We start from the raw sequence: 70,087 nt of genomic DNA on the forward strand, positions 1-70,087 counted from the left end.
CCATGTCTCCTTCGACCAAGTCTCTAGACTTCACCTTTTTGTTGAATGCCCGGGCGATTCTCTGCTGATACCCTTGAACATGATACAGGGCCCGAAGCCTCCTTTCATCAAAAAGCATGAGTTCAACAAATCTTCCACTGAGCCATTCAGATTCCGAGAGTTCCGATTCTACCATGATCCTCAAAGATGGCACCTCAAGCTCTATAGGGAGAACTGCTTCCATCCCGTAGACCAAGGAATAGGGGGTTGCCCCCGTTGATGTTCGAATCGGCGTTCGATAACCCCAAAGAGCTAAAGGTAGTTGCTCGTGCCAGTCCCTGGCGGACTCTGCAGATTTCTTGATGATTGTCTCGACGTTCTTGTTGGCCGCTTCGACTGCTCCGTTCGTTTGGGGACGATAGACCGTTGAGTGATGGACCTGGATCTTGAATTCTTCGAAGAGCTCCAGGACCCTGCCTTTGAAATGACTCCCGTTGTCTGATACAAACGCTTGCGGAACCCCATATCGGTAGATGATGTTTTTCCTGATGAAGTGAGCGACTTGAACCGCGGTTAGGGTTTTATAAGATTCGGCCTCCACCCATTTGGTAAAATAATCTATGGCCACGAGGATGAACCTATGACCATTTGACGCGGATGGTCTGACCATGCCGATGACATCGATGCCCCATACAGAGAAAGGCCAAGGCGAACCCATGCCAAACAGGTTAGAGGGCGGAACATGCATTAGGTTAGCATGAATTTGGCATTTGTGACATCGCCGTACATAATCCACACACTGAGAGCGCAAGATTTTCCTAGCAAGCATGATGCCGCTCATATGAGGGCCACAGACCCCCTCGTGGATCTCCTCCATGATTTTGACAGCCTCGGTACCGTTGACGCAGAGTTTGTGCATCCCGCAATGAGATCTCCTGTATAACTTTCCCCCACAAATGATGTACTGGGCAGCTATCCTCCGCAATGCAGTCTGATCCTTTTTAGAGGCCTCGGCCGGATACGAACCACTCTCGACGAAGTTCCATATGTCATGGTACCAGGGTAGGCCATCATCAACATCATCGATGGCGTTGACGTATTGATAAGCAGGGCGGTCCTGCTGTTCGATTAAGACTGGGCGGAGTTTGACTCCCAAAGGTAATTCGACCATGGAAGCCAAGGTCGCGAGGGCATCGGCAAACCGGTTCTTCAAACGGGTGATGTGGGTGAAAGTCACTTTGTTAAAGCGAGGAATTAGCCCCTCCAAATCCTGATGATAAGGTTTCAACCCCTCTTCACGCACCTTCCAGTCCCCATTGGCTTGAGATACAACGAGATTGGAGTCCCCGATGACTTCGAGCCGTTCAACGCCAAGCGTGAGGGCAGCCTCCATACCCACGATACAGGCCTCATATTCAGCTTGGTTATTTGTAACGTCGAAGTTAAGCTTGAATGCAAGCGGAATGTGAGAACCATCAGGGGCAACTAGCAAGACCCCGATCCCAAATCCCTTCTGATTGGCCGCCCCATCGAAGTAAAGAGTCCAAACGTCTTCGACAACTGTTTGCACTTCTTCATCTGGGAATACAAAATCTGCATCTTCCGGTCCATCCACAGGGTGATCAGCCAAGAATTCAGCAATTCCTCGTCCCTTCACCGACTTTCTCGTGACATATTCGAGATCGAATTCTGCCAAGAGGAGCAACCAACGTGCTAACTTACCAGTGAGAGCCGGTTTCTCGAACAGATACTTGAGTGGATCCATTCGAGAAATCAATTTCACTGGGTAAGCCAGCATGTAGTGTCTCAACTTCTTAGAGGCCCAAACCAAAGCCCAACACGTTTTTTCCAAGGCGGTGTAGCGCTCTTCGGACCCAACCATTTTCTTACTTAAGTAGTAAACGGCCTTCTCCACTCCCTGGTCACCCTCTTGAGCTAACAAGCATCCCATGGATGTAGAACTCACAGATAAGTATAGAATCAAGGGCTTTCCGGGCACCGGTGGCATCAAGATAGGCGGATTTTGGAGATAACTCTGAATGGACATAAAGGCCGCCTGACATCTGTCCGACCATACGAACGGGGTGTCCTTCTTGAGTAGACGAAACATCGGCTCACAAGTTAGGGTTAACTTGGCGATGAATCTGCAGATGAACTGAATCTTCCCCAAAAAGCTTCGCACTCCCTTTTCAGTCTCCGGTGGCTTCATTTCAAGCACCGCTTTGATCTTTTGATGGATCGACCTCAATTCCACGCGAAGTGATCATGAAACCGAGCATCTTGCCTGCCGTGACCCCAAAGGTGCATTTCTATGGATTGAGACGCATGCGGAACTTTCGGAGCCTCTCGAAAAACTTCCTCAAAACAGGAACATGCCCTTCCCGAGTTTTTGACTTAGCAATCATGTCGCTACGTAGACCTCAACCTCTTTGTGCATCATGTCGTGCAGAATGGTCGTAGCGGCTCTCTGGTAGGTAGGACCAGCATTTTTCAAACCAAACTGCATGACCAAGTAATAATAAGTCCCCCATTCAGTGATGAAAGTCGTCTTCTCACGGTCTTCTGGCGCCATAAGAATCTGGTTATATCCGGAGAAATCATCCATGAATGAAAGCAGGGCATGGCCCGCTGTATTGTCGACCAATACATCGATATATGGCAGGGGAAAATCGTCCTCGGGGCTTGCCTTGTTCAAATCCCTGAAATCCACGCACACTCGAATTTGTCCATTCTTTTTAGGAACTGGAACAATGTTGGCAACCCATGTGGGTTATTGAGAGACCATAAGAAAACCGGCGTCGATCTGCTTAGTGACCTCTTCCTTGATCTTCTGCACCCAATCCGGCCTCATTCGCCTCAATTTCTGCTTCACAGGTTTGGCATTTGGAAGCAAGGGGATTCGATGCTCCACTATTTCTGGGTCGATACCGGGCATGTCTCGATGGGACCACGCAAAGACGTCACTGAACTATGAGAGTAGTTCTTTGAAATCGTGATGTTCCTCTGGGGATAAAGTGGAGCCACCTGAACCATTCGGGGATCATTCTCGTCTTTCAAGTTTATTAAGACTATTTCTTCTTTTAACGGCTGAGCATGCCTTTCATCTTCCCTTTCGATGAGGGCACGGATTTCCTTGGAAATGTCCCCATCGAAATCTATCCCTTCATCGTCGAGGTCGACACAGTTTATATAAAGATCATTCAAGTAGTCAGAAGAGGATTCCTTCATTTCATAAGACCCTGCGGGGTCGCCAAGTACAAGGGAATCAAACTCAAAGTAGAAACCATGACGTGGAGGGCCAAGAGGCACAAACTCCGACTCAGAGCTAGACTTAAACTCAGACGACTCAACAGACTCAGTGTCAGACTCTGATACATCATCAATGCAAGTTAGGCGTGGTTTGAAAATGCAATTTTTGAGGCTACCCTTGGCTTCTGTGATGAGGGAGATGGGATCCTTGAGGTCGTCGGAACCGAGCATGAACACCTCGACCTCTTCAGCTTCCTTGGCCAAACCCACTTGGGAGAACTCATAAAACAGCTGCTCCAAGCTTCCCTGATCAAAAGACATCAGCCAATCAGTCTTTAGCTTGGGCTGACTAAGCTTCCTTTTGAATCCTGCCCTTGCTGGCTCTTCATCACTAGAGGACCAAGCGTCATCAGCAAAAACTTCAAACCTAGGCAGCAACTCCCCAGTGACTGAATCGACAAAAGGCTCAGGCTGCCCGGTGTAGACATCATTCCCCATCTCGCGCACGAAGTAGCTGTCGGGTTCACCATAGAGAGATCGAGGTTTTCCCGTGCATTTCCTTCTTTTGGCATCCTTGGTAGAGGAAGAGTACCCCAAACCAAAGCGGCCCTCGTAGGAAGGAAAGGCAGGGAACTCCGGGATCCCTTGTTGGTGAATCCCAAGGCCAAGACCAGGTAGATAGGACATCCTCCTCATGATGTCTAAAGCAACAGAGCTTATGATGAAGTCCCCATCCACGTTGATAGCCAAAACTGAACCAGAAGTGTCGAAAGAGAAACCCCCGAGATCAACATCTTCATCGCCGTGTGCAATCCCTAAAACAGGTGTGCCATCTTCCTTAAGCGGGCGAATGCCCGAGTCCCCGCAGATAGTCAAAGTTCCGGTAGGGAGTCCCAGCATAACCTTTTGATGAAGAGTAGACGGTACAGCCATGATGTCAGACCGGTGAAGCCATGGCGTTCCTAGCAGGAGATTAAAGGTGGCAGGGATATCAACCACATGGAACTCGACGTCCATCTCAAAACCTTCAGCGTCAAGCTTAAGCACAAGCGTGCCCTCGACCACGCGACGAGTGCTGTCGTACGCCTTAACAGCCAGATTGGAAGGTGCAAAGTCCTTCTTGGCTAGTCCTAAGCGGTAAGCCACTCTCAATGGGCAAACATTGATTGCCGATCCGTTGTCGATCAGAACAGTTGGAATCCAGAGTCCCTTACACTTAACAGTGATGTGCAAGGGGCGATTGTGATCAACCCCTTCGATCGGTAGATCCTTGTCAGTGAAGACCACGGTGTGCTTAGAAGTAGGCGGGAGAATTATAGATATCATTGCTTCAGGCATGACATCCGGTTGAATCTCAAGGCGAGAGAGAGTGTGGCAGAACTTCCGACGATGCTCGCGGGAGGAACAGATTAGTCCCCAGAGTGATATAGCAGCAGGAATCCGCTCCAGCTGCCTCTGAATCATGTCATCATTCGGGGAGCTGGGAGGTGCCTCAAATGGTGCAGACCTTGAGAAAGCAGAAGGTTCGTTCCTTTGGTTAGAAGAATTGGACGAGCTCCCGGCCTGCAGATTGGTAGGCTGCAAAATTTGTCCACTCCTCGTAACGTTGAGAACATTCTCTAGAGAGGGTATCACTTGAAGGTCTTGATTGTCACCCCAAAGATCAACAGGGACTTCCCCTAATTTGCGTTTTCCTTTGTCAGAAGGCGGTGGGGCAATAGGTACTTCCATGCCTAGATCGAGGTCTTCAGCCAAATCGTTCAACAGCAGCGACTCCCAGAAATCTGGATCCTTAACGGCTACAGCCTCCCCAATGGGCTCCGTGTTAGCAATAAATGGGACATCCCAGAGTCCCCCATCGGTAAGAGAGTGGTTGACAATCCAAACCTCGGACCCAACTTGGATATTAACCACATCATCAACGTCCCAGAGGTCAGCCGGCGGAACAAGGTCTGTAACCATAATGCTGCGATCTTCCTCGGTCAGACAAGGCGGTGCAGGGCGCGAGAGTTCCTCGCTAACGATGTAAAATGTAGGGTCGTACTCAGTGTTAGTTACAGAGTCAACCAGCCTGTCAAGAGTAGAAGGGAGAAAGCATTCCCCCAAGACGCGAGTTTCCTCCTGAACGAGACCCTCTTCTATGAATTGAATCTCATGATTGGGCAGAGCGTATCCTTGAAGAGGATCGAGGTCAAACTCCAATGGAAACTGCCATGCGGGCTCGGGATCCCAATAGTACTCCTCCTCAGGCAGAACGAGTTCAGGCTGTTGAAATAGCATGCCCAAAGAGAATCAATCCAAAGGATCAAGCATGCCTGCCTCATAATTAGCCATCTAGGTGTCATACCAAGCATGGTTAAATGGGACATATTCGGGGTTCTGGGGGAAGCCGTCTAATTCTAGCTCCGTCCATTCATTGATTATGGGGGCTGCATAGTCATCATTATCGGCAATAGCCCACCCCACTGCTTGCATATCAACCTGCCGTTCCGGTAGAAGAGGGACAGCAGACCTAAAACGGCTTATCAAATTCGGAGAGGAGTTTGGATCCGTCACATCAAAATACGGGCTGTCCAAGGAAGAAGCAGAGTTGAGCTGCACGGAAGGGATGGACTGGTGAAACAAGTCGCTGATGGAGGCGTTGAACACAAACGTTCCATTCTGCAAGCGTGCGAGGGGCACATCGGGATTGGACGACTGTCCTTCTTCAAGATGGATGTAGAAAATCTCGACTTCGGGCTGAGAAAGCATGGGCACGACCGGCCTGGGTTGGTCTGTTGAGGTTATATGGTCGGTGGGGTTGAATATAGTGGAGCTAGGGTTGATATAAGTGGAGCTGATGGATATTTGGTTGATACGGGGAGCAGCATTGTGCTTTGGTAGGGAGTTGGAAAGGATGTTTGGTTTTTGGGTTGGTGGAGGTGGAGCGTGGAGAGTCCCTTCATCTATAAGATCCTCAATCGCATGTCGGAGACGGAAACAGGAGTCCGTAAGATGTCCAGCTCCTTGGTGGTAGGCACAATAAAGATTGGCTTTGAAGTTAGGTGAAGGGTTCTTAGGCAGAGGCGTTAGGTCAAGGGGTTTCAGATGCCCTGACTGGATTAACTTCTCCATAACAGATGACAATGGAGCTTCAAACGCAGAGAAACTACGGGGCTGACTGCGGGGCCAGTTATTTTGAGGGGTTTGCACCTGGTTAATCTCAGCAATGCGATTGGTTGCATTGGAAGAGGAGGTGTTAGTGCCGCTGGTTGCTACGTTGGTAGATGTCCCACTGCCAAACAACGCATTGGTGTTCCCTGAGTAGACCCGAGGCTTTGGTTTCGAAGGGTTAGAGGACTCCCCTCTGGACAGAATCCCACTTTGTAGCGCATCCTCGATGGCCATACCAGATTCGAAGAAAGGATCAAAGTTCGAGGAGGCTTGGACAAGAACCAAATGCCTAGTATAATCAGGCTGAAGATTGCGAGAGATGATTCGAAGCTGATCTCTCTCACTCGGGCTATCGGTCATCTGAGCAGCCTTCGTCCTCCATCTTTTGACAAAATCCGCAAAGGATTCCTTAGCCTCCATTTTTGTGGACTCAAGCTCTCGGGTTGTCATCTTGAGCTGGGAGTTGTAACTATACTGCGAAATAAACGCAGCACTGATGTCTTCCCACGTCCTCCTTTTAGCGATGTCAAGTGACAAAAACCAGTGAAAAGCGGGTCCCGAGAGAGTCTGCGGGAACAGCTGGGACATGGCCTCGGGTTCAACAGCCAAGAGTTTCATGGCGGCATGATAGCCATAGAGATGAGTCTTCGAGTCACCACTCCCATCAAACTTGGCGAGATCAGGCATTTTGAACTTGTCGGGGAGCTTAGCATTGGGATACAAGCAGAGGCGATCTAAATCAATTCCCCCAGCGCTGATCTTTTCGGACTTGGACACAGATTCCTCCAACTTGACGATCTTTGCCATGAGAGCAGTCATGTTAGGATCCAGAACGGGCCTTGCCACAGCGAGATTCAGATTTGCTGCCTCCGGGTGAGCCTCTCTCGGGTTGGGCTGAATTATGATCCGCCCTGCATGGTTGGGGTCTTCAACAAAGATTGGCTCCGCATGGTCGTCCTCATCGACCTCACCTCCCACTTCTGCAACTAGCGGAAGACGAGTGTTGATAAGGTCATTGAGCCTAGTGAGATTCGCATCAGTCTGAGCACCCCTTTGCTGCATGGTGGCGATGCTGTTCTGGATGTTCATGAGTATGGTTTCGAGACTCAGTGGTTGCGGATGATCTGCCATAATGGAGGTTTCGGATGAACTCGACGAGGATGGGGAGGTTGGTGACGCTGGAGATTCAATTTCCTGGATGACTGATGGTGATCCTGATCGTAAAGCGGCCAACAGGGAACACGGAGAGTCTTCCGTTATGACTGACTGAGCTTGCAACCTGACTAGCCTTTGAACGGAATTCTGATGCAGACATTCCCAAGTGGGTTTGGCTTTCTACCTCGATACTTTCCTTGGTGGCGCAATGGTTCAGAATCCTGCCTTGCTTTGCTGTAAGAAAAGGTTCGATAAGGACCCTGCAGCAACCTTACTCTAAACAAAAGACTTAAAGTGATAACACAGCCATCGTCGTCAGTGTCGCCCTTAGACTCTAAGACTACAGACGAGTCTGTCTCATGATGTTTGGACGCTGCCAAAATCCTCGAATTTCTTTTCGAGAGTGTATCCTTGTTTGAATCGAATAATACTAAGAGATGTCAAAAATAGTCTAAGCCTTTGACTTTTCCGTTATTGAAGTTTCAGCTTTGAACTCGGAATAACTCGAGGTGGATGACGTGATACCTTAACCGGGGCGGTGTAGGCAACACAGTGCCATAGCCTGAGCGGTGTACGTGCTGCGCACGATAACCGGGGTGGTATAAGCATCACGGCATTCTCTCCGTCGTTCCTTGTTTTCTGTTTGAAACTTCAATTGGGATATAGACAAGGACTTAGAAAGTTTTGATTTCCCAAAGTCTCGTTGATCCTAGGACTTTTGAAAATCTGATAATACGCACCGCAAAGATGCATGACTCTTCATCGGGCCTAGCAGTGTCCTAATAAACATAAGACAGACTCGAAAGAGAGGCAACCTAGAAGCCGCCCTAAACATGCCCCTACGCAAAGCGGTATGTATGTACAGTGCATGCGATAGGGAAAGCAGTAACACATAGACAGTATATGGGGGTTAGATGCAAGCAGATCTTACCCTGTAGGTACCTGTCCTATTTTGGAGAGTTCTAGTGCTTTGTACATGCAAAGGCTGGTTTTGGCTTGTAACGGGTTCCTCGGACTAAGGCCAAAGATATACCTCCCGTTGCCCGCGTAATCGCAGAGCAACAGTCGAACGGTAGAATGACCTATCATCGTCGGAGGTTGTTGGTCATTCGGGGTCCCCGGGCTCCGGTAAACCGTGCCGGATTGCCAAAACGATCCAACGAGGCTTATCCTACATCGATGCAAATGAGAATGCTAAAAGGTTTGATTATTGAAACAGAATTGCAAATTCGCAAATGCCCTTTTCAAATTCGGCTCACTTTATTTAGTCAATGCTTAGAAGAAACTACACGAGAGAACAATCGGAAAAGTCCCAGATTGGATTGGCCGGACACGAGGTCCCGTTAAATCACCACTCCAACCTTCGGTAGCGCGAAGCTCACCGTTTTGACAAACTTTTGTGGGATTGTTCTCAAGTGTATTAAAATCTAAGCACAGACCAATATTTGGTTTGATCCCCAGCAGAGTCGCCACTGTGGGCATGCGTGCCCTTCGGAATTTCCGGATTCCGAGACGCGAGGGGCCCGGGTCGAGGGAGCGCGAGCGGGGAAGCAAGCGCTCGCAAAATACAGAGTCGCCACTCGGGTTTTGAAGGTCCGACACCCGAGGAACCGTATTTCGAAGCACTTGCCGCGCTGTTTGATTTTGAAAAAGTTAAGGAACCAGTCCGTCATAACCATATCTGGGTTCGGGAGCCAGGTTACGAGAGGGGAAGGGTTTTATGGCACCTCTCTCCCAATCCGGAGATCAGTCTCTACTTAGGCATTTGCAAAAAAGTGTTTGTTTGCGATTCTGTTTGATTAATCAATTTTTAGCCAATTAGGGCGGGGGAACAGTTAATCGGGGATTAAAACTGTAACAGTTTGCAGGATGTGATAAGATATGGCATGGATTGGCGAGATGACAAGTAATAAATGGAATAAAGTTCAAAACATCGATCATACATCAAGACAGTGCTGTGTATGATTTTGGCACGAACAAACGGACAGCTTGCATGCGTGAATCCATCTACATGCAAGCCAACCATCGCGCGACACTCCCATACACTCGCGCGAGTATTGATGCTTCACCAATGGTTTGAATTTCACCCCCTTCTGGGCTCTGGAAGGTCCAGTGCTCACCCAGGTGCAAACCAAGCAGTTTATAAGTACTTGAAAGTAAACAATATTACAACAGACAGATGAAAATATTATGAAAACACGACCCCTAAACAGTGGGGGTATCCAAACAGAGGCCAAGGCCAAGCTGCTCATGCAAGGGCAGTCCTTGGAAAACACAGAACCATCGTGCGACAGAGTGATACAGGCGCGCGATTGTTCAGACTGGACTTCCAGGAATTGCTTTGCACACTTAGGGCTCTGGGACATGTTCAAGAGCATCCCAAGAGCATTCCAAACCAAGAGGAGTTATAAACTAAGCTGAACGATGATTTTTAACATGCAAAACAGTGAACTAATACTTTTTAAAAGACTTGAAAATGACTATGAACACAACAAGAAACTTAAAGGCCAGCATCCCTTCCCCACGTGGTCCAATTTCACGCAGACAGAACTGTCGCGCGAGTATGTCGGACCATCGCGCGAGGGTGTTCCTGGTAACGGCTCTTGAAACCTTGCTAGCTTTAGGGCCAGAACTGGTATCGATTACCAGCCTTGACCCTGCCAGCCCCCCTCAGGGGTTCGAACAGTGAGCAAAAAGGTATTATACCTTTGCTTGAGTGTCTTGGAGATGGCTTGAATGAGGTGGTGATGCTTAGAGGGTGATTATGTGGGAGTGAGTGTGGTATGGGATGTTTGTGCTTGAGCTTTTCTTCTTCTTTCTTGGAGAGAAAAATGGTAACCCTTTGAAATGAAGCATGGGGGGGGGGGGGGGGGGTTTATAGAAGAATGGGTTGGTTGGTGACTAGCCAAGGCCATGTAACCAGCCAACAAGGCTGGTCACAATTGCTTGGTGGAGAAGTGGGGTGGCAAAGGTGATGGGAGAATGGGGGGTGAGGTGGTGCAAGGGGAGCCCCCCAGAACGCTGTTCAGCCGACGAAAACGGGGTCACATAGGCCTGTAGCCCCCTGACCACCACGCAATCCGGGTGAAAATGACAGGTGTTGACCATCGCGCGAGACAGTGAGAGCATCGCGCGAGGGTCCAGCCAACCCCGCGAGGGTCAATAGTCAAAGCTTTGACTTTGACCACCACCTGGCAAATGGACCATCGCGCGAGGATCCCAGTATGTCGCGCGACTGTCAAACCCAAGGTCCATGTTTCGATTCAAGGGTTTTAGGGCTAAGGATGGGTTCCTCACACGCCAAACTCAAGCCATTCCAAGTTTTCGAGACTGTTTTCGACTTGATTCATCATCGGGGAATCAAGAAACCGAAGAACAAAGTAAAACGATCGGGAAGTCAGATCGGGGTGTCTACAAGGCTCTAGGGTGATTTTGGGTGAGAACAAGAGAGAGGGTGAGGGAGCCGAGAGAGGGAGGAGGGAACGGGGGAGTGAGAGAGAGGAGTATTGGGGAATTTTTATTCCCTACACACAACATATACTATTTATATACACTAAGCACATATCACACACTCACCCCTCAAATGCAACATTTTATCACATTAGCCCCAATTCTCAATAACTCAAATCAATTTGCTCCTTTTATTTCTTATAAAACATTTCAATAGATTTTATAAATTTACGGGTCTTTACAGCTACCGTTCCCGACGACGAAGGGATTCCGATCAGATCCCGACGCCCCGCCGGGCCCATTCTGGCCACCGAACGGCTGATCCGAGCAATATATATATACAAAACCATTGAGTGTTTGGATCGTGCACCTACACACATCGGATGCCGTTGATTCTTGTGTAGGCCCATTTATTTTTTTCATATAGAATTTTTGGACTGCTCGGATCGACCGTCCGGTGACCGGAGTGAGCCCGGCAGGGCGTCGGGATCCGATCGAGATCCCTTAGTCGGGAACCGTAGACTTTTCATTAATGTAATTGAATCTTTCATTTATTTTGCTAATGAATCTTTCCTTCTTCTTTTTTTTTTTTTAATTCGGTATCAAATTTAATGTAAGAATAGTGCTACAGTTCCCGACGACCAAGGGATCCCGATCGGATCCCGACGCCCTACCGGGTCCACTCCGGCCACTGGACGCCCGATCCGAGCAACATATATATATACACACAAAACCATTGAGTGTTTGGATCGTGCACCTACACACATCGGATGCCGTTGATTCTCGCATAGTCCCACTTTTTTTAAAAAAAATTTTGGACCGCTCGGATCGGCCGTCTGGTGGCCAGAGTGGGCCCAGCGGGGCGTCGAGATCAGATCGAGGTCCCTTGGTCGGGAACCGTAGACTTTTTGTTAATGTAATTGAATCTTTCCTTTATTTTGCTAGTGAATCTTTCCTCCTCCTTTTTTTTTAATTTGGATTGTATGTGATTGAATTGAATGTGTTGGCATTTCCTATTGAGTCTTTCCTTTTTTTTTCTGTAATTCGAAAGCTTAAAAGGGTTTTTTTGGTTAAAAGGATAACTTCAAAGGCATTTAAAAGGATTTCCAATCTAACGGTTGAAAATATGTACCATCCAACGGTGGAAAATATAAATCACCCTCCCATATTATATAAAGGAGAATGATACCCCCACCGCTACTCCTCCACCGAACAGCCCACCGCATGCCCGCCGGGCCCACTCCGGCCACCAGACGGCAGATCCAATCCGTCCAAAAATTCTAAAAAAAAAACCGAGTGGGTCTTAGCGGAAATCAACGGCATCCGACATGCGTAAGTGCTCGAACCAATCTTCCATCTTTTAACGGCTCGGATCTCTTATTTTTGGAATTTCGGATCGTGCACTTACACATGTCGGATGCCGTTAATTTTCGCGTTAACCCACTCGGTTTTTTTTTTTAGAATTTTTGGACGGATCGGATCGGCCGTCCGTTGACCGGAATGGGCCCGGCGGGCGTGCGGTGGGCTGTTCGGTGGAGGAGTAGCGGTGGGGGTATCATTCTCCTTATATAAATGTATAAAATGACTAATAATCATTAGTACTAGTACATGAGAAGATCTTGAAGAGCGACGTTTTTTTAGGTAAAAGGGTTGGCTATTATACCGGGAGGGAATTAATTACAAACACCTCATCATCTCCGTCACAAACACCACAAAACCGGCGGGAAATTTGAAGAGATAGCGAGTTGAGTGTTGTTTTGAGAATGGACGATTCAGGAGCGATTCTCTGCCAGATCTCTTCTCTCAAGGACATGCTCGATCAGGTAACAGGTTCCCCATCGCCTTACTTAAACTCACACCTGCTGCATTTATACTTTCGTATGCATTTTCATCACAATTTATACTACAGTAGTATAATTTTAGCATCGATAATTGGGTTTCTCGTCAGATCAAAACCAAGGGTTTCTAAATATTGCGTCAATTCCTTTTCTTTCTTTTCCAGGTGAATGAAGAAATCGAAGCGAGTATTCAAATCACCAGAGAGATAGAGTCGGAAATTGTGAGGTGTTCCGAAGTGGAGAGCGATTTGTCAGCCGGAGAATCGGAGCTGGCGAAGATGGTTTATGTGCTGGATTTTGATATCAGTGGATTGATTGCAGTAACTGGTAAAACAAGAGTTCAGTACTTCAGTTTGTTCCACATCTTTATTCTTGTGGATCCTTCAGATCAAGTATTTGAAGAATTTGCTAAGTTAGGTTTTTTTTTTTTAACATCTTAGGGAAAGCAGAGGAAATTATAGTTTAGTCTGTTAGAGAGGAGAGTAGTTAGATTTCCTTGTTTGGTTCGGCAAAGATAAGGAAAAGAGAGTTAGAAGAAATGTATTTTTTTCTTTTTGTGATTTTCAGGAGAAATATGAAAGAAAACAATAAACAAAACTAACAAATGATTTAAAGATTTGAAATAGGAGAGATCCGAGAGAACGAGGAAAGTAAAAAGGTGGAATGTAGGTGTTAATATAATTTTCATATGTTTCCCCCCTCTCCCACCCATATCAAAAACCTAGTATAGAAGGAAAATAATTATTTTCCCTTCCAGGTCTGCCATGAATTAGTAGATAGCCTCTCTGTTCGGTAACGTAAATCCTAATTTGTTAGACTGCATGGGAAATGAAGTACGTTTTAAAAATGCCATTTCTAGAGTTATTTCATGTTATGTTGCCCTTAGATTTAGTGTTCAAAGTTCTGTTTGCTCTTAGAGTCACGTCAATTCTGCTGATCCACGTACAGTTGTGCTGTTAGTCAAGTTCTTAAATCACATAATAGTATCAGTTCTCTAAGCTGGGAAAGCAAAAGCTATAGTGCAAGGGACAAAGTGAAAAAACCTCACAAGACCTACAAGTTGAACATTACCTGTGAAAGCTTGTTGCCTTATTTTATGCTTATGATGTTTGATGGTCTTGGTGAATCTCCTCATCCTACTTGGTTTTGTACAATGAGAGTTGTGATCTATTCATTTTCTTTCTTTTCTTGCTTGTTTATAGCTGATTCAAGAAACTCGGTAAAACTCTTGGAGGAGGATTTACGTTGTCTAAGAGTGAAGCGTGATGAGATCATTAAAAGAATGAGCAACTCGCGGTACTGGTCCAAATCTATGTGAATGTGCAAAAAATATGAAAATACAGGTTATCTGAATCTTGCGTCTGTACACTTCAACTAGACTCAATACTTTTTTGCACTGTTTGTGCATTTGGAATACACACACACACACATATTTTTATATACAGAGAGAGAGAGAGAGAGAGAGAGAGAGAGAGAGAGAGAGAGAGAGAGAGAGAATTATACATCTCTCCCCCTAGTCATAGAACCAAGTTTCTTTTTGGTGGCTAGCAGATACTTGTTTTGATTTTGTAAAGGCCTCTGTGATTGCATTTCCACGTGTTGTTGTAAATGAACTACTTTCATATAATACTATGTCTATAGAGCTCTAGTTAAGGCTTGAAAGTTCAAAAATTACATCGACATGACTCCGCTGTTGCAATAATTTTACAGTTCAGTACATTAGGCCAGAGATATTTCTGTAATGTGATCCTGTCCACACGCTGATCACATTAGCAATTCTTTCATGATAAGCTTTAAGGTAATTTATCAACAACATTTAGTCTCTTGTAATTATTTAGGACCTGCTGAAACATATGGTGCTATTCCATTCCAAAGAACTTTGCGACCCCCAAAAAAGGAGGCAGGATATGTGACAATTTTCTCATAGTTGTGACTGTCCAAACAAATAATACTGGCAGTTAAACATTGTACAATTTACTTTGGCTAACTTCTGCATATAGCTGACTCAATTGTTTTTGGACAGGGAAGGTTTTACTAAATCATGCCTTGATTTCCAGAGGAACATTGAAAAGGGAGAAAATGATGTACTGAGGGATTTACTGTCTGAAAAAGAGTTTCTTGAAACCGAATTACATCTTTTGGGAAAGAAAGACAATGCCTTGCAGAACTCAATGTTGGCATTTATGGAGGAGATTCTTGAAGATCTTCATGGTTCCAATTCTGGTAATGTTGGTTTTTCCTTCTTTGTACAAAAAGGCATAGGCAGACGTGAGGTAGTAGTAATATTGAGATGATCTCAAACATCTGGGACTCATGTAGACATGTCTGCGAGTTTCTTCCCTAAATTTTTCATGTGGTAATTCATAAATCCATTGTATGTTCCTACTATCTGTAATATACACGTCTTTATTTTGCATTATGCAACTACTTAATTTGCATGATTTTATAATGAGTGATCTTGCTTGATAGAGGCACTATACGTTTTGAGTGAGTTGTCAAAGTGAACTTCTGTGATATAAACAAGCAAAAGACTGGCCTTATTGGAAAAGAAGTTTCCAAGCAATTAGAGTTGAGACGTGGTTTTTTGAATTGTTGGTTTAGTTGCTAAGAACCCACCCACTCACACACACAGGAAAAAAAGCTATATCATGTTTGTCTTTCTTGATATGTTCCACAATTATGATTGTACTTTTGAGGGGTTGAACACGATGAAACCAAAGGCTATTTTTTCTTGTGGTTTACAATTGGACTCATAGATATGGTTGTATGTCATTGTGGGGTGCTGGTTTATCGACGAAGGTGGTGGTGGAACTCTTGTTCTGATTTGGACTAGGGCCTCTCCACAGGGTTGGACCTCCACAAGGAACACCCACCGTGCCTAACCGGTCAGAGTCAGCCGGGAAGGCACTCCGATGGTTAAGTAGCTGAAGGTGGAAGAAGTAAGGAAGCTCTTAGGTTAGCATGAGCAGGGTACCTCTTAGGGTTTTTTTTTTGCTTTATCCTTCTATAGAACCTCCAGACTTGCCCTCCAAGCATACACGTGTTCGGCAAGCAAGATAACAGCTTCGGCTGACATCACATATGACGTAGGCTTAGAAGACGGTTATGCTCACGTGTGTGAACCACATTCCGTAAATCATGCAGGTCGGACCTAGATCGGCTTTACCCAAGGAATACGGTTCGGGTAAGCAACCCTGGTTACTTTTGAATAAGGTTCAGGCCCTTCAACCCATAGATAAGGGACTCGGTACGATAACCTCGGCAAGGACCTACGGTTCGACTGGGCTCAGTTGCTCCATGTTCTATAGCCTGTCGTTCCCCGAGCCACTTGGGTGTGCATGGTTCGGACCTCCAATGGTCGGGAGTTCGGCCCACTACAGTCATCATGGTTTTAGCCTTTTAGGCATCACTGTCATTCTCGCTCATTCCTTTCTTTGAGTTCAGTACTTTTCACATTTTGCCACCTAATTACTAGTTTGGCTCCGTTTATTGGGCATATGGGATCTGCGGTGGTCCAATTCCCGTTAATTGTTTCCTGGTTGGCATGCTCTTCTGTACACTTAAAGCCTTAAAAGCTTTGCAGTTATAACTTGTATATTACTTTATGCTAACGGCAGAAGATAAACGGAAATTGTTTTATCTTTTTTGAAGAACTTGTTTTGATAAGGGATTCTGAAGCCCTTTCTCACCTGTACGTAGATGGTTAATCTTAATGCACTTAGTTTTTTTTGGAACCGGGTAATTTTATAATGCATGGTTCGGACCTCCAATGGTCGGGAGTTCGGCCCACTACAGTCATCATGGTTTTAGCCTTTTAGGCATCACTGTCATTCTCGCTCATTCCTTTCTTTGAGTTCAGTACTTTTCACATTTTGTCACCTAATTACTAGTTTGGCTCCGTTTATTGGGCATATGGGATCTGCGGTGGTCCAATTCCCGTTAATTGTTTCCTGGTTGGCATGCTCTTCTGTACACTTAAAGCCTTAAAAGCTTTGCAGTTGTAACTTGTATATTACTTTATGCTACGGCAGAAGATAAACGGAAATTGTTTTATCTTTTTTGAAGAACTTGTTTTGATAAGGGATTCTGAAGCCCTTTCTCACCTGTACGTAGATGGTTAATCTTCATGCACTTAGTTTTTTTTGGAACCGGGTAGTTTTATAAAAGGGACCATGCCCACAAAAAACTCAAGGAGATAGCCTTGAGAGGACACAACCAATACAGAACTAAACATTAAGGACTAAACTAAATACAAACATCAGAAACATCCAACAGACTAAAAAAGAGCTAAGCTGGGCCAAAAATCTTCTCAGAAATGCCCCACTCCAGACAGCACTTGACATTGGCAGAGGTCTTAGGAATCTGTCTCCATGACACTGTACAGGACTTCACTTCCTCTACAATCAACTTCTCAACAGTTGCACAGTCATGCCCAACTTGCTGAAATATTCTACCATTCCTCTCCTTCCAAATAGAATAGATGGAGGCAGATAAGCTAATTTTAAAGAGGAGATTGGACCGAACTTCCCTTACAGTTAGAGATACCACATTGCACTTCTGAATTCAAGTCCCATGCATGAGGAGAGAGCCCACAATGGTCTCTCATATTCAGCCAAAATCGAGAAGATAACTGACAGTCAAAAAATAGATGGGAAAGGCTTTCCATTCCTGTATTGCATAGAACACACCCTCTATTATTCAGAACACCCCAAGCAGCCAACCTATTCTTTGTAGATAGCCTATTCAAAATAGCAATCCACTGGATGAAAGGCCAAGGGGGCTACTGATTTCTTATACCAGACCAAATAAAACCATCCCACTTCTATAGCCCGAGATCGAAGAGCTGCCCATGCAGGTTTAGTAGTATAGCATCCATTTGCATTCAAAGACCAAGAAACTCTATCTTCTCTATTCACATGAGGCACCAGATCTGGTGGACCTTTGGACTTTGTCACTAATGGTGCTATATTTGTGAAATGCAGATTTGCAAGTTGAGCAAGAGAATCGGAAGATTGAGAATGAGAATTTGCTGAAGGATATCGATGAGTTGAAGGCCACTATACTGTCAATTATTTCGATCTCATAATGATCAGCGATAAAAACTTATCAGTTCTTGTGCAGTTCTTTTCAGCAAGACCAATTGTTAACTCTGCAGTCTATAGTCAGTTCCTTTGTTTCTGACCAAGACATGGAATTCGTTGTATTTCTTCTTTTCCTTGTAAGCAGGTTGGAATTGCATTTTCCAGTGTGCTAAGGAAGTTGTTCGGAAAATTTTGTTGTGTAGGCCAAACTTATGACGCGTGGAGTTATCCTTTTTATCATCTTTCTATTAATCCTGAACTTTAACTAATTTGTACTCCCCGGTCCATATTTTAGAGTCCAGTATTCTATTTTGAGTTCTCCTCCCTTAATAAGGAGTACTGCTATTGGTACCGATGGTACCGTAGAGAAAATGCACCGACGGCCACCGGACGCCCGATCTGAGCCGTCCAAAATTTTAAAAAACAAAACCGAGTGGGCCCTTACGCAAGAATCAATGGCATCCAAGGTGTGTAGGGTATTTGATCCGAGCACCCATTTTTCGTCTATATATGTATGTACGTGTATATACACGAAAAATGGGTGCTCGGATCAAGTACTCTACACACCTCGGATGCCATTGATTCTCGCGAAGGCCCACTCGGTTTTATTTTTTAAAATTTTTGGACGGCTCGGATCGGCCGTCCGGTGGCCGTCGGTGCATTTTCCCTACGGTACCATCGGTACCAATAGGATTTTCGCTTAATAAGTGTCCATTTTGTAATTCTTTTTTTATAAGTTCCATTTTGTAAAGTTAGTGGTTTAAAGTTGGTACATTTTCCATTTTGCCCTAAAAAATATATTCCATTTTGAAAAATTAGTGAGTAAAAGTATAATAATGATGTATTCATAAAAAAAAAAAGAAGGAAAGTTATAACTTTTACTATAAAGACCCGTCTATATTTTTTATTGTATTAGTTTATAGGTAATTTTATTTAAGAGTAAAATACATATATAATTATGTATAATTATTTAAACTACTCCCTCCGTTCCTAAATAAGTGTCCGGCGCGCAAACCTAGGTCTTTAAAAATATGCATTTGTTTCGTTAAAAAAATCAAATTTTTTTCGCAAATCTATAGATGGCAATGGGTTCTATTAGATTGTGGAAAAAAAATAGATTTTTTAACGAAAAACATGCATCTTTTGTAAGACCTAGGTTTGCGCGCTGGACACTTATTTATGAACGAAGGGAGTATGATTTTATCCTAGAGTAACTACCCACCTTATCTCTCTCCCTATCTCTATCCTTTCACACACTCCCCCTCAAACTCTCCCTTATCTCTCTACTTTCCCCATTTATCTCTCCCTCTATTTATAACAAAAGGGTTAATTACTTGGACACCCCTCTAAGTATACTTCTTTTTCTCGGTCACTCCCTCTACGAATTTTGCCTACGTCAAATCCCTTCATTAAAGTTTTTATTTGTACGACCTAACTCCATTGGATGAAAAGACTCTAAAGATCATTTCGCCCTTATGTATATATTCCACACCAGCTCATTTCACACTTCTCCTTCTACAAATTTTTGCCCCAAATCCCAAACTCCACCACCATCATGCCATTTCTGGCAACCACTATCGACACCGGCTACCACCATCGAAGCCACCTCTCTCTCTCTCTCTCTCTCTCTGTCTCTCTCATCAAAGACTTGCAGTGAGAGAAGGGTGGCTTCGACACCTCATAGAATAGAAATTATATGTTAATGTTAAAAAATCACAAAAACCGAAAGGATAATTTAAAGACATAAGGTTTGAGTTCGCTGCTCAAATAAATACAAAATTCACCAATTCAAATTCTGACATGGGATAGGTCGTTGCAATCTTCCTGCTTTGTACGCTTCCGTCCTTGACGTGGATTCGTCACCATTAGTGTCATCCACTCAAAAAGGTTATTCTCTGCTGTCAACTAGAGTCACTTGGACACAGAGAAAGTCTGGGCTTTGCACGTAAGGGCATTGCACATTGTTCTCCGAGCCCTCAATAGGCGATAAAATCCCGCGCGTTTTTATATGAGAACTCACCCAAAATGGCTTAATTATTTTTTGGGCCAACTATATAGCCTAGAGGTGGTGGTTATAAATGCAATAGCACAAAAATATTAAAAAAAACCTTTTATGAGGTTTAGTTATCCGAGTTTTAAAAATTTTGGTTTGTATATACCTGAATTTGAATATTATTGATAATTATTCATGTGTAACTACTTATAATTTGGGTTTGATTTGATATGAAACTGGTTATTTACATTCTCATTTCTAAATTTCTTTCATAAATAAAAATAAGCACGTAACCTAAGGAAAAAAATATGGTTGGTATACTTTAACTACGTTAGGTTGGAATCATTTCAATGTTTAAATGTAATGTATTGGAAAACAAAAACCTTATGATATAATAAGTATATGTTCTGATAAAAAATATATATCTATTAAGCCGGCTTCCCCGGGTTCAAAATCTTGGCTCTGCCACTGTTTATACATAAGGAAACCCTAAAACCTATTCCAATTAGGAAGGAACTAAAATATCTTATAAAAGAAATAAAATAACTGATAAATAGAAGAAAATTCGTAAGGGAAAATGATGGCCCATGACGTGTTTTGATAATTAATACCCACCAAGGACAAGTTAAGAACATTTGTTAATGCTGAAAATGTCTTTGATGAGTATTAATTATTAAAACACGTCATTGGCCGTCATTTTCCCAATTTGTAAGTAGGGGAAGGAGCCCAATTTGGGAATGTTGGAGGAGCCCAAATACCAATATAACATGATAAATTAAGTGTTGGGCCACCAACTATTGGGTCGAACTCTTTTTTCCACTCATGAACACATGATTTGGGCTTCTTTTTGGCATTTTTCTTATGCTTTAACCCATCTCTTTTAAGGTTGATCCAACGTCAACTCCAACCTTTTTAAATGTCACCAAAATCACTCGTTTCACGTACAAAGAAATAATTATTCCATTAATCAACAACTAAGCGTACATTGTAGGAATTTATATAATAAAATACAAGTGCAATACTACCCTAGAATAATAGGATAAATATGCACTTTTAACCATTCATCACACCCCAACCAGCTGCTAATCCCTAGCAATTAAGGCAACTAAAGAGATTACTCCAACACAGAGAGGTAAAAGTGAAAACTCAACAAATAAGTACAAAGAACCAAAATGAACATGGTGGTTCTGGCCGTTGAATTTATAATAATTAAAAAATTGACACAAATCAACAACCGAAACCCTTTAGCACAAAAGAACAAGGGGTTTCGGGACAATGAAAATCAGACCGTTGGAGAGGAGGTCCTTTCCCATGAGTATTTTTGTACTCCCTCCGTCCCTTTTTTTGTGTCTAGTATTTCATTTTGGGCTATCCCTTAATAAGTGTCCATTTTGTAAAGTTAGGGGGGTAAAAGTTGGTGTATTGTCTATTTTGTCCCTAAAAGTAGATTTTATTTTGAAAAGTTAGTGAATAAAAGTGTAACGATGATGGGTAAGTAGGGAAAGTGGAGGAAAAAGTTGATGTGAAAGGTGTAATAATGATGTCTTTTTAATAAGTTGGAGTTACGAAGCAGGACACTTAAAAAGGGACGAAGGGAGTATTTAAATTTGAATCACTTTTGTAGGAAGGGAGTAAAAAGAAAAAAAGATTGTACCATGTGTCTTGTTTCACGAATCTTTCCCAAGTGTCGGAGAGTGTTGAAAGTCTTTCCGTTTAGAAAGATTTGTAGGTTAGATTCGTGAAAGAATTGTACCAGAATTGTAGGTTTGATTCGTGAAAAGTGTAGTTGATTCAAAATTATTGTTACCATATACAACGTACAAGTATTTTGTGCAAAATAATTTTGACATTAACAAAATAGGTTTTGACATTTACACTTCATTAAAACCTCTTTTTCCTTTACTCTTTAAGAAAGTGATTCAAATTTAAATTAAGAAAAAATACTCATGAAAGAAGAGTTGTAAATCTTGGACCATTTTTTGAAAATCTTTCTGTTTACAAGTCGACCTTTTTTGGTCGTGCCAACGGTATTCAAAAACAGAAAACATTGAAAAATCTTTCACGAATCTTTCCCAAGCGTTGTCATGTTCTTGTAGGTTTAGAGAGAAGAGAAAAACCTTCTCTATCTCTCTCTCCCCACACAACCCCCCCTCCTGCCCCCTTCTCTCTCTCTCTCTCTCTCCCCACACAAAGACTGCAGTTGGGCGAGAATGGCGAGGGAGAGAGGGAAGCTGGTGTATATGGTGTACAGAGCTTTGAGCTACGGTCTGCGCAGGGTTCGAGGCCTGGAACACCCTCTCTGTTGGCCCGAGTGCCTCAGCCGTCCTTCTCTCCCTCGCCCCGCCGGCCCTTTCATCTAGTTCCATGCCGTCTCCCTAGGTTATACTTCTCTCTCATCCCATAGTGAATATCATCATATACGTAATTGTAGACAAATGTTATTACGTATAGCATTTTTTAAGTTGGTAAGAGTTAAGATTTTGGCCTTAACCAAAAAAAAGAGTTAAGATTTTGGATACTTAAACACCTCTCTCTTGCTAGGAGGCGAAGAGTTCTTGGTTGTTTCTAGGGTTTCAGCTGCCGGGGGCCTTTCCTCCTCTCTCTTTCTCTCCCCTTCCTCCCTATTTCCCTCTGTTTTCTACCATTTTTACCCTCGTCTGCCTGCTTTTTTTTTCGTTTCTTTTTCTTATTAAAAAATGATCCGCTTATGTACAGGCTATTGAAGATGGTGGTGATGGAGATTGGTGTTGGGCGTCCTGGTTCTCGACGGTCGTCTTCCCCTGGTTGTTTATGGGGGTGATTTGCTGGTTTATCAGCACCCTTTTGGGGGTTTCGGCCGGCGACGAGAGCGGCGAATGGTAAGGTTTCTGGATCTGTTATCTTTCTCCTCCTCTTCTTTTTTTTTTTCCGACCCCCTATCCTTGTGGTCTGCTTCTCTTCTCGCAAGACCGCTTCACTTCTGGTAAACCATCTCTCGTTGTAAGTTGCCAAATGAGCTCTTTGTGTTAGTTAGCGATGGATATTCTTGCTTCCTTTTTCTATTTGGAATACTATCACCTGTATGTTTTAAGTTTCATTCAAACCAAACGGGGTAGTGTTTGTCAATTGGAATTTTGTTCTATTTGTGTTATGACTGTTGTTTTTTTTTATCAGGTGAAGGAATCGTTGCAATTCCAGTGATAAAATGCTGCATTGAAAGGAGGCCAGATATAAATATCTTGATGACGACAATGACTCTGTCTGCATTGTCAGTTGAAATCTGGTTCGTTTTTGTTTTCATTTGTATTCAGTTGTTCACCTAGAGACATCATCATACTAATACCATCTAAAGTATTATCTGGCTTTTCCTATTGTATTCGTTATGACTTATGAACTTATATAAGCTAGAAGAATCTCACTATTGGTGATATGTAGTGAAACTTAACATAAAGAGGTCCATTTTGTGGATTGATGCGAGTTATAGTCAATATGTTTGACACATGCAATGCAAGGAGTACGATCCTTTTCTTAAACAATGCAAGCAGTGTTGTAAAAGTTGTAAAAAATTTGCCTAGCCAAACATCTAGGTGCTGAATTGGGTGGCGAGACAAATCGGATGATTAGTTGGCAGTTAGGCAGAATTAGTTGGCGACTAATCAGCTAGGTGGTTGGGCATGATTAATCGAATAATTAGGCGGCTAGGTGGGATTAATCGGGGGGGGGGGGGGGGGGGGGGGGGGGGTTAATAAATACGTAATTTTGCAAATCTAAGTGGTTTTTTTGTTGCGGTAGTATACTATTATGGTTTTAGTGTAGTTTGGATTCATATATACTTAATCTAAATCTCGTCTTCTCTGCTCATTTCTGCTGTGAACTGTTTTTGCATCTCTTTGTGTTGTCTCTTTTGTCTCTCGTCTTTTTCTTTGTTGTCTCTCGTTTCTGTTTGTATGTAGTCACTGTTTTTTGGGAAAGTGGGGGAAGAATGCATCGGAAGCGACGAAGAAGGCCGAGGATCCTGCTAGGGATATGTGGTAGCACTGTACTATGTACGGCGGACTCATCGATGCACGATTTAAGACTCAAGACCACGTTGTCAAGTCAGCGCTGCCTCACTCCACCATAGAGAAAACCTTCTGCTGCAACCATTTCTCCACCACCACTACTCAGTTCGGAATTTGATTGTGTAGGATGAGGTGAAAAGAATGTATCTTCCTTTTTAGGTCAAGGCTGATTTTGATTTCTATTTTTTATTTTTGATTATTCTTCCATTGTGGTGTCTTCTCCATTTTCAGATCTCATTTTGGGGGCTGATAAAACAGAAATACTCTTTGGTCTTCCTGATTTTGGCAAAAAAATGGAAAATGTAATGCTCCTTAACTTTTTTTCCGTATGATTTTGATACCATACCAGTTTTCTTTGCCTGAGTTGGGAAGGGATGTGGTTGGAATTCTTACATTTCAGTTATTTCTAATGACGTTAATGATAATGACCATTCGGTGAAGAACAAAAGGAAGCATACGAAAGTAAAGGGAAAAGAGAGAGAGAACTTTGTGATTGAGTTTTACAAGAACACAACTGAAAAAATTAGTGGGTTTTGAGAAGTAATGGGACCTCACTTTTGGCTATCATGTATATTGGTTTCTAATGGGATTTTAACTGAACAAGGTCATATGACCGATTATGGAACTTTATTGTGGTAACATTGCTTCTTCCTTACAAAAAAAATATCTTTATATATTGGTTTTCATTAATATGTTGTCTGTATTGCTTATTGTACTGGCAATTACTTGCAAGCCATTGCTGCTGCGTTTGCTTGTGATCAGGAGGAGTATAGTGTGGTTTTAATAACTCATTCTGCTCACAAGTTTTAGCCAAAAATCCTTTTGAATTTCATCTCTATTCTTTGCTGTTGTATTTAGTAGTGTAACATACTACAATTGGTTAGTTGATTGATTAAGAGAACCATTTATGAATCACTTTGGGCCTTTGGACTATTGGATGAAAAGGTAAGTGCGTAGATTTAGTTTTTTTGGTGCTGGGAATGGTAGAAGTGTCCATGAGGATGTAACCTCCATATTTAGGTTTCATGCATCTTTTGTCCTTTATTCTCAAAAGTTTTTTTTTTCTAACCTTTCGTCCTCATTTTTGGGCTTATTTCATTTTTTTTCATGGAGAGACTCCTTTTGTGGCTCAATTTTTCCAATGCGGCCCTTTGCTGTGGTTTCCACCTATGTTGTAAGTGGGGGTTATGGTTATTTCATAACTCATAGCATTTGCAAGGATTACCATTATGCTTTTTTAGACTTTTAACGTTTTCCTAATATGTCCTTTTTAATTACCTAATTTTTGTCGGCTTCTCCTGATTTTTACGAGGGTATCTATGGAAAATGGGGGTGGTGTTGGTTAGAGAATGGTGGTACAGTGGTTGCGGTATGCAGATGATGGCAGAGCTGTGGCAGTGATGGTTGCAGCTTTCGGCAGGTGAGGTAAAACAGGGAGTTCACTTCGTAGAACTTGGCACTTTCTTCTCCTATATATTTTGACTTGTCACCCTTTATTATTATGTAGAACATGGGTTGTAATTATTTAATGCTTTCGGCCGGTGATGTATGATTATAAGTGATGATTATTTATCTTTTTCTTGTTCTAATGTCTAGAGTTTCTATTAAGACTGCTAGAGAATGATTGGAGACCATTGCCTCACTGATTCTACTTTATTTGGGTTCAACATTTGGGTGAGTTTTCTATGAAATGATCTATGGAACAATGAAGGGTTGATATGTTGTGCTGAATAGTTTTTCTTTTTTGACCATGTGTTTGTTTGATCACCTATTTGAGAGACCTTATTCTTTATCTCCAATTTTTATTTTTGTAGACTCTCGGGCCTATGCTTCACTGTAGGCCACTACCCTTATGCATGAAATCATTTTGCAGCTGAAATTGGGTAACATCTAGAATCGAAAACCGAATCTGTTACCATGGCTCCCAACAAATTGATTTAATCGAATTTGCTTAAGAGTACGACCCACCAGAAACCATGCTTATTCAAGTATTGGTGCGTGACCTCTCTTCAGCTAAAATCCTGCTTATTCAAGAGAGGTCATGCTTATTGTGGTGAGCTAAAACCATGCTTATTAACATTGCTTCGGTGTGTGAACTCTCTTGAATAAGCAATGTTACTGCCGAAACCATGCTTATTATTCAAGTATCCATGCTTGACGTCTCTTGAATAAGCAATTGTGGAAGCGTGACCTCTCTGCAGCCTTTTGAGACGTGCTAAGAGCAAAGGTCTTCGATGCATCGACATTCTCACATGTTGCACTGAAGTGGTCCATGCTTTGGAAAATGTTTATTTTGCTGCAAAATGTCATTAGATTATAAGCTGTTAGCCTTAGCCTTTAAGTTTGTTTGTGTGATCAAGGCCACCAACAGGACTTGCAACTAGCCCACAATCTTGCTCAGACTAGCCTTTGCAATAGGTATTTTATGTAATGGATGACTTATGTTGTTTGGTTTTGAAAAAAATGAACAATTCGTATGTATATACGTGTATATTACCAGATATCGAAAAGCCTTAAAAGCAATGGGCATGACTTTATCATGCCAAGAAAAAAGTTAAGACTGCCCCTGAGCATTACCCTTCAATCTCCCCCATTAAGGGGCTCAATTGGAAAAATCCCGCCAAACTTTGACCGACCAGAAATTCAGATTCATGACCCAGAAATACAAGGAAGGGGCTATGTCTATTCTTCAGTTTTTCTTTGAATTTTTTAGGCATTAAAGATCTAATTAGTAATTTGTTAGAGTAATCTTGCATTTCCTTTGTCATCTAAAACTGAATAGTTTGCCACTGTTTTGTTTCAATCCGTTTGACTGGTGCGGGTCATCGATGGTGTTCATCCTTGAAGGCTAAATATTTCAAGGTAGATTTGTTATAGAGCACAGTCTTGATACACTTTTGTTGAGATTTTAATAGGGAGATTTAGTGATAGGTCCACTATAGACATTTCATAAGCCCACAAGTTCACCTAATAGTTTTGTAAAGCCACAAGTCCACACAACCTAAACCCTAGGGTACCCTATGAAAGTGCCTAAAACCCTAAACCCTATGAAAGTGCATAAACCACTAAAACCCTATAATAGGAAAGTGCACCCTAAAACCCTAAAAAAAAGTGCCTAAACTCTAGGGTACTCTACACTAGGGTAATCTACCCTACCCTAGGGTACCCTATCCTATAATAAAAAAGTGCACCTTAAAATCTTATGAAAGTGCCTAGATCCTAGGGTACCTTACCTTACTCTAGGGTACCCTAAAATGGACTTAAGACCTTACAAAATTAATAGGTGGACTTGTGGGCTTATGAAGTTCACGTAATGAACCTAAGACTGATTTTCTAATTTTTTTTATACTATGTTCTTGTTTATTATGAAATGCTACAAATGAGATATGCATATATGTGCTTTGTGTAACTGTATTCCATCCCGCAAAAAGGGTACCTTTACTCACTACATTTGCTGGAGTAATAACAAAAAAAGGAGAAGGAACAAATCAATTGTCTAAAGGGGAGGGCATGTCTTATAGAATGTATACAATGGAGAGGTTTTACCTTGTGGAACATAGCAAAAAAGGGATGGAAGTTGAAATGGGAATGGAGGCAGAAAAGCACATAAAGCACTAAATACGGGGATCGCATAGGAGGAAATGACACATTCTATGCGTTGGTATAATAATAATTGTTTTCATAACGATTATGTGTAAACGAATATACATAGACACATGAAAACGTTTTCTTTTCATTGCAAGCAATTGCCACATGATAACAAAGAGTTCACATCTTTCAAACTAGCATTTTCTCTCCTCAACTTGGTAGGTTTCTTTAGTCTGATGGCTGCCACAGATTTCTTTTTGGGTTAGCAACTGTTGTCTTTTGAATTTACGATCGAGATGTTGCTCATCGAAGTTTTAACTATGATACTATCTCGATGGGAGTACACGCATTGTATTACTTTGGTTCGACTTACATTGTGTAACATCCCGTCCCACATCGGAAGTCTACATGGATGATCTTGGGCATATAACAAACCTTGTGGGCTACTACTAGTACCTTGTGCTTAAGCTTTTGGGTCATGTAGTGTGGCCTGTGGATCAAAATCAGGGTACTGGGCCAGTGGTCTACTCGGGGCGTTACAAGTGGTATCAAAGCCATCCATGTGCACGACCATGTGGGCCTTGGAGTTTGGTTTGATTTGGTTGTTGGTTTGATTTGTATTGGTGATTATAGTGCTCAACCCCTCGCGAGGGCGCGAGGCTATAAAGTTGGGGAGATTGTAACACCCCGTCCCACATCGGAAGTCTACATGGATGATCTTGGGCATATAACAAACCTTGTGGGCTACTACTAGTACCTTGTGCTTAAGCTTTTGGGTCATGTGGTGTGGCCTGTGGATCAAAATCAGGGTACTAGGCCAGTGGTCTGCTCGGGGCGTTACACATTGCATGTATAGCCATTGTTCTTGTAAGCATATCTGTACATGGATGGTTCCCTCGAACTAACTTGTTCTTGATCAGCCATGATATTGGAAAGGACAAGGATAGTGAATTTGAACTTTTAAGATGCTGTATAATTTCTCAGCCACCACTAGGTTGCGCAACGTGTAGATCCATAAGGCACTTACTCACTTACATTTTGGTCCTCCCTTTTTGATATATAAAGGTGTGGGTCTTAAAGTTATATGTATCAATGTTATATTAGACTTCACTAGAGTTGAGCTATATAGCTAATTGACAACTCCATATGTGTTTACAAGGAGGCTCCTTAAAGTCACTCAATCTATTGGACATATTCATATCAAATATTTACCAGTTTCTTTCTTTTATAAAGGGTGATTCGATGGAAGATTTTTGGAATGGTCTTAAACCAGCTAGAGCTTCTGTCATGAAATGCTCAAGTTCCCACCATTTCTTCTAGCTGCTACAGTAGTCTATGTGGGCACAAGAAATGGAGTAAAACGAGTGACGGGGATGCTAACTACTACGAAGATCTACTCATGTAAGTACCCTATGTCTGCATTTCTTTTGTCAAAAACATTTTCAGCGTTCATTAGAGATTGGTTTGCCTCTAAAAGCATTGTGTTAATTGTGAATAGAGTAGTAAGACAAATAGGTACTTACCCGATTCTCTCTCTTCTCTATTGTGCTTTAAAGTCTATCTTTTGGATAGTTTGAGGTGTTTCATCCCTCTTTTCATGAACTTAATTTTTGGATAATTCTTTTCAAATTCTTTTTTGGTTTTTTACGATTTCATTTGTTTGGAATTTCAGATCCTTTGGCCTCCAATTTTGTTTTTACATGATTTGTTTAAGTTGTCAAGAAAACTAATAAGTTCAACTCATAATGAGGGAGAAAAATTCCATAAAACTAGATCATGAGAAAACAAATCCAAAGACAGCCTGGATTATTGATGGGTTTGTTAACAGAGCTCTATCATATGCATTAACTTTATTCCTTTCTTTAGCCTTCTGAATTAGCATTAGGTTCATGGATCTTTTGGAACCAGTTCAATCTTATAGTTTTGGGCAGCCTTGGTGTTTTTATACTTTTTGGCTGCTTTTTTTTTTTTTTATGTATTCGATTTGTTAGCACAATTCATCATACCCCTGCCACTTGTATTTGTTCTTCTTTCTTGATACAAATTTGTGATATGCAAACATTGGATTCCTTGAAAGAAGTGTTTGTGATACATTCTCTATGCCACTAAAAGTTGACACCAATCTATTTTGACGATAATTTGACATAGCTTTACCCCAATGTAGAGACTACGTTCCCATCACGCATCATACAAGCTCAACATGAAGAAAAACTAATTTATTAGATTTAGACTTGTTAAAGTTATGGTGTACCTGTCTATGGCTATTGTAGATGGTGGTTCAGTTGGTGGAGATTGCCACTTCTTTTTTTGGTTGTACGAATTTCAAAAATTTAGATGATTTAGCACTCCACATTTTGATTGCCAAGGAATTATCATATCTGATAGCAGTATACGGCGATGAATACCACATTTCAATGAAATTTGTTATCTGTTATTGGAAGAGGATTTAGTGGTTGTAGTTATCTAAAGCTATAAAACAAAGAGAGTTCAACCCAATTTCACAGCTTGGCAATTTTTCCCTATTTTTCCAATTGTGCCCTTGGATTGGGGAGCCATTGGTTTTGGCGTCGAGGGCAGTTTGGTCCATTCACCTCATGCGAAGAACGTGGCCCAGATGAAGCCACATCTCCCCCCTTTCCTTTTCCTTTCCTTCATCTAGTTTGGAGCAGATAGGAGAGACAGAGAGAAAAGAGATACTCTTCCACACCGAGAAAAGAACGGAAGAACAAGAAGCCTAGGCCAGCAACGGTGAGGCGATATTGGGGGATTCTTTGCCGTAGACTTCGTGATTTGCGACGGTGAGGTGATTTGCTTCGATTTGTCTTTTCTAAGTCGATCGAGGGTTTTGATGTTGTCTTTCGCTCCTGCAGCTTGTATATAATAATTGGTTTTTTTCTAAGATGTTTCTAGACAGGAGGAGAGGAAGGAGTTCGTGGGTTTCGGAAGGAGCAAGGCGATCAAGTTCTGCAGTAGTGGTGCCGACTCAAAGTAGTGCCGCGAGGTGAGATTCGTTTCTTTTTAGGCTCCTATTTGTGTACCTTTATTTTGGGCGGAGCTTCGTATGGTTCGAATTGTTCTTTACATGGTTTGATTCCAGTTCTTCCGGAATAGTGTGTGTGAGTTTCTCGAGGATTAATAGTATTTTGAAGTGTTATTTGTGTGGACCTGTTGTATGAAGCGTGTACATATGGTGCGGAAAAAAGCTTATTTGTTTTCTCTCTTTTGATGGTCCTATTTTTGTGGAGGTTTGCTCGTTCTAAAAGGGAGGAAAATGAAATTCTTAAACAATGATCACTATGAAGAAAACATACAGGGAAGAATTCATCTGGACAGTAGGTGGGAAGGAAAGTCTTAAACTTCTGTGCTGAGCTAACGACATATGCATGATGATTGCGACAACAGTAAAAAATAAAGAAATTTAAAAGCATTCATAAACATCTATGAAAAAATTCTTAGTTTTACTTTTTCCTTATGCATGAATTTTCCCCGTTACTGGTTTTACCTGCTCCTTTTGTATTCTCTGCCTCCAGCAGAATAAATTCTCCTGCTTAATAATAATAACTAGGTTTTATCATTTTATATTCCTTTTGTTTTTTCCTTTTGTGGTTAGACCTTGCTTGTATTCTTTTTCCTACTTTACCTATTTATTTCATTACATTCTAAATGACAGTGCCTCTATAATATGGGGGTATTCTTTGAAGATCACAAGAGCATGCCTCTCTTCTCCGGAATTGACTAAATGACAAAGAAATTACTGCAATAGCGTCCAAATCTATAAATCTCTTGCTGAATATGAGACAATACATAATCCAGTTTGAATTCCTTCAAGCGTTAGACTCCATAACACATTCCTGATACATAAAAGTCCAGCCATTATTTGAAATCAAGTTAATTTCCTGGGCTCCTAGCCTTGTAGGCTTTATTTTTGTTTAGCTAGACTGTAATCACCCGCAACTCTCTAAATTATACCTTTAAATCTTGCATGAACAATTGAACAAAATGATGGAAGTAGTAGGAAGGTAGAGAGAGAGAGGTAGCACATGAGTTCATTGGGATAGGAGAGGGAGACATTGATGGGCAATAGGATTCTAGCCACATGTACCCGAAGAAAAAGAGCAAAGCAAATCAAGCATGCCCAAAACTAAACCAACCCCTTGGACTACTACGCAAAACACCATTGGATTTCAAAGTAGCACGATCTAATTCAAAATTTTCACCCAATTGAGCGCATCTAGCATATTTTTTCACAGTGGCAGGGTCACTATAACTAGCCCATAGCTTCAATTTTTGCGATTGAAACATACATTGACTACGTCCTTCTCTTTTCTCTCTGCTTATTACAAACCCCCTAAACCACATATAAGTACATTGGAGGTAGTTGGGATAAGTATTTTACTGAGGGTAGATAGGAGGATAATCCTTCAGAGTTTTCATACTGCTCTCTCTTTACATTTGGCGAACTAAAATTGAAGTTTCAAGGTACATTACTATTTGAAAGCATAAAAGTATGAGGGGTGAATGTCCTTGTACAAGATGTGGTTAGCTGAGAAGAAGTTAACAAATAGCTGTTTGCTTCACATTGTTCCATAACTACTTCTTGCAAGTTGTACATCAGTTCATAATTTGGGTCTTTAAGAAAACCACTATGAATCCAGTCATTGTTGTTGAGAGGATTGGCCTAAAGAATATTACTTTCTTGTCTGCATGTTGTCACACCTGATGGTTATGGTCCCTAACATTGGTGGTTCAAGCTCTTAATGCCCTCAACCTTGACAAATTTCTAAAATCCATAGGAAAAGATCCGGCCTATGTTGACCTGGAGGTAATTTCCAATCCAGTTTCCTGAGTGGGTTTATCTACTAATGGATTTTGTATGAAACAAAAGTTTCTTTTATTTTTTAGGCCAACCCTTCAATTGGCAAGATCAACCTCCTGATCTAGCATATCTTGTTCCATCAAAGAAGGTCCTATAGAAAAAGCAGGTCCTTAAAAAGGTCCTGAAAGTAGCCATATTGCCGTGAATAATATGCCCACATCGGTTGCAGGTATGTGATTTTACAGAAAGTTACTACCTTCATACTATCACCGATTGTCTTTAATTAGTACTAATATTAGTTTCTTCTAGAATGGTATTCTCTAACTTGATCACTATTATGAGCTCCTTCCGATCATTTTTTTGTTCATTGGAGCTTGACCGACCCATACAGTTTTAGAGCTTGTATTACACTTATTTAAACTTCTTTAGGTTTGCACTTTCTTGATTTGTAGTATGCTAACTACTTGTATCTTTGTAAGAGCCTTTTTTTCCCTTGCCTTTATTGATCTTCGACTTCGATATCAGTTTTGATCTCCGAAAGGAGGATATCATGTTGTCATGATTTCTTGGTATTCGTGCTGAATTCATTGGTTAATCTTCTCAAAAGAGGATATACATACTGTTTTGTGATTAAAGGATTAGAGTATCGATGACCCCTCAATGTTGCATTCTCTGAGTGGGTTATGGTTTGATGCTTGACTGTAAAAGTTTATTGCTGTAGACGCATATATAAATACACTGCAGAAACCTTAGAACAATTCCAAATTCTTCTTCCACTACATTTAACTACTATTTTAGACAGGCATTGCATCATAAGTTTAGTCCTTCAATACTCTTTTTACATTTCCTGACGCATATGGGCAAATTTGAAGAGTATTTTGCTAGATCCCCTACTATCCTTTGGCATTGGAACAACACGAATAAAACTATAACAAAAATATCAGAAGAGATCCTGCTTTTAGGTCCACAACACCTGAATCTTAGACACTTCCTAGCAACTTTTATTGTCCTATTATTTTGCATGATGGTAGGCACAGCAAGGCTTGGGGAATCACTTGTAAAAACGGTGAGTTTCATTAACGATTTCTATGACCTTATACTTTTTGGCTTCTTACAGAGTAGATGACATTAAGGAAGCATGTACATTTACATATCTATTATTTACCATTAATGATCAAACTTCAGTGTTTCATTTGGAGTTGAACAATTTTTTCCAAATGTGTAAATAATGATATTGCTTGGGCTTGGGCTATTGAAGTCCAGCTATCCTTCTAGGTTGTTTACACATTTCATCTTTTTTAACTGTTTCCATTTGACGATTTATGATCAATCCTTTGATCATCTATTCATCTCACGATTTGTTGTTGTCTATCGCTGCATACTTGTTGTGTATCACGATTGGTATAAGCTTTCCTATTGGTGGAACTTTGAACCACCGCCACTTTCTTTGAGCATTTATAGCATCATGGATTGCATTGTAGTATCATATTTGAAGTAAATACCTAGCAACTGAGATAACTTTCAGTAAAAACCTTTGGAAATAAGGTTTGCCACTTCCATTCTTTGCACCTTTTTCTGGTGAGTCATTGAGATGCAGCTGTTCCTGCTAACCACAACCCCCCCCACACTTTGTCATACCCATGTGAATTATTATTAACAGTACCAGAACTTGAAGGACTCTTTATAACCTGTGCACTTTATTTTTGCTCTATTGTTGATACTTGAGCACATAAAGACTTATTTAGTATTCAATTCATGCTCATGTTCAAAGTTTTAGCCCAAACAACCTCTCATTAAATCTAAACTATTTGCATGCTCAAATTCAATGTGGAGATAGTAGATCAAACTGGATCCATCCCTGCCACTGCATTTGCAGAGAAGGCAGAACAACTTTACGACATCACTGTGGCAGAAATGCTCAACAATACAACCAATGTACGTTATATTAGACCTTATCCTCACTACATTAACCTGGCTACATTATGAAACTCCCTTTTGGTTCATGTTATTTGGCATGAAGATGTATCAAACTCCCTTTTGATTCATCCTTGTCGCAGTGCTCGGGAATTATGACATCAGAGTTGTTGTGATTGATGGAATAGAGAACTGGGAGAAAAATTATGAATGGGTATGAACATATACTTAAGTTCTTTCTACATTTTGGTGGAATTGATTATGCCAGAAGAATGCATGGGATGGGTAGTTTTTGCAGCATATGTGCTTATTTTGGGTCATGACATATCAATCAATATCTATAAGAAAATCATGTTGGTTTTGAGCAACTTGTCTAGCAATGTGTAGATTAAACTTTTGTGCACATGTAGTGTATGGTGCCCAAAACTATTCTTTTGGCTAGGTCCGTAGTAAAAACTAAGAAACTGGTTTGCCTTTTGCTTGTGTGTACTAAAAAGTAGTGGTTCGTTGTAATATCGAATCAAACATGCTTGGAAGCATTTTATTTGTATGGAGGCAATTATGTGATAATATAGCTATAGCCAGGGTCTTATCTGTTCCGTTCGTTCCAGTTATTATATTTGCTCTATTCATTGTTCTGTTCTTTTCTTACGGCTCCAAGTGGCTTGCAATCGGCTCATGGCTTGTCGCATTATTGGCTCGAATTGTCTTGTGAGCTGGGGTTCATTTACTTAAAGTTCAGAGATTTTTCATATTTTGCCCCAACACTTGGGGTTTTCTATTTCCACTTTCCAATCAAAAGGGATGTGATGCAAACTAGTACAACCTCGCCACAACCCCAAGGTCGACGATTGCAACACCCAAACCAACGAGCCCGTCACTGATCTTCCACCAACAATCGTCGACACCTCCTACCAATAACAGGCATGAGACACCTCATGCTAGCACGAGCCGCTCACCTAGTTAATATTACTATATTCTTACACATCCACATACTTTGGAAGGTGAACTTCATTATGATTAATTCTTCCTTGGATGGGATGACAAATATGTCGGTCGCTATTGATGGATGAAATGACAAGAGAAGTCAATTGCATTTGTTCTCTACGATTTGAAAGAGGCTAGAAAATCTATTGGTTGAGGGTGAGGCCTCTTGAGATTTTTTGGTGCCTTCCTCTATTTAAGGGAGGAGTGAGGATACAATGAGATCTAGCCTTTTTTGTACTAGAAAAGCGTGCAAGTTGCTCTCTTCAATTGAAAAGCAATGGGATGTTTATGTCCGTAATATTTGGATTTTATCCTATCCTACTTATTATAAAGAGCTGGTAGGTGGCATGGCAAAATTTCAAATTGGAACGAATTTGCCCTTCAATTGCTGGGCCTCTTTTCTTAACTGGGTGTTCTTAATTGTGATTTTACCAATTCTACGAAGTGGGATATGTGGTGCGCTGGAGAAGATATAATACTTGGGTTCTGCCTTATAGTGGTTGTAGACGCATTCTCCAGAACTCTCATTTGCTTTGAGTACACCATTCTGGTTTTCTCATCTCAGCCCTAACAATTGGATTGTGTTCCCTGACTAATATTAGGCCGCATCTCCCCTTATCATTTTCTTCCTCTGGTTGAGAGAGAGAGTTGTCCCGGTGCTCCAATTTGGGCATTTCCCGAGCTGCAGGGTTGGAAACGAAACTTAGTAGTCTCGCCATTGTCCTCGCCACCACCCTTTTTTCTACAGTGCCTTGCTGGACGTGACTAGCCATTGTAGCTCTTTGCCTTCAAAGCTAATGCATTTCCGTCGTCTTCGTTGTCTCCAGCGAAGGTAATCCCAATTAGCACTAATTAGATGGATTTGATGTGCACCGATTTATGGAAATTTGGCAAGAAGAAAGAAAATAAAAAGAGAGAAATATGGGTTTGGCTTGTAGCGTGGGACAGTAGTTCTCATGGCTGCCAATTAAATATTTTATCACGTGTGGTCGAGTCCACGAAGGTATGCTACAATTTAGTTGTGATTTGTTCAATTTGGTGACTTTTTGGTCATCTGATTGATCTTTTCTTATGTATTTTGATGTGCTAAATCTGATTTAGAGGTTATGACGTCAAAGGTGGATACCCGATTTTGATAATTGCAGAAGATATTGAACAAGAAGCTAAGAAGCTTTGGCAACTCTTGTTGTGAACAAGCTTAGAGGGGCATGAAAATTGCAGCACTAAAAGCTTTGCGATTTGGAAAAAGAAAGAGCCAGTACCTTGATGACATTGTAATTCTGATTGGAGGTCATATTTCATTTTTTGAGCTGTGTGTTCATTTGCTACCTTGCATTCCTTGAATCTTGCACAAGAAAGCTCCTGGCCTTTAAGTTATATGTCGTAGTAAATATAAAGAGTAACGATATTGGCTTCCTATCTGTTTTCCGCCACTTAATTGGAAATTTTGTCTTCTTGAAAACAGCAACTATAATTAGAGATGAGTTAGAGCTTACCTTGGACAAGGGAGATAAAAAAGTCATGGGTCATGGTGCTAAGGTTGTGTTTACCAAGGATTCAATGACAATTGTTGGTGATGGGAGCACCCAGGATGCCAATAAATCAACATGTTGCACAGATTAAAAACCTTATAGAGATTTAAATCTCGTTCTATGTGTATATATAGTGGGGCGTGCGCTTGTTAGAATACTTATTCTGCATGTTTTGTAAGCAGGTTGCAGAGCAAGAATACAAAAAGGGAAAATGTAATGATTGAATCACAAAATTGTCTGGAGGTGTTGTCGTCATTCAGGTCACCTTGCATCATATGACTGTACACTATAGCTTGGTGGTCTATGAATTTACTTTCTTTTTTTTATGGTATGCATACTAAATCTAATGAAATTTTGAAAGTTAAAGAACAAACTGAGATAGAGTGAAAAGAAAAGAAGTTGAGAGTAGAGGATGCTCTCAATGCAACAAAGGCAAGTTTTTCATTAGACTCAGGTTTCTGGTTTATAGAGTTAGTAGTTCCTTGTTAGATTTGTTAGTAGTGAGGACAATGTTCAATTGACTGTGAAATTGATATTCAGGCAGCTGTTGAGGAAGGTATTGTTGTTGGTGGTGGATGCACCCTACTTAGGCTTGCATCAAAAGTTGATGCCATCAAGGATAGCCTTGAGAATGATGAAGAAAAGGTAATTTCATGCTGTAACTTTTACTAGCAGTTATGGTTGTGCAATTTTAGTGATTTTGAATCGTGATATTTAGATACAATTTGGATAGAATCTTTGCGTAACATTAATGTGTCATCAACTGAGTTACATCCAATAGATTGGAATCAAAATAGAGGTAATTGAATGAAATAGTGGAGGAACGAATTGTCAATCATAGAATATAGTTTGAAAGTCACATATTTGAGTGCAATATTTATGGTTACTTTATGATTCTTGCTAATTAATGTCAACGGGGCTGCAAGTTGGAGCGAGCTTTGAGTTACCCCCTGAAGTTGATTGCCAAGAATGCCGGTGCTAATGGAAGTGTTTTTAGTGAGAAGGTACTTAACTATATCAGTACTTCATTACCCTATGTATATGCTGTCGTGTTGTATTTGTGGGATGATATTTTGTGTATTTTTTTTGCAGGTTCTTTCCAATGATAACCCAAAATTTGGATACGATTTTGCAATAAGAGAATATGACGATTTGATGGCTGCCGGAATAATTAATCCGACCAAGGTGAGTTCCAGAGGTAAGTAACTTTTGCAGATGAGATTGTGCATGTAGTGAGAATGCCAAGACTGGATTATTTGAATTTGTGGTATCCAAGGGTAATCAATGTTGGAGCATATCAATGTTTTGAGTCTTGCAAAATGGAATTGAGTTTGATGAATGTAGTGGTCTGGAGGGTCATGTGTTTACTTATTGGTTGGGTCGTAAATAACGAATTTTGTTTTCTTTGAAAATTGTTACTCCTTATTTGTGGCAATCTGATTTTGCCTTTAGTCATCATGAAATTATTCATATAGGGGATTCTTTGCATTTCTCTGTGCCATACTTGATTACAACAGAATACTTCCAATCTTAAATAGTTCAAAGGTTTTGGGTGTAGTTCTTGTAGATCATAGATGGTGAGACACGTGTTCACACAGATACGATTATATTTGTTTTAAGTGTATCAATAATTAATGAATTTTTCCTCATCCTGAAATAATAAGAAGCAGCATCTCCTCAATGTAACTTGACAATTTAATTGGTTGAATTGGTAAAAGATTATAAGAAATAGCATCTATGAATCTGTATTCCGACTTCATTAGGCTTATTGTCTTTAGACTACTCTTTCGATGTTCTAGACTTTACTCTATTTGATGATGATATTGTGACTACTCAGCTCTTGCTTTGTGTCGAGACTTATTCCGGCTGAACGTGATTTTTTCCAGGCTGACTGAAAAACTTAATGATATGCTGATTTCTGGAGTCATGTTGCTTGAAACACGCAATTTTGGTGGCGAAAACATTCTTGATGTCAAACTGTGTGGTGGTAGAGTTCATAGAGCATGAACCTGTTCCTGCCGACAACCCCATGGACAATTTAGGAAACCAAATTTCTCCCTTTTACTACTTTCAGTTTTTGTGTATGCGTCTTCCAATTGCATTTGAATAAATACCTTCTTGTCTTGTCTGGAAACGATTACTAAACGCTGTCAAAGATTGTGAGAAGTTATTAGAGCAAAAGATGATCTGACTTCTGCTATTAGTTCTAAAACATACCGGAGGGGTCATTATTTGTGCAAATTTATTGTTTCTTCTTCTTCTTTTTTGCCTCTGTGTCATCATCAAAAAGGGAAAGATTGTTAGAAATATTTGATTTTGATTATATTTTGACAAAATTGATTTCTTAAAAGCTTTATTAAAATGTTTTATTAAAAACTCATTTCCTCCCCTTAATAAAAAGAAAGGGTTTTTCGCCTACCACATTTGGCCAATTTGGACCAATTTACCCCTCAATTGCTGCCCATAATTGTAATTTCGCCGTGAGGGCCACAGGTGGACCACATGCTGCCACGTAGCCAGATTTGGTTCCCCTCCCTCTTTCTCTCACGCAACCCACACGCACATACATACGGTGGATTTGATGAAGAGAGAGAGATAGCCGACCACCACCGAGCCACCCATCGGTAGCGACGACCACCACCACTACCAGTAGCGCCCACCACCACCTTCGGCGACCACCGGCGCACCCCTTTGAGAAAACCGCCTCCCCTAGCCGCAACCACCGGCGCCAAACCCACCTACAGTCAAGGTCCCTCTCTCTTTGTATGCTCCTCCCCAACTTCAGTTTACCACACTAAAAATTGGTCGAACCACAAGAAATTAGGGTCTCATGTTGATGTGAAATTGGGGATTTACCGATGTGAAATTAATTTCATGTTATTATACTTCAAAGTAGATCTGCTCTGAATATACAAATGTTTGTATGAGTTCTTCCATTTCTGGGTAGATTTAAGTCCATGCATATCTAGGTAAATTAGGTGAGTATGAGACCTACTTCTCTGCAGATGCTTCTCTACAGATGGTGGCTTTCCTTTTGGGGTAAGAAATTACTACGTGCTTATGAGTCATTTTTATGGGTTTAATTGACCAATTCTAGGAAGTTTCTAATTAGGCTAAAGTTTTGAGGTATGGTAGTCTTGTTATGGATTAAACTTAGCTAGTAGTTGATACCTCTGTGATTACCCTACGACTGAAGATAAACTTAACAGATTTTTGACCATACTAAGCTGCCTTAACAATATCAAGTTTGATGATTTTAACTCCGCTACTTACTAGAGCTGAATTTCGGATATTGAGTTCAGTTCATTTATGCTGGTGTAAGCCAAGCTATTATAACAAATTTTTGAACTGTGAATTATTGGAAGAGAAATATTGAAAGAGAAATTGTCATAGAGTTTGTTGTTTTACTTCCCTGCTTTTCTTTTAGGTTGGTCCCTTTCCTTTTATGACCCAATTTTTTGATTAACTGACTTAGATTAAAATGGTGGTGGTTGTGCTCGGGGAACTTGGTGGCCGTGAGGAGTATTCCCTTGTGGAAGCCTTGAAACAGGGTAAAATTAGCAAACATGTGGTTGCTTGGGTTAGTGGAACCTACTATTGGATTTGAACCAATGACTCCCACCGTAAGTTTTTGCATCTCTTGCACCATTTCTGCCTTCATGTGGGTAATCTTCCCCACCACCATTTAGTAATCGTTTGCTTACATTCTGCTAGGTTGGGGAGGGAAAGATTTATCCTGTAAAGGAAGTTAAGCCTCCACAAATCCCTAAGGATCTTAAATTAAGAGTGGAAAAGTCCGAGCGCCAACTCATATTATTTCTACAATTTTCGATGTCAAATGTATGATCTGGACCTTTATATTTGTTTCGTCTAGGCTTCTTGAAGGAACCAGTCCTGAATTTCACTTTTAACTGGAAATAAGTCTATTAGATTTGTCTTTTTCTCTCTGTTTGCAGGTGAAGAGCCATGATACGTTGGTATCCCTATGTCTTCCATCGTTGAACAGTGGTATGGGGTGGGTGATGTTATTTGGTATCCCTATGTCTTCCATCGTTGAACAGTGGTATGGGGTGGGTGATGTTATTTTCCTGTTGTGGTTCAAACGTAGCCTCCCCTATTACTACACAAAATTTATTGAGGTCTGATTTTCCTCTTAATAACATGTGTGGTAAAAAAATCCTTCTAATTGCTTTTTTAATTTTTGAATTAGTTTGTGGGCTTGTAAAAGAGATTTTGTAGACTGCTATTTCTCATTCTCCTTGCCAGATCTGCATAATGTTATGTGCCAACCATGGTCCCTGTGTGTCTGGTGCTTATAACACCAAGGTAACTGCAAGGTCGGGAAAAGATCTTGTGTCTAGCCTTGTTGTAGGTAAGCAATGAAGATATGTTAGCCAAAATATGTTTTTCCCGGGGGCTGTTTTCAAAATGGGCACAGCTGAATTGTCTTTTCGAAACAGGTTTGCTAACAATTGGTGCCCGATTTGGTGGGTTGTTGATGATGCTACCCGACACTTTAACGAAGCTTATGACAAGGTTAGTTCTGATGAGTGTTTTACCGTGCACAAGAGAATATACACACCGTTTGATTAGCTAATGGTTTCTGAATCTAATATGTTATCACTTATCACATTGTTGTGCTTTGGCAGGGCCTTTCTCCATATGAGTTCTGGAGAATATGAAAAAGAAGGGCATTTGTATGCTCAAAATTGGCCACAAGTATATAGCTTCTTCACTTAGCTATTGTTATTCGTCAATTGCGCCACTGTAAAATTTCTAATCTCTCTGTCCCACTGTGTTGGCCAATTTTTTACTTTTTCGGGCATCTCAAAAAAATATGTACTCTATTTTATTGGTTTCCAGATGATTTTGAAAATCTATCTTGCAACTTATTGACATCTTTTGATGAGTGAAAAAAAAAAAAGAAACAAAATCCTAGGAAGTATGTTTCTTGATTGGATTCAATGGGGCTTTGCTTCAATTAGATGGCTCTATTGTTGGGGTTTAGATTCGTTCCTTACTAAAAGTCAAAAATAGGTCAATATTGTAAGAAAACCCATATGTTATGCCCGTGTATCTTGGATTGGTATTTCAATTATTGGAGTCACATTGTCGACGGATTTTCCTTTGGGTAAAAAAAGATATAAAGATTGAACTGCATGATTCAACATGCCAGTATTCCAATGTACGCAATACAGCAACGCAACAGGCATGATAGTTGTGCTTAGCACGATGCCCTTCAAAATCAACTCAACTCTTTGATACATTACTTAGTCAAAATAATATACCTACATAACTATTCTCATATCATTTCCAAAAAAAAAAAACAAAAATCAGACGCCCTAAATCAAAACTTGTTCTTTTTAACGGGCATGACATTCGTGTTGTGTACGAAGGTGCGGTCTAGTTGAAAAACAAGAAAATGCTTTGTTGTAATCCTCATTATACTAATGTCTTGATATGAGTTTTGGCTAATTGCCTTTGTGCAAAAAGGCTCTTTAATAGGCATTAATATAAACAGTTTTTTATATATTCTAAACTTTCGGCCCATAATTTAGTTAATTTACTAAAGTTCTTTTCCAGCCCATGATTTCCATTTTATAATTCTAGCTTTCAGTAAATGAATAGGACCGATTGATTTTTAACCTTTGGACCAAATCTCAATTTTGTTCAACCCACAAATAACTTTTCAAAGCTCCTGGCCCTATCCATTTTGATCCACTTTGATTGGTCCACACACATCAAAGCATCTGGCCCATTTCTTTATTAATCATAAAGGACGACAAGTTTACGAACACATCGTTCGCCTGAAATTTTTCTGCCATTGTTGACCTTTCAAGCTTCGCATTTAGGGCATCAAATCATTACAGGTTTTCTGTTGCAGATTTACGGCTCAACATTTGTATGCTTTTAATGAAGATCAAAGTTTTGCTTTGGAGTATTTTCTTCTCAACGGAACCTTGAAGCCTATAAGTGGAGAGCTTTGGAGAAGAAGCATGGTATCCCTAGGTACTGCAATACTACAAGAGCAATACACACAGAGCAATCTTTGATCTTTCTCAGTCTCTCATAATCTACACTTGTATTCATCTTTGAGAGCAAAAATATTGTGAGCTTAAATTGTATCATCTTATTCTTCTAAGAGAATTCTTGCAGAGAATTTTAGTGTTTGAAATTCGTTTGTAAATCTCATCTTTTCTATAGTTTGTGAGAAAAATTCACTGTTCAGAAATTGGGGTAAATTTCTATGGTACACTTGTAATCTAAGTGTGGGGAAAAACTTAGGGCAGTTCGGCTAACTCCTCGGGAAAGTTAGCAAAGTGGTTTGGTAGGCTCCTCGGGAAAGCTACCATTTAAAGGGTTGGATCGGTACCAGAAGCTGACCATTTTGAGTTAGTGGAAATGACTCTAGGGCAGTGGATAGTTCAGGCCGAACCACTATACATCGTTTTCACTCTCTCCCTTATCTTGTTACTTACTTGCCCTTTACATTGTCGATTTAATTTGTGCATTTACTATTCATAATTTAATTATACTAATTAAATCAAATTTTTTCTGCAATTATTTTTAATTACCCAACTCGCCCCTTTCTTGGGTTGCCACTTGGGTAACAATTGGTATCAGAGCAGGGGTCTTTTTTTGTCGTCATAATCCTAGAGTAAAGCTATGACAACCATTATTAGCACATCCTTGGCCGAAGGTCAATCGACCACCGGGCCTCCTTTATTTTATGGGAATAATTATTAATATTGGAAAATAAGAATGATGTTTTTTATGCAATCTATGGAATATGATCTTTGGTATATTATTTGTAACTGTCCCTTATCAAAAACCTGAGATAAGGAGCATGAAACTCAATTTTCTATCGGCTATACTTTGGTTCGATTTTTCCAATTGTGCCCCCTGAATCGGAGAGGCTGTGCTTTGTGCTTGAGGGTAATCTGATCCTTGTACCGGTACTGGTGTGGGCCAGCCCACTGTTCATGCCTATTTATAGATTACTTAAATGTGTTTTTGAACTTTTGGGTTTTTCCTATGTCCTGTGTTTTTTTTCTTCTATTTTGTCTTTTGTGGGCATATCTATGGGGGCATTTTCGTCAAATCGATTCTGACTCCTTCAAAAGCAGCCTTTTCTCTGTGTCTTCCATCTCTATCTCCACTGGACCACTTTTTGTGCGACTTCTTTCTCTCTCTCTCTCTCTATCCCTCTCCCCTTTCCGGCCGCCGACTCAACCGAGAAGAAAGAGAAGTTTTGGCCGATAAGGGAGAGGACCAGCGATTGGAATAGATCTCGGAACGATGTACTTGTGTGCTAGAGTTTGGGAGCACGGCCGCATCGAGATCATCACTAATAACCACGGGAACTGTATGATGCCGTCCATTCATATCTGCTGTTCTTCTGCGCTCAGCTCATGAGTTGGGTGAGTTGATTTCTTCCTAGGGTTTTGATTTTCTGTTTGTGCTTTGGTGAATTGATCTTGGATTGTAGTTTATTTTCTCACATTTTTTTGCTTGACGAGATTCATTTGGAAATACAGGTTGACGACGTGAACGAATGAGTTCTGTTGAGTCGAGTTTTCCATAAATTCACAGTCGCTTCGAGCGTATCAAAACCATACCCGAAAAGGACGAGGAATTGGAAGAATTGAGGACTCCGATGGTGTCAATGGGAATATTGACCACGAAACTTTTGCATTCGATGTGGAAAAACTGTCGAAGAAAATGCAAAAGAATAGGAATGTGTGAATAATGAAATAAAACCCTCGGATTGACAATCCTTTTTTAAAAAAAAAGTTCTATTTTTTATAGAGTTTTTTCCATCCATGGTCGATTGTACTGGCTTCATTGTGATCGTAGATCATTACTATTTTTTTTTTCTGCTGTTTGCAAGGATTAAAGGGCTTTGAGGTTCGAAAAGTTTTGCGATGTCAGTTAGCATCTACGATCAGGGATTTATTTTTAAAATTTTTCTAACTGTCATTGCATTTTTGATAAGCCAAGAGAAGATTACTTCTCAAGAACTTCTTCGCCGAAGTTAGTGGAGCTGAGCGTCAAAACAAAGCCCATAGGTCTCTCTCTAAATCCTATTCCTTTTCCTTTTTGGGTTTCTCTTATGAATTGCTTGTTTTGTTATCTTTTCCTGCTAATTTCTGTCACTATATGCTTCTGATGTGGGAAAATAGGGCCTGCTTTGAATTCGTTTGTGGTTCAAATCATGTTCCCTTTTTTTCCCTTGACTTTTCGCTTCCAAATAGCTGCCTTGGTGTAGCAATAGAACACTTATGGGTTACTCCATCCCAACTTGCACATCAAATTTTCTCTAATATTTTATTTTTTTTCTTGAGTAGTGGTTAGTGTTGGGATGTGGTTGTTGGGACTTGGAATCCGAGTACGTTTAGTGTTGCTACTTAGGATGTGAGGCATTTGATGATTTAAATAGACTTTTTAATAGCATAACCAACAAACTCAACATCAGCTCCCGCAACCAACGAATTTTGCCGCTTGGTGTGGGCTGATTAGTAAGTAGTATAAGGTTCTCTTTTGTTAATGCGAGTACAGCCAGTTCTTTACTGTATGTGTTTTTACTACATTTCCAAATGATCAAACTAGTTTACCAAACCCTATGTTATTCTCAACTCATCCGTGTGAATCTTTGGAACAAAGATTTAACGCCCTCCCCAAAAGATGGTTCATGAAAGTCCAATTAGAGAGAAGATTGTAAAAGGTTGTCGATTGTATGTGTAGCATCTTCATCATAATATGTATATTGTGATACAGTAAGATAAACATATGGCGTGGATGGAAGATTTGTATTATTTGTAGTTAGAGGGATGGTACTTTTACTCTTATTTCAGAAATGAATTTGTCTGAGTGTGCTTTGATCTGGTCAATTTGTCGGACGATGCTATAAAAACCGGATTCCGCTTGTAGAGATTTTAGTATGGTACAAAACTATTTTGTACCCTCTTGATGTAATTTATTTAAATTGAGTTCGCATGGCAATTAGTAATCTAACTTTCGAACGGAAATTGGGCATGCTTGTGGTAAACTAACACAAGTAGTGAAGATATATGATCTAGGATATTTGATACATTGTCCAGTGGCATAGTTGTGATGTCAACAATATGTTCATAGAGTTGCAAAACCCCCTAATTGACTTCTTGAGAAAATGTTCCAAGTCCTACTCAATTGAACTCTATGTACAATTGCATGCCCATTTTTGGCATTGACTGCCTCTCATTTTGACTCTTGACAAACACAACATCTTTGTGTATCCCTGCACCTATTTGTATTGAAGGTTAGGCTAATGAGTTAGCGAACTTGGTTAGTCACTTTGAGGTATCTGCCATTAGTTCTCTAAATGCAAAAAGGAGTGGTTGAAACTAGGTGGTTCAAAGAATCAAAGTATTTTAAATTGGAAGTTGAGCTATATGGTTTTATGGGCCAATATTGTCTCCTGGTATCTTCCATACCAATGGGTCAAGTTTTTCACCCAATATATGTGGAAATTGATATTACGAAGAACACAACTGAAAAATTAGTGGGTTTTGAGAGGTAATGGGACCTCACTTTTGGCCATCAAGTATATTGGTTTGGTTTCTGATGGGATTTTAACTGAACATGGTCATATGACCGATTATGGAACTAACTGAACATGGAATTTTAACTGAACATGGTCATTTTAACTCCATAGTTAAACGTTTATCCCATGCTTCTCGGATCTCCGATAACTGATCCCCTTATTCCCTTTGCCCTCCTCTCTTACCGTTAAAACCCAAGCTTGAAGGGTTCGATTCGAAGGAAGGTACAGGTCTTCGATTCAGAGGAAGCTCTAGCGAAATACACGGCCGATCTATCGGATAAGTTTGGGAAAGAGACATACGCTTTCAGCTTTTTCAGCATTGTTTGTTTGGAGGCTCTCTTCTGATAGTGTCAACCATGGCAGCTGTAAGTTTATCTGACTTTTATAGCCGCGAAAGCATTTAATACAGATTTGGGACATGTAATACTAGAGATTTTAATATGTGGATATAGATTTGAATAAGTTTTGTTTTCCAATTTGATGATTTATGGGACAGGATGAAGAAGTTGTTGGGACTGTTAAGGATCAATTAGCAAAACTCTTTGAAGAATCCCTTAGGGTAACGGTCCCTGATTAGATGGACACATATCCTCTGATTGCTGCATGCAACCCGAGATTTGGTGATTATCAATGGTATTACCCATTACCATATATTTGCACCAAAACCTTTCTTTCCTTTTCGAACGGTACAATCTCGTTTTGAAAGTTGAAGTTGAAAAGAAAAAGAGACAACTACGTTATTCTCCAGCACTGGCTTTTCGTCAGTGCAGAATTGGTTCAATTTCTTAGGCTTTTGTGGTTATGGAAACTCCTACGTGCTTTCTTATGAATTGCTGAATTGTGTGATCATTTTTGGTGCAACAATAACGCCATGAGCTGGTGGACGAAAATCAAAAACACGGGTTCTGCATTCACAGGTCCCCGATCTTTTAGTCAGGTATTGACATTAATGTTCACCACGTTCAATATTGTTGTACTTCTTGTCATATAAGAGTGTATGCTATCTGTATTGAATATTGAATTGATTCTCAGAAATGATAATTTCCGCTATTTTCTTTTCTAAGGCCATTATGACAAATCTACCACCCTCAGAAATGATAGATTCATTTTCTATAGCTGGTCCTGGTTTTGTGAATGTCAAACTATCAAGGCATTGGATAGCAAAGGTATTCCTTAGTTTTATAGCGATGAGTTGGAAGTAGATGAGCTAAGTCAATTGATTCAATTGTTGTGAATATGTCTTGCTTACTGAAATATTATCTTGCTAATGCAGAGCATCCAAAAGATGTTGATAAAGGGTACTGAAACATGGTTGCCAAAGCTTCAAGTTAGAAGGGCAGTAGTTCATTTTTCCTCACCCAACATTGCCAAAGAGATGCATGTCGGGCACTTAAGATCTACAATTATTGGTGACACGCTAGCCCGTATGCTAGAGTTTTCAAATGTTAAGGTTCTAAGGCGAAATCATGTTGGTGACTGGGGTACACAGGTGAGTATGTCTGTTTGTTTGAGAGTGTGCATGCACATCTATGTTTTTGTTTTTTCTGCTCGTATTTAGCTTGTATCAATATAATTGTGACGGTTTTATTCATGGGTCGCCCCATTAATGAGTATGAATATTGATTCATGGTCTATCCAAGATGCTTTCAACATGACTAATTTGGGATTTCTTGGGGTGGTAATCGAAATTTTATAGCTACTAAAACACAACCCTTACATCATGTCCTCAAGGGATTAAGTTCTGCTTAAGAAGATGAAGCGGTTGTTTTGGTATTTACATATATTTTTAAGGTTGCTTCCATTAAAGCGATGCTCTTTGCTTTGGGTCTCTCTACCTACACTGATTGTTAGTAGAATTTCTTTTAGTTTTTATTCATTTCACTTCTTTTGAATATCTGCATTTTGGTAATTTTTCAATATTTGGAAGTATAGATAGTTCATGGGGTATCGAAACGGTGCTTGTGTTGGAACTTTGGGTATTGCTAATATTGTGATTTTTTTTTTTTGGATATTTAGGTACGGCAATCTTTTCAAAATGCATATATATGCTGATTGATTCTGATGAAGCTGCTGAATCTGAGATGAGCTTGAATTTGGGGACCTATTTTCGAGAAATTTCTTTGTTCTAATTTTTCATGTGTTTATGGTGGAAGTTCGTCACTAAGAGAATTGAATATGAACACATGGTTGTATTTTAGTAATGTAAGAGCAGAAAAGGGGGCAACTAGAGATTGTTATATTGGAATATCACATTAGTAGATTAGCCATGGTTAAAGTTGTGCATTAAGCCATTAAATGATACTGATTGATGATACTTGCATTGGTTTGTTTCTAAGGCCCATATTCATTCACATATTATTTTTGAGAGCTGAAACATGAGGTGAATTAGGTTTTGTTGTAGTAGAATGTAGAACACCTACAACAGGGCTAAAACCCTGGTTTCACACAAGGAAAACCCATGAGTAACCAATTGGGCTACAAGCCCATTGGTTTAGACAACAATTGGCAAATATATAAACCATTGGTAAATACAAACCAATACACAAAATAGATATTATTATCACTATTGCCCTATTCTTCCATCGGCCAAGGGCTTAATAGATTGGGTATGACTGTGTCATTTGTGTTCTGTGCATCCAAAAAAAATAAAGAATATCAGTTAACATTCCTACTATGTTATAATAGCTTTTATCGATTCACTGCATACAAATATAGTTGCTTTCAACTGTTCATCTATTCATTGTTGGGTTATGCTTTTGTTACAAAATGAATCGCATAATTTATTCCATTAGTGGCTCTATGCCTTTGCGTCCCTCTTATCTCCCTACCAAACCAAAATAATGTGACTGGACTTCGTGTTGTCGCTTTTATAAAATAAGAAACATGCACTTCAAATTCATTAAATGCCCTTTGTACACATTTTAATTTGAATAATGTGTGTTGTTACTAATGGTAAATGAGCAAGAACTATGCTCTATCAAGGTTCTTTGTGTCCTGTGACTTGTTCGGGTACTTGTTCTGTTGTTCACAATACATGTCTATTTTTGTAGTCATGCTCATCCAGTCATCAACTATTACTCTAAGGCACTAATTTGAGATTCCCTATTGTTTCCAATGGGCACTGATTACGACTAATTTGTGGATTTAGCTATGGAGCTTGCACTGTCTCTGGAGAAGCTGACAAATGAAAAACTTCTGAACTTGCACGTAGTAAGACATATTTCTTGTCTGTCTTGTTTACTTAGTAGCTTTAGTCATTGTTATAGCCATATATAGTTTTCGGTATTCCTAAGGAGTTCCATATGAATTATGGAGAAATTGTCCTCAGAAGTTTGATTTTGTGAACTCAGGATTGAAAAGTTCATCTGGTAATCCAGTGTGTAAAGAAGCTGCTTACTATCTTTACTTTAGTTTCAAGGTGAGGCAATTGGTCATTTTACAAGCTTATCTGTGTAAAAACAGGTTGCGAGCAGAAACAATGATGTGCAATTGGCTGATTTTGTTGAAAGTGAATTCTTGGAGGAACAGGTGAACTGCAATTCCATATTTCCCTTTTACCTGAAATTTCATTATTTGCAGCCATAAAATACACTTATGGACCTATTAGCATAAATTTTGACTTTTATCTTTTTCCTCTCTATCAGGTGGAAGGCATTAAAAAGAGTACATATGGTGCTCGTAGCCCAAAAAACCTAACCCAGCTAGGAAATTGCAGGACGTTTTCCAGCAATCAAGTGCTCGATTGGAATCAGAGGAATGTCTATCAAGTATAGTTAGTTCTCTTGAAGCTGAAATGAAAAGTGTGTAGACTGCTCAGAACTCAAATCCCAGTTGAATCGACTCGAAGAATATCATGAATCCTCAAGAGGAGCGCAACCCATGTTCAGATAAAGGTGTCAAGCAACAAGCCCTAAAGGTTGATTTCAAACCCTCTTTTGGTCCAAGAGCAGGTCGAATACCAATCTTTACAAGCCCAAGGTTCAGGAGCATCAGGTAGAAGGAAACCCTGAAGAGATCTGACCTCTTCCTCATAATCCTACACAGAATTGCATTCTGGGTAAATCTAAAAACTGGGCATCTCTATTCGCTGCTCAAGGTCCCTCCAGAACAATGAAACTAGAGTATTATCCAGAACTCCAAAAAGGAAAACGTGCGGCTGTGGAGATTGAGGAAACAGATCTAGATGATCGTAGCTGGAACCACTGTCTTATTGGGTATTTTCTAGATGGCAAGATGGACTTTACTTTATTGAATTCTACAGCCCGCAAGGTCTGGAAGGATAAAATAAACTCAGTTAAGCAAATTGATTTGCGATTTCTGCTTGAATTCAAAGACGAAGAAGATGGCCCTTATTTCTTTTCACAAAGATATTTAGTCCTACAAAATTGGCATCTTATGATGCTCCCGACCAAAGATCAACCTTCAAAAATTCCTGCGTGGGTCAAGATGCTTGAGCTTTCTCTTGAGTTCTGGACAGCAGAGAGTTTGTGCAAGATAGCAAGCATCATTGGTAAGCCTCTCCATGTAGATAAAGGTACAGAAAAAAGGCTCCGCCTTGATTTTGCTCGTGTGTGCATGCAGGGAGTGAGTTAGCCGATGATATTCAAGTCACGGTCAATGGGCAATCTGTAGTAGTTGTTCTACATTACCAGTGGCTCCCTCCCATATGTTCAGAATGCAAAGTGTTTGGACATCCTCAAGGGTCATGCAACAAACAAACTAACCTCCAACCCTCTAATGAGGAATATTGGCAAGTGGTTAGCAAAGGTAAAGGCAAGACTTCTGCTGATTCTGTTAGGCAAGTGGTAGATGAGGGTCCTTCCTCCTCTTCCTCTCTGTCAGTGCTAGATCCCACAGTTGAGCCTGTTGGTATCCCAATTTCCCCAGTAAACACTCTACAAATGAGAAATGCATAGGGAACCATTGTAGAGACATTAGATACTGATATTCTTCCTTTAACTTAGGAAGTACCAATATTAACAATTGAAATAATAAGCCTCCCTTCAGGGTCATTGGCTTCAGAGGAGGTCATCGTTGGAAGTGAGGTCTAGGATGATTTGCTCCCAAAACCACCTGACTCCAAAGGCATAGAGGACACAACTCCAAATGCCAAATTGACCAATGGTGGATCAAAAAAAGCAGGAAACGGTGGAAGTAATAGGAGCAAATCAAAAGGCTCCTCTAATCGCAAAGGGAAGTAACTCCTTTCCCTTTTTTTGTTGTCCTATATTAAATAACACTCAGCTTTTATCAGTGCGTATTGTTTATCCTCATAAGCTTAGAGTCTTTTGATACTTCATATTTTCAATTGCTTCTTAAAATACTTTGATATCTAGCACACCACTGCATTTTGGGCTCTGGAACATCAGGGGTCTTAATGATCCAATCTAACAAAAAGAGGTTAAGTCTTTTGTCAAGAATAACAAGCTATCTTTAATGGGTTTGATTGAGCACAAAATCAAGGAGCCTAAATCCATTTTGAGTGTTTGGATCCTTGTTCCCACAATGGTCCTCTATCTTTAATTTTGATTATGCCCAATTGGCAGGATTTGTGTGAGTTGGGATCTTCTTGTTCCTGCCCTTAAGGTACCAAGTCAATTGGACCAGCTCATTCATTGTGATATTCAGGCCCTGGATGGAAGTTTTCAATTATTGGCAACCTTAGTATATGGATCAAATAGCTATTTAGAGAGGACTGATTTGTGGTCCTCCCTCTCACAACTTAAGAGCAACAGTCCTTGGATAGTGCTTGGTGACTTTAATGCTCTTTTAGGTACCCTTCTGACAAAATTGGTGGTGATGGTAGTTGGGCCTCACATATGGATGATTTTAACACGTGTCTCCTCACCACTGGACTTGATGACCTTCGCTACTCTGGTTGTCACTTCACTTGGTCCAACAAACAAGAACCTAGTAGGTTTATATCCACTAAAATTGACAGAGTGTTGGCTAATGAAAATTTGGTTAAAACTTTTACGTGTGCAGTGCACATTTTCCCACGCCTGGGATCTCTGATCACTCTCCGGCAGTGGTGTTCCTCACCCCTTCCCTTAAATCATCTATTAAACCATTCAATTTTTTTTTTGCCTTTTTTTGTTTCTCATGCAGTTTTTCAATTAATACATGAATTCAACTTATTATATTCTTCTCCAACTTTTATCTTTTTATTGTTTTGAAACTAGATCAAGACTCTACGCACTTCTAAGTTGATAGTCTTTTGGTAATTCAAACCCAATCTTAGCATATTTTAGGCATTTACCCAAAATAGTTGTTCTGCTATGCATGATTGAATTCTCTTTTAAGATATTTGTATTTGCTTATTGTTTTTACTTGGCATGGCATGGAGTTTAGTCTAAGGTCCATGAAATTCATAATTTCGCATTGTTCGGTGTAGATAATTTGATGACTAAATGATAAGTGAATATGATTTTGATTTCGTTCATAAAAGGAACTGTTCTCAAAACTTGATCATTTCCAATCATTCCTTTGGTGTCTCGATCAATTTGTTGCTAAAGAACTTAGAATTTACATTTGAGCGGGTTAAGAAACATATGTTCTCACCCTGCATAATTTAATAATTTAATCCCTTTTTCTTCTCTGTAGATTGTGTTTTTGGATCCGACTTGGGAGTCGATCTATGGGCATCAATCGAAGGAATAAACTCCAAGGGGGTTGATTTGGGGACCGATTTAGGTGGGGAGGGAGTGTTTTGGCGGTCCGATTTAGGGATTTTTTTGAAGGCAGATTTGGGATGTGAGTTAGGGGCCATATGAGTCGAGCTTTTTTTTTGGGTGTAGTTAGCTCTTTTTTTAATTTTATTTTTATCAGCATTGGGTAGTTAGCTCTTTGCTAGCTGTATTTTTTTTTAATCTTTTCTACTTAAAAAATTTCAAGGGACTCAGAGATAGGTTGACAATTTGTGAGTAGCAGCAGTAAGAGTATTGTGCTATTGATTTCAATTTTTTGTCCTTGTGATGAATGAAAGTTTTCTTTGCCGATAAAAAAAGACATGCAAAAAAATGCATTATCTTATTTCTATAAATCATGAACTTTGGTTTGATATTGTTTGGTCGTCCCTTATTTATTTGGACGAAAAAAGACACTCACATAATGATAATGTAGTTATCAAAAATTAAACATAGTGGTGAGTTCTTATTTTCATCACTTCAATTAGCGCTAAAAGAGTGATCTCATACACCTATTTTAGTTACAGACGTATGTCTTGATCTTAAACTGTCTTTGCTTTTTTTTTTTTTTTAACTCATGCACTGGCTTTATGCCAGTATTATTTTAAGTATAGAGACGTTATTGCCTTTTTCTTGTTCTCTCACCCCCTTTCCCCTTCTCTCTCTGTCTGTATACCTACACAACCACTGAAACCCTAACCACTATCAGTACCTAGTCTCCATCAATTTTCACGACGTCTCACCTACCGGAGGAAGTCATTGCCGACATACTCTGCTGATTACCCGTAAAACACCTCGTCCAATTCAAGCTAGTATCCATACCTTGGCAATCCATGATCGAAAGCCCTAATTTCGTCAAACTCCACCTCAACTGCTCGATCGAGACCAAATCCAACCAAACCCTAATCTTACGAGAGGAGCAGCTCTACTCGGTCGACTTAGATTCGCTCAACTGAACCTTCGCTGATGCCGTGAAGCTCGACCGCCACCTGCTGAGGTGCCAGGACTACGGGACCGAGGTATGGGGCTCTTGCAATGGCATAGCGTGCTTGTCTAATTCGTTAGATGCCAACTTTTTATGGAACCCTTCGATTCAAAAATCACGTAGGTTGCCTTACGCAGCAACATGAGGGGGGGGGGGGGGGGGGGGGGGGGGGGGGGGGGGGGGAGAGAGAAATTGGACGTGCAATAGGTGATTCAAACTATTTTATTGAGGATCCCTCTAGTTTTCCAAATTTGCTTGACCATTTTTCGGATTAGGGTAAGTGGGGGAGAAGAGGGATTAGGGTTAGTGAGGGAGGAGCATTTATAGGAGGGCTGGTGAGACCTCCAATTTGGTGGGAAAATTGGATCTGGATAGGGGATTTAGGGCAGGGCATTTCATTCGGATCTAGGTAGGGATTTTGGGTTTCGGTACTTAAACGGGTTTCAGGCGTTGGGCAAACCATTTATAAATTTTTCTACGATCATTTTGTGGCATTGTTGGGTTTCTTGACTCTCGAGTCTCGAAGGAATCCTAAAACTTCGACTAAGTGAGCAGAATACCCAATACTCGAATGTGATAACTGAATTTGCTTCTCATGCTGCATATTGTTTCCATCAGGGCTGCATTTGGGCAGTAAAAAGGGTTCCCTATATGTATTTTCCATTACTGATGTTATTGCTATTGTTGGAGTTTGTCCCACATCGGTAAATTATCTTCTCCAAAACTAGTATATGAGCCTGGGCGGCCTCTCCACTCTTTGCCAATAGGTTTGGAGTTGGATGCTTTAACAACTACTTTTATATGTAAATTCCGGTACTAATTTGTCTGAACATCTTCATTTGCTTTTGGTTAGTTATTCATGTTGCTCGAAAGTGAAAGTTGGTTTCAGATAAGCTTAAGGCCACCGTCAATCTTGATAGAAAGTTTCATCATCATGGAAGGGCTGGCTCCATTGATAGTGTTGCTATTTCTGCTGCTACTCGCAATTCATCAGTTGGGCCATTAGATTTAGGGTTTCAGGTCTTGTAGAGGTTTGAGAACGATGGTGTCAATGAGAAGATTGGTGTTGAGACTTTTACAATCGATGCGGAAAAGCTCGAAGAAGAAGCAAAGCTTGTCGTTCGAGAGTATTCGGTTTCCCTGTATTTCGCGAATTCAGTATAGATACGTCTGAATGATGCAATAAAAGTTATAAAACCCTCTGATTGACAATCTATCAAAAAAAGTGATATTATTGACGTAGTTTGATGCGTCAAAGGTCGATTGTACTGGATTCGTACTGATTGTCGATTATTATTTACACTTTTTGTGTGTGTGTGTGTGTTTTGCAGAAATTGGAGGACTTTGAGGTTTGGGACGTTTTGCGAGAGGTTAAACTTTTTCTTCATAATTCATGTCCTTCCTATGTTCTCCATTCTGTTTACCCTGTTGTTTGACTTTCTATTTCTTTCCATGAGCATTTGGCGTAGATGTATACCATGCTGAGCCTGTTTGGATTTTTAAATGTATTTCGTATGTGGTTTGTAGGTTGCTAATGCGTTTGTTCAGCAATACTACCACACCCAACAGCAGTCGTCAAGCCTCGTTCATCGATTTTATCAGGAAGAGTGTAAACTGTCTCGTTCTGAGGATGATAGGACAATGAGCACGACCACAACGCTGCAGGTGTTGCCCTCTTTCTATTTGCATGTCTGTAGAAAATGTTGATTTCATTGAAATTGGTATGGTCTTGTTTAAGCATTTTATGGGTTGTAGGGGTGACCTGACTTTACACAACAGGTAGGTGTTTTCATGTTTTTCTGCTGCTGTTGTTCTTTTGGGCAATATTTCATCTTTCACCTCTTAGAGAAGCATTGATGTACAACCCCGGGTCCTGGGATGGAAAATAATAAGAGTTTGTGATTCTTCATTTTGTTTTTGCTCCTACTTTGAGGTCTACTTGGTTATTTGAGAAATAAAGAATAAAGGAAAGGAAATAAATAGAAAGCCAAACAGCAGGGTAAACAGAATGGAGAACAAAGGAAGTACATGAATTATGAAGATGAAGTTTAACCTCCCTGTCCATAACTTTTCAAGTGTTCCCTTGTTGCCTTACGCACAGTTTTTTTTCCTTCTACAATTTGAATTTCTATCTATTTGTTCTAATGTATTGTTATCCTCTCTATTTCTCAACACAGCCAAATGACCAAATGGAAACTCTCTGCGTAAGTTTTCTTTCTTTCCTCCATACTCCATCTGTAAAGAAAGCGTAAATCAACAAAACGGTGTATGGGTAATTTTAAGGGGAAGAAATTGGGAATTTTGCAGTTCTAGGTCTCTTTTCATGTTTGATTGGATCTGATTTTCACAGGCTATCAATGAGAATATACTGTCCCTTATAGTCAATACAGAGCAGCGATTATATGTGGATGCACAGGAATCTTACAATGGGGGAGTGCATGTCCTTGTAATTGGGTATTTGGAGGGGAAAGATAAAATGATCATTAGGAATTTCACACTTTCTTCCTTGTGCCAGAAGAAAAAGGCTCAATGACAAAGAGTTACTTCACTTTCCTCTATTACGGGGTCCTGTGGTTCTTAGTGTTTTTCAATCAAGATTGGCCTCAATGAATCAATTGAAGTCTCAATAGGTATAAGAGAAAACATGCCAAGGGCATGCGTGAGCAATGGCTGGAAATAGAGTATGGAGTTAGGGGCTTACTTAAGGGGTTAATGGGTTTCCAGATCAACCTCTGCAGCCGTCCAATAACTTTTTTATTCAAGGTTATAGTCGTGTGATTGAAAAAGATTCGAGAAACATAATCACCGTTTTCTCTATCTAATCTACCTCTTTACGACTCTCACAATAAAATGTAGACAAGTTTTTGTTTTCTAACAATGTCTTTTTATGAATTTGGGAAAAGCTGGTTGTGTAGCTTTACATTTATAGGGATTATAGCATGCAACATGATTTATAGCAATTTGTAAAAATCATTTTCATAAAGTGCCTTTAGGCACGGGCATTCGCTTGGAAGCCCCACCCCAAGTCATCAAACTTCTCTAAAACTGCAAAATTGCTTCATTCCTTTTCAAGATTGGCTGTGCAATGATGAAACAATACATTCTATAGCATGATGGAGTAACAGTGTGTATTGTTAAGTCTATGCCAAATATATGGCCTTCTCCTTATAGTGAAATAATTACTCGCCACTTGGTTATTGGTCCAATAATAACTCCATGGATAATCTTAGTTATGTCGTCACCAAAGAATTTGTTTTGGGATTCAATTTTTCGAGTGAGAAGGTGTTAGCACCCCTAAGTTCATTCAGCCTTGAATGCACATGGCAGTTATATAAGTAATAGCACAACAAAAAAACATCCATGCAGTTTAAGAATTCCGGGGTTAAGGGGCTTAACTCACTAATGATAATGATGGAATTGTAATTTTTGGTTCCGAAAAGGGTCACTCTTTTGTTTGTGAGCTATAATATTGTCCAAACTCCAAGCATTTGTTCATCTCAGTCCTTAAGGGCAACATGAGGAAGACTCGTCGACCGCACTCATTCATTGAATTTGCCATCATCTATCCTAAAGGTTTATATATATAACAGACTATAGATGATAGAAGAATGTACTAGGTTGAGAGAATATGATGAAGAAATGTATAAAGAGAGGGGACGACTAGGGTTTCAATGTGGTGTCCTTTCCAATGGTAAGGTTTAGGAGAGTAATGGACTGAGAGCCAAGCTAGGATTTCGATTTCCAATGCTTAATCCTAAGATATTTGCTGACTTTCCTAGCTCCCAATTGTGTCCTTCCTGGTCACAACCCGAATCCATTGGTCAGACCCACATCTAGAAAATTCTGCTTTAGTGAACGCCCGGGTGAGACCCTCACTTGAGCTTGTGATCATAATGAAATACTTGGGTTGGCTATTGATCATGGGTTTATCAGTTTTGCACCTATTTCCTTTCATTCTCATTTATTGCAATTTCTTCCTGATTCTTATAGAAGGGGGAAAATTAAATGAGGATTTATTACAAACATCTCCTATTACTGCTCTTCTATCTTTTTTGTTTGAAAGGAGATATTCATTCATCAAAAATAGTGGGCCATAGAACGACTGAAGATCTTCTCCTGCATAGTTTTGCATTTCTGCTAATATTTTAAGGTTGCTGAACATTCTATCGTATTTGTCACAGATAGTCCACCGATACTGGGAAAGGCATGATGTTAGAGAGGCCATTGGGCCATGGAGAAGATGGCTGATCATGCTGTAAGCTCAACTTCATTTCAGAACACTTTAAACTGTTTTTTTTTTTTTGTTCCTTAAAATGCACTTATTTGCGTTCTATGACACGCTTTGTTTGAATTGAGATATCTATTCCGTCTGTTCATTATGTATCTTCCACTGCAACTTTTGTTTAAGTTCTTGATCATTGTGTATTTAAATGATATCCAAAGGTGTTGGGCGCCGTTGTTACCTAAAACATATCTCCCATTAATTCAACCTCACCACATCAATGGTTTCCTCTTCTACTCTTCTGGTATTTTTGCTAGCCAAAGTACAGATTATGCTCTGTTGCTTATTCCCGTTGCTCATTATATCCTTACTTTTCTGTAGACATTGCCTTGGCCTTGGACATTCATGCGAAGCCAATGGCATGAGCACCTGGATTTTGCTAAAGCAAGGATTTAAGGCGGCCGCCTGAGGTTGTTGATCATGAGTTCAGTGAGGGCTGCCATCCTTTCCCCAGGGCCCATGGGCTGGGGCATGACTACATATACCATGCTATTGGTCTTGTTTAATTCATTTTAAAAGCAATTCACCATGCACGAAAATCGCGTGTTGGCACGCGCGCTTTCACCTCGTCTGTTGCTAAATTTTTTTTGTCCGATTTGTGGGTTGAAGTAAAAGTGATCACAAAAGTCTGCAATAACCGTCAAAAAGCATAAGTCCATCCAACAACCAGAATGCTGTTACCTGTTCAGTTCTAGATTATGCGAAGGAAGTCCAATCAAATTTCTACTTGATTGTCCATAATTGCACGATCAGTCTATATATCTTTTAAGGATCTCAAGAAAAGAAAGGTACGAATAACAAAAAGGACTACATTAGAAGAGGAAAAAGAAGACGAGAAGAATGGAACCGAACTCCAATCTTTAGCTAGCTTTAACGTAATCTTGACTCTTCATTCAAGAATACAGTTGTTACTTTGATTTTGTACCAAAATATATGAGGTGAAGTCCTGATGTAATAAAGGCTTGCATAGACTAGCAACAGTAGGGTGGCCGGACTTATTTATGTATAGGTCTGTAACGAATATAATTGGTGGTAACCAATTATATGTATATACTGTTTGTATGAGGTCGGTCCTCTCTCCTTACGTCTATAAAAGGAGGGCTCTACTTCTGTAATCACCAAGCGAGTAAGCAAAGTTAATAAAAGTCAGTGTTTGCAATAATATTCCAGTCTCTTGTGTTCTTATAATTTCTTGTTGTGTTCTTTCTACGAACCTAACCTATTTAGTGTTTGTACCCATTTTGTGTTTGTAAATTTGGTATCAGAGCTATGTCTTCCATTCTAGCTTAAACCCTCTTCTGTGAACTTTTTTTTCAAAACTACTTCAAATCTTTTCTAAAAGAAAATCTTGAAGTGTATGCTCTGTGGTTGCCTTCTAAGGATCCTCCATATCAGAAACTTCATTAACTATTTTAGTTAAAAGAATTTTATATCAGTGGGTTAAAGTACCTTGAGACTTTTGGCTATTGAGCAGTGTGTCTCGATTTATCTACCCTAGTATACAGAATTTTATTAATCAAAATTGGTTGAAGGTCTTTACGTTGAAAAAGAAAAGAATTGTTGTACTAAGGAAAAGAGGAACCCAGAATTTTTCCTAAGAAATGAATCATTTTTTTTCCACCCACTCCTCTGCTACGTCATATCCTTAGTCCCTTCATGTTCTTCTGCCAGTAGAAATTTCTCATCTTCTTCTTCTAATCTTGAATATTTGTATGAGTTTGAATACCTTCCTGATGATAGTAAGGTTCCTCTTACTGATTTCCCTTTCCTAAATCCCTATAATGTTTTTGTCAGACTACAAACTTTTGTAAAAAAGACCGTCACCCAACTTTTCTCCACAAAACATCCAACATCCGTAAAAGAGTATGTTCAAGCCTCTAAATTTGACCAATGCTTCATAGCAGCTACAGAAGCTGAACAACTTTTACCTTTGGAAATCCCGGTTGATTTGCCTCGCCTTTGGCAATAACAAGGATTTACCCATCTTCACTTTGGAGCAATCCGCTTGGCTGTCACTTTCCATGGGCGAAAAGGTTTGCCTGTTACTTCCAGACTTGCTCTAGTCGATACCAGGTTTCTACAGTATCAGCACGCATGTATCGCTACAGTCCAAACCACCCTAAATGCTGGAACTGTGATTTTTACCTTCTACCCCAATTTCAATATGCCATTAGCAGATCCTCATCTGCTATCCGCCTTGAAGGTCCAAGTTCAAATTGGTAGTGCCTCCTAAATCTCCTTCACATATGCAGCAACCCTTTACTATCAAATGGTCTATCGTTTTCAAAACCATGCATTTGACATGTCATTACCATCCTCCACAGATGAAGCCCTTTTCCTAACTGTTAACGCACCTCACCAAGCTTCTTGTGTCCATGTTCCCCGACAGATTTTCCGTCCTGAGCTTCTCAAGCTTCTCCCAGAATCCTGGGTTACAGCTTATGAGAAAAATCAAAATAAGCCCATACCTGTCCAATCCTCAAATCCAACTTTCATTTCAAAACCTGATGGTACAGTGGAGATTTCTTTTCCAAAAGAAACCTCAGCCTCAGCCTCCACCCATCCTGTCATTTTTCCCTCAAGAATTAACATGTTTGTGGATGGTTCTAGGCCTGGCTCTCTAATTAAATATTTTGATCCCAGTGGCCTTCCAGTCTTCTATTTCAAAAATTCAGAAACAGGTCATTGTTATTTTGATACCTGTGACTGTGATGAGTGTCTAGAAGACAGTCTCCTAGAAGATGACGAGAACTTTGAAGATCCATGTCCATATTCCATATGTCCTTCATCACCTCCCACTCCGTGTAAATCTCCACCTCCTCCTCAACCTCCCTCTGATGATGGTTCTTCTGCTCAACCGAGTGGATGTTTTATGTTCACCTCATCTTCTTCCTGGACTGAAGCAGATTTTCCTTCTTTGGAATTTCATAATTCCCAAGAAAGGACGACCCATCGGCATAAAATTTCAGACTCTACTACCATTCTCCCTGATGGTAGTACCAAAGCGATGTTAGCAGTAGAAGTAGCAATAAATTGACAGTCAGCAAATTCTCCGGCTCAGAACAAAATTCTTCAGAGAATTGCTAACTCCCAACAAAATTTGGAGAATGTTGTCCATAAGAAGTTATCAACTTTGAAACTTCTTATCAAAGATTTACAGCAGAAAATTCAAAATGTTCACCAGGAACTTATCCAGATGGCATATGTCAACCAAGCATTTTCAGCAGCTTTTTCTCAAAAGGATGCTGAAATGAAGCATCTAAAAAACCAGCTTCACTCACTTCAAGCTTAGCAGTATTCTCAACAAAAAAGCCCATTTGACATGTTTCCTTCTTCCTCTCAAGAATGGTTTTCTGGGTATATCCTCAAATGTCTCAACCCTTACCTATAAATCCTATTTCAGGATTTGGTGAGTCCAATATCTTTGGGAGCTCATCAGCTTTTTTTCCTCCACCAAAAAGACCATCTCTACCAAAACTTCCTTTCCCAAAGCCCCAGATAAAACCTATCCAGCCTCCAACAATTTCGTCTCCACCATCTACATCTACATCTACATCTACATCTACTCCAACTACCTCTACTTCTTCCAAACCATCTGACCCAAATTCAAAGTCACCACAGTTAAGGGTCCAGCCAACATCTAGCCCTGCTAAAAATCCAATCTCCACCCTCTTACATACCTTAGCCACTATACCTGAAACCCCATCTCCTGAACCAACCATTGAGTTTGATTCAGATACTGAATCCACAAACTCTATGCCAATTCCTCATGTTTTCATGATGAACCCTGAAAACCCAGAGGAAATGTTGAAGATCCCATCATTGAAGAATGTCCTGAGTTTGATACACCTCCACCTCCAGAAATCCCAACCTTTGATTCCTTCTCACATTCCAATAGCCATACCCAAGGTTTCTCCTTTGATAACATTCCCCCATCAAAATGGTTGGATAAACTTTATGAGATTCATGCTTGGTGTACTGCTGCTATGCTCTCTCCCAACGCTACACTAAGTATCGTCATTACTAAGTATACCGCGAAATTCCTTGGCCGTCTCCATCAATGGTACTTAGCTCTTGGTGAATACCGACAACTGCAGCTTAAGCAACTCCCAACTCTTGATCAATTCATCTCAGTTCTGCATACTGAGTTTCTTGGTGACCACAACAATACAAAAGAGTTTGTTCGAGAAGAATATCTCAGCATGAAGTGCTGTTCATTCAAAAGGAAAGATCTCGAGATTCATTATGACCGTATGTCTCAGAGATTTTATCTTCTCAACGGCATGGATGATGTCAATCTCAAGCAAGCCTTTCTCAATTCCCTTCTTGAACCATTGGGAAATGAGACAACAATGTTACTTCAGACAAAAGGATTGACGCTGAATGCAACATCTCTTGGTGGCATTTACCAACACTCTTTGATTGCCTTGGAAAAATTGTGCAATCACCAGAAATTCCTCAAAACTCTTGAAGAACAGGGAAAACTTATTGGCAAAGCATGTGACCGACCAGACTTATCTATAAAGTGCAAAGACAAGAAGTGCACTTGCCGTCCTTCATACCGGAAGTCCAAACACTTTCAGAAATGGAAGTTTCAATCTCCTGGCAAGTTTTCAAAGTTTCCAAAATCTGGCAGGTTCTCATGCCGAAAAAAATGGAAATTTTTCAAGAAGAAAAAGTTCAGAGGGCAGCGAAAGTCTGATCGCTGCTACATATGCGGAAAGAAAGGGCACGATGCAAAACAGTATCCAAATAAAGCAGCAAGGGACAAAATGGTGAACTCTTTGGCTCTCATTGATGATGATCTTGAAGATGCTGATATTGAATCTCTGTTTTCCATCGACAATGAAGCAACAGATGAAGCAGTCCTTGCATTCACTTTTGATGATTCAGACGATTCATCAGAATCAGGTGACTCTTCTAATGATCCTGACTCATTCCCCTATGAAGTCCAAACAATTGGGTTCTCCAATATCATGCTGGCTCAACCTTTGGCCAAGGTCAAAATCTTGCTTGGAAAATATGAGAAATCCATACCAGTCATCGCTTTCTTCGATACTGGTGCAGCAGCCTCCATTCTCAACCCAGCAATCCTTCCCAGACCCTTTTGGCAATCATGTTTTAGACCCTTTACAGCAGCCAATGGAGAAACTTTTGTCATCACTTTGATCAGTAAGCCTATTACCATCCAACTTTTCCTAGGATACACCATAAAACACCAAGTCTATGGTTCTGATCTCCCAGGAAAAGATTTATTGTTAGGCTTTGATATTCTCCAAAATCTCAGCAAAGTTTCCTGGCTCAAAAAAGGTTTGAAATACAAAAATTACCTGTTACCCTGGACCACCCAACCAAATCTTTTTTCCATAGAAACTTTCTCCTCCATTAAAGAAGCCATAATCCAAACTTCCTGTGCTGAATCCCATTCCCAGTTCCTCACCAAATGCTCTAACCCACTTTGGAAAAATCCAGATTTTTTCATTTCTCTTCCCTTTAAGAAAAATGAAGATATCAACCCCACCAAAGCTACCTATCATGGAATGAACCCAGAACACTACCAGATTGCTCTTCAAGAGCTCCAGCAACTCCAATCAGAAGGATTGATTGAACCCACAACCTCTCAGTGGGCATGTGAAGCATTTTATGTGAACAAAAGAACAGAGCAGATAAGAGGAAAGCTTCGCTTGGTTATCAACTACCAGCCTCTTAATCATTTTCTGCAGGATAACAAATTCCCTCTTCCTCGAAGAAGTGTTCTTTTTGCAAACTTGCCTAAAGCTCAAATTTTCTCAAAGTTTGACTTAAAAGCAGGTTTTTGGCAGCTGGGCATCCATCCAGATGATCGCCCTAAAACTGGTTTTTGCATTCCAGTGGTCAGTCATGCCTTTTGGATTGAAAACAGCTCCTTCCGTATTTCAAAAGGCCATGATTCGGGTATTTTCTCCTATTCTATCCTCAGCCCTTGTCTACATTGATGACATCTTACTATTTTCTCCAGATATTGAGTCTCATGTTGTCCTACTACAAATTTTCCATTCCCTAGTCCAAACCCATGGTATCATGCTCTCAGAGAAAAAAATGTTTCTTGCTCAATCAGAAATTGATTTTTTTGGGATGCATATCTCTAAAGGTCAATATACCCTCCAGCCTCATATAGCCTCCCAACTTGACCATTTTTCAGATGAAAATCTCACAGTCAAACAAGTTCAATAGTTCCTTGGAATTGTTAACTATATGGCTGATTTTATTTCCAACCTGGCCCAATACTGAACTCCATTCTCAGCTCTACTAAAGAAAATCCCTCCTCCTTGGTCAACCCTTTGTACCAAAGCTGTAAAAGACCTCAAGGCCATAGCCAAAACTCTTCCTCTATTAACCATACCTTCAGATAGAAAGAGAGTCCTTCAGACAGATGCCTCTGATCTATATTGGGGAGCAGTTCTTTTGGAAGAAAATTCAGATCAAAAGCGCAGAATTTGTGGATACAAGAGTGGTGCATTCTCTCCAGCAGAGCTTTATTATCACTCTACTTACAAAGAAATTCTGGCAATCAAAAGAAGCATTGAGAAGTTTGAATTTCATCTAATCGGTCATCATTTTCTGATAGAGACTGATATGATGAGCTTTCCCAGCATGCTTAAGTTCAAACAGAAGCACCTCCCAAAAGCACAGTTACTCAGATGGGCAAATTGGTTTTCCAATTGGAGTTTTGATGCTGTTCACATAAAAGGAAAAACAAATGTCCTCCCTGATTTTCTGTCAAGCCTCAAAAAAGAAATCAACCAGTTTTCAAAAACAAAACCACATTCCTTTGTTCCTGGTTGTTTTCCCATGATTTCCTGTTTCCATCCAGTAAATTTTCTTGTCCACCTTCAGTGTTATATTTTAGAGTTAACCCTTCTTTCTAGGTGTGTTCAAATGTGTCAAAACCTTCAACATCTCTGTATTTTCAAGTATGGTCTTGATGAAGGTCCTATAAAAGGTCTACCCTTCCATCCCGTCTATCCCTTTCTCACCCAGTTTGAAGTGTCTTACCATAATGTCTTTTATTTCAAAAAAGAAGCTTTTCTCCTCTTATGGTATTTAGTTGATGTGTATACTATAAGTGTCAGTTTCAATAAATCAGCAGTATTGGTGTATCTAGCACATGCAGCGTTCAATCAAGTCCAACCCCCAGAAGATTTCTTTTTGAAATTTCTCTTGCTCTTTGGCAACATACCCTACTGGCAACAACAAATCAGAAGAATTCCCACCGGTGCAGATGAAGACCTCCAATTTGCTTTTTGGTCAACTCGCAACAACAGAAGTCTTCCTAATCCTGATGGTTCTATCACTTGGAGAAAGGAGTATCACACTATATTCCTTTTAGCATATCAAGAGTCTCCAAGCATTGAGATCCACAATGGAAATTATCTGGTCATGACTCAAACACTGTGTTCACTCAATGGATTGACACCTTCAGAAGTTCCCTCATCTCTCCTCCATTATGAAACTGCAAACTGGAAATTCAATGGTACTTATCCGGAAGAGTGGCGCCAAAATATTCGCTATCTTCTGACCCAGTATCACTTGACTAACAGAGATGAAGAAAGTAGTTCAGATGATCCAGAGTGACAAGGGTGAAGATTATTGGTGTTTACTGTTTGTTGTTGTATCATATTATTGGTGTGTACTGTAATATAAAGTGTGGTAATATTGTCCTCTTTCCGGAGAGGGTGAAATAATTGGAGTTTTCTATTGAGTACTGTTTAAATTGTACGTTGTAGTAAATGTGGCAAGAATAGTCATATTTGTGTATAGTAAGTATGAGGTGAAGTCTTGATGTAATAAAGGCTTGCATGGACTAGCAACAGTAGGGTGGCAGGACTTATTTATGTATAGGTCTGTAACGAATATAATTGGTGGTAACCAATTATATGTATATAATGTTTGTATGAGGTCGGTCCTACCTCTTTACGTCTATAAAAGGAGGGATCTACTTCTGTAATCACCAAGCGAGCAAGCAAAGTTAATAAAAGTCAGTGTTTGCAATAATATTCCAGTCTCTTGTGTTCTTATAATTCTTTGTTGTGTTCTTTCTACGATCCTAACCTACTTAGTGTTTGTACCCACTTCGTGTCTGTAAATTCTGTCCAAGAGGTGCATTGGGTTCTCCCGTCTTTAGATGTCGATCAAAATAAGAACAAAAAAGTACAGTGTGCAATCAGGTTAAGTGGTATTAAGAGAATCCGAGGTGATTGGTTGGAGAGGGGTCATGTGATCCTACTGTTGAGTATTGCTGTTGGTATAAATTTTGCTCCCACCATTACTTGGGAAGGTTGTAATTCTCTTTGGAGAGAATATCGACTGTTGTGTGGTTAGTTAGCAAGGAAAGAGTGCGTTTTAGCTATGGAGAGGAGGAATGTGATGCAATCAAAATATCAAAGGGAATCAAGGATTCAAATAAAAGAGCAAAATCTTATTCAAGGGGATAAACCCCAAAAGGTGGAGAGAGAAACTATGTCTCAATCAATATATTCAATATTCTTAATAATCAAAAGTTACCAAATGAGAGACTCACTCACCTATTTATAGACTCAAGACTGTACTGACCCTAAATACACTAAAATGATACAAGTATCCTTAATTCTGCTGCATCATACACCCCCTCTAAAAAGAAAACAACTTGTCCTCAAGTTGGACAACAAAACACAAAGACACTTAAATAAAGAAAACATAAAAGTGATTCTCATGCAGCTCTAAATTAGACATGCGGCTGCATTCCTTGATCAACGGATCACCCTCAACACAACCAATCTTCAATATGAGCTTCTTCTTGAATACATCCACCGCGGCCATTCATAGGTGTGAATAAGCAATCCATTTGGGATGTCTTCGTTACAACAAAACACCATCAAAAGATCTCCGAACACATACTTTCAAAATAGACTTAGACCAATCATCATTTGAAGATTTAAGAACGTGCACCACATCATACCCAAGACTTGCTTGAGTGAACACCATCCCCAAGGGGTCTTCAAACTGTTCCATGAGTGCTTCCACTTCTTTTGGTGAAGTCCGGTGGGCAGTTGTGGACAGAAGTCTTAGCTTCGGGACCAATGCACCACAAACTTAAACATCTTGCAATTGGGGCAACCCAGGAGGCAACACTTGAAAGCAATCCTTGACCATTGGTTCCACCAATTCTTCATCAAATAGTGGAGCTTCCAAATCATGCCCATGCTCTTCAAGTTGAGTGTCTTGTACCAAAGGCAACTTGAAAGTCAAGTCTTGAGAGCAATCTTCAATCTCAAGGTTGCGACTTCCTTCTTCTCCATAACCTTCCACCAAAAGTTCATCAATTAGCATTCCGTCTTCATTATCAACACCAAACTCCTCATTCGGAAACTCACGAAAGACGGGCACATCTTCAATCTCAAAGACACAATCATCTTCAAGAACACCCTCAAGTTCTTCACTTGGATGTTCATCAAAGATTGGGACATTAGTATACCAATAATCATCATCATAACTTGGTTCTTTCACCTCATTAACAAAGAGAGGATTAAGAACATGATCACTAGCCTTTTCACCAACTTCCAACTCAAGAGATGATCCCCCAAGCTTGAAGCATTCGAATATTCCACAATGTGATGAATTTCTAGCCTCCAAGGTGCCGATTAAATGTTGATTTTCAGTTGGGACAGCCTCTAAGGACTTACTCTTACCAAAACTAGCCAAAGAATCGGCATTGGGATGTTGATTGAAATGTAAGAATTCCTCATTGAGCTTCTTCTTCATCTTACCCATTCCCTAATCTTTTCTTTGTCTCTCCTTTGTCGACCAGCTTTGAATTGTGTCCACCAATCCGAAGCTCTCCCCTTAAGGCAAGTAGATGGCAACTTCACCTTCTTTTCTTCGGTAACAAAATCATATTCAAACACACTCTCAATGGTGTTCAACCAACCAACGAACTCTAGTGGGCTTCCACAAAACTTGGGAAGTTCATTATCAACATCGTTCACCGATGTGTATTTAAATCCAACCAAATTTGCTCTACGCTAATGCGGAGCACCATAACAAAGTTTCAATGCAATGGAATCCTTCCTTCCGGTCGAACGATGCCAACGCCGCACCTTGTCATACAAGGTAGCAACTTGTTCACTCAACTCTATCTCATTCCTCTTGCAATTTGAATTGCCATAAGTAGCAATTTCATCACCAAAATCTTTCATAACATCTCTACCTCTACCTCTTCTTCCTCCAAAACCTCCCATAACATCTCTACCTCCACCTCTACCTCTTTGAGCCATTACAATACCACAAATTCACTCCAAATAAGCAAATCAATCCCAACGAACATGCACCCAGTCAACTCAGTCTAACTTAGTGATTGTCCTCCCAAACTCAGCCAACTCAGTGATTTTAAACCCAAACCCAGTCAACCCAATATACAAACAGCCTCAAATCACAATCAATCGACACAAATGATCCCAAAATGACATTAACCCACAAGAATCGCTAGAAATGGCAGCAAATAGCAACAAATCGAGATAACCCAACTGAAATGAAACCTTAAAATGCAGATTTGAGTACCAAAAAAGTATAAACGGAGGCCCTTACCAGAAATCGAAGGTCGATTAGGGCTGGGTCAGCTCAAAATCAATAGGATAATGCTCGAAATTGTTCGTACAGCTTCAAAAAGGGTTGAAACAGGCAGATCTAGTCTCGAAATGATGGATTAGAACTCGAAAACAACCAGAAATTGACAAATGGAGCTTGCTAAAGTGATTTTGAGACTGCTACAATGATTTCGGAGCCTGTTACAGTGATTTTGAGTCTGCTACAGTGATTTCAAGTGAGATCTGTGGGTTTTGAGGGTTTTTGGGCTTCGAAGAGTACATAAAATCAATTGAACAGCTTTGAAATGGTCCCAAAATGGGTTTTGGGTGTTCGAAACAGTGAAAATCAGCTTCGAAAAGGTTGATCTGTGGATCTTAAGGTTCAAAATCTTTGATCTGTGGATCTTAAGGTTAGAAATCAAGTTATAGGGCCTTGGGTTGTACAGATCTGGAGATTTCGAGTGAAATGGTGTCTCCGGCGAGATTTAGGTTTCCGGCGAAGTTTCCGGTGAGATGAAGGGTGGGGGTCAAGCCTAGAAGCTCTAATACCAAATGATGCAATCAAAATATTAAAGAAAATCAAGGATTCAAAGAAAAGAGCAAAATCTCATTCAAGGGGATTGGATCGGATTCGGGTAGAGAGAGAAACTATGTCTCAATTAGGGTTGCACACAGTCAGGATTGGATCGGATTCCTATGAATCCAATCCTAATCCGCGAGTCATGGTTTTTTGAAAATGAAATCCGTGTTTAGACCAAAAGTCTCACGATTCGGTTCCAATCCGAATCCGCGAGTCATGGTTCGGTCCCGGATTTGTCCATGGATTGCATCAACCAAATACTTCATCACATGTAAATACATGATTCTATACTCAAAAAATTAAAAAAGATGATTACAATAATTAGCACTTGGCAAGTATTCCTTGTTCTAAAACATATTACATCAACTCATCAACTATCCAAGCAAGAATTCCATTCCACGTTCCAGCAAAGTACTACAATGAAAAACAACAATGTAGATCTTCCATTCTCTAGAGCACGGCAACCGGCAAGATATGAAACTTATTCTCTAATTGGATTAAGAGAAACCTTTTCTAGAGCTGCAATGATATAAATGAAGCTAAATTATGTGTAAAATTAATTATTTACAATATGTCACATATGTATTATATATTT

At 40.2% G+C, this 70,087-nt stretch overlaps 5 protein-coding genes and 1 long non-coding RNA gene across 16 annotated transcripts; 5 read left to right on the forward strand and 1 right to left on the reverse strand.

Moving 5' to 3' along the window:
• Nucleotides 1-12,607: 12,607 nt before the first annotated feature.
• Nucleotides 12,608-18,175, forward strand: LOC131335704 (uncharacterized). The gene is made up of 5 exons (XM_058371178.1): nt 12,608-12,809; nt 12,989-13,151; nt 14,027-14,120; nt 14,848-15,047; nt 17,807-18,175. Exons 1-5 carry the CDS (start codon nt 12,750-12,752, stop codon nt 17,908-17,910), a joined length of 621 nt encoding a protein of 206 aa, XP_058227161.1. The 5' UTR covers nt 12,608-12,749; the 3' UTR covers nt 17,911-18,175.
• A 3,891-nt stretch (nt 18,176-22,066) lies between these two features.
• On the forward strand, nt 22,067-36,876 carry LOC131335710 (uncharacterized). 8 transcript variants are annotated; one of them, XR_009202592.1, is made up of 15 exons: nt 22,067-22,277; nt 22,440-22,756; nt 23,052-23,160; nt 23,831-24,070; nt 24,170-24,240; nt 25,251-25,358; nt 28,760-28,931; nt 30,079-30,329; nt 30,437-30,527; nt 32,278-32,348; nt 32,429-32,571; nt 34,180-34,277; nt 34,400-34,470; nt 36,389-36,533; nt 36,709-36,876. It is a non-coding gene; the product is annotated as an uncharacterized LOC131335710 (long non-coding RNA). The 8 variants fall into 8 exon arrangements; XR_009202596.1 differs by lacking the exons at nt 28,760-28,931; nt 30,079-30,329; nt 30,437-30,527; ... (3 more) ...; nt 34,400-34,470; nt 36,389-36,533 and adding an exon at nt 25,537-25,612 and having other exon boundaries at nt 25,251-25,363; XR_009202597.1 differs by lacking the exons at nt 28,760-28,931; nt 30,079-30,329; nt 30,437-30,527; ... (3 more) ...; nt 34,400-34,470; nt 36,389-36,533 and adding an exon at nt 25,537-25,612.
• A 202-nt stretch (nt 36,877-37,078) lies between these two features.
• LOC131298628 (ruBisCO large subunit-binding protein subunit beta, chloroplastic-like) lies at nt 37,079-38,857 on the forward strand. The gene is made up of 6 exons (XM_058324106.1): nt 37,079-37,103; nt 37,167-37,211; nt 37,320-37,420; nt 37,702-37,779; nt 37,868-37,977; nt 38,700-38,857. The coding sequence occupies exons 1-6, from the start codon at nt 37,079-37,081 to the stop codon at nt 38,710-38,712; spliced, it is 372 nt and encodes a 123-aa protein (XP_058180089.1). The 3' UTR covers nt 38,713-38,857.
• Nucleotides 38,858-40,262: 1,405 nt separating this feature from the next.
• On the forward strand, nt 40,263-55,169 carry LOC131335705 (ATP-citrate synthase beta chain protein 1-like). 4 transcript variants are annotated; one of them, XM_058371181.1, is made up of 7 exons: nt 40,263-40,398; nt 40,490-40,615; nt 40,732-40,914; nt 41,042-41,147; nt 41,236-41,311; nt 41,425-41,542; nt 42,660-43,017. In XM_058371181.1, the coding sequence occupies exons 1-6, from the start codon at nt 40,342-40,344 to the stop codon at nt 41,513-41,515; spliced, it is 639 nt and encodes a 212-aa protein (XP_058227164.1). In that variant the 5' UTR covers nt 40,263-40,341; the 3' UTR covers nt 41,516-41,542; nt 42,660-43,017. The 4 variants fall into 4 exon arrangements, with proteins under 4 accessions (XP_058227164.1, XP_058227165.1, XP_058227162.1 ...); XM_058371182.1 differs by lacking the exons at nt 40,263-40,398; nt 40,490-40,615; nt 40,732-40,914; nt 41,042-41,147; nt 42,660-43,017 and adding exons at nt 50,074-50,868; nt 50,940-51,125; nt 51,366-55,169 and having other exon boundaries at nt 41,246-41,311; nt 41,425-41,494; XM_058371179.1 differs by lacking the exons at nt 40,263-40,398; nt 40,490-40,615; nt 40,732-40,914; nt 41,042-41,147; nt 42,660-43,017 and adding exons at nt 50,074-50,868; nt 50,940-55,169 and having other exon boundaries at nt 41,246-41,311; nt 41,425-41,494.
• LOC131335708 (arginine--tRNA ligase, cytoplasmic-like) lies at nt 47,202-49,993 on the forward strand. Its single transcript, XM_058371185.1, has 4 exons — nt 47,202-47,295; nt 47,423-47,524; nt 47,632-47,847; nt 49,507-49,993. The coding sequence occupies exons 1-4, from the start codon at nt 47,230-47,232 to the stop codon at nt 49,537-49,539; spliced, it is 417 nt and encodes a 138-aa protein (XP_058227168.1). The 5' UTR covers nt 47,202-47,229; the 3' UTR covers nt 49,540-49,993.
• Nucleotides 55,170-66,863: 11,694 nt separating the features above from the next.
• LOC131335706 (uncharacterized) lies at nt 66,864-68,774 on the reverse strand. The gene is made up of 2 exons (XM_058371183.1): nt 68,585-68,774; nt 66,864-68,551 (listed from the first exon to the last, which is right to left on the reverse strand). Exon 2 carries the CDS (start codon nt 68,098-68,100, stop codon nt 67,423-67,425), a length of 678 nt encoding a protein of 225 aa, XP_058227166.1. The 5' UTR covers nt 68,101-68,551; nt 68,585-68,774; the 3' UTR covers nt 66,864-67,422.
• Nucleotides 68,775-70,087: the final 1,313 nt, after the last annotated feature.

This window comes from Rhododendron vialii, chromosome 8a, assembly GCF_030253575.1.
Source record: "Rhododendron vialii isolate Sample 1 chromosome 8a, ASM3025357v1".
In the NCBI taxonomy this organism is placed as follows: Eukaryota; Viridiplantae; Streptophyta; class Magnoliopsida; order Ericales; family Ericaceae; genus Rhododendron; species Rhododendron vialii.

What these genes read in the sequence shown, in the direction of transcription:
- LOC131335704 (XM_058371178.1), top strand. Translation starts at nt 12,750, where the DNA reads ATGGACGATTCAGGAGCGATTCTCTGCCAGATCTCTTCTCTCAAGGAC. An exon ending in TCAAGGACATGCTCGATCAG is followed by an intron (nt 12,810 to 12,988) that starts GTAACAGGTTCC and finishes TTTCTTTTCCAG; the next exon opens with GTGAATGAAGAAATCGAAGC. An exon ending in AAAAGAATGAGCAACTCGCG is followed by an intron (nt 14,121 to 14,847) that starts GTACTGGTCCAA and finishes GTTTTTGGACAG; the next exon opens with GGAAGGTTTTACTAAATCAT.
- LOC131298628 (XM_058324106.1), top strand. Translation starts at nt 37,079, where the DNA reads ATGAATTTACTTTCTTTTTTTTATG. An exon ending in TTTACTTTCTTTTTTTTATG is followed by an intron (nt 37,104 to 37,166) that starts GTATGCATACTA and finishes TAGAGTGAAAAG; the next exon opens with AAAAGAAGTTGAGAGTAGAG. An exon ending in TCTCAATGCAACAAAGGCAA is followed by an intron (nt 37,212 to 37,319) that starts GTTTTTCATTAG and finishes ATATTCAGGCAG; the next exon opens with CTGTTGAGGAAGGTATTGTT.
- LOC131335708 (XM_058371185.1), top strand. Translation starts at nt 47,230, where the DNA reads ATGAGCTGGTGGACGAAAATCAAAAACACGGGTTCTGCATTCACAGGT. An exon ending in GTCCCCGATCTTTTAGTCAG is followed by an intron (nt 47,296 to 47,422) that starts GTATTGACATTA and finishes TTCTTTTCTAAG; the next exon opens with GCCATTATGACAAATCTACC. An exon ending in TTGGTGACTGGGGTACACAG is followed by an intron (nt 47,848 to 49,506) that starts GTGAGTATGTCT and finishes TTGTGGATTTAG; the next exon opens with CTATGGAGCTTGCACTGTCT.
- LOC131335705 (XM_058371179.1), top strand. Translation starts at nt 50,469, where the DNA reads ATGAAACTAGAGTATTATCCAGAACTCCAAAAAGGAAAACGTGCGGCT. An exon ending in CAAGATAGCAAGCATCATTG is followed by an intron (nt 50,869 to 50,939) that starts GTAAGCCTCTCC and finishes GTGTGCATGCAG; the next exon opens with GGAGTGAGTTAGCCGATGAT.
- LOC131335706 (XM_058371183.1), bottom strand. Translation starts at nt 68,100, where the DNA reads ATGGGTAAGATGAAGAAGAAGCTCAATGAGGAATTCTTACATTTCAAT.